This window comes from Lactuca virosa, chromosome 3, assembly GCF_052849685.1.
Source record: "Lactuca virosa cultivar CGN04683 chromosome 3, Lactuca_virosa_CGN04683_v6, whole genome shotgun sequence".
Taxonomy (NCBI): Eukaryota; Viridiplantae; Streptophyta; class Magnoliopsida; order Asterales; family Asteraceae; genus Lactuca; species Lactuca virosa.
The window spans coordinates 36,009,122-36,081,210 of NC_136428.1; the positions used below are offsets into that span (position 1 = coordinate 36,009,122).

The 72,089-nt window shown below is 35.1% G+C and overlaps 2 protein-coding genes across 3 annotated transcripts; both read right to left on the reverse strand.

Annotated features, from left to right (window-relative positions):
• Positions 1-6,582: 6,582 nt before the first annotated feature.
• On the reverse strand, positions 6,583-11,715 carry LOC145165486 (aluminum-activated malate transporter 14-like). Its single transcript, XM_079084227.1, has 6 exons — positions 11,321-11,715; positions 11,052-11,192; positions 10,676-10,951; positions 10,454-10,578; positions 10,200-10,343; positions 6,583-7,472 (listed from the first exon to the last, which is right to left on the reverse strand). Exons 1-6 carry the CDS (start codon positions 11,568-11,570, stop codon positions 6,876-6,878), a joined length of 1,533 nt encoding a protein of 510 aa, XP_078940353.1. The 5' UTR covers positions 11,571-11,715; the 3' UTR covers positions 6,583-6,875.
• Positions 11,716-32,252: 20,537 nt separating this feature from the next.
• LOC145165488 (RING/U-box superfamily protein) lies at positions 32,253-35,490 on the reverse strand. Of its 2 annotated transcripts, none has more exons than XM_079084229.1 (3): positions 35,354-35,490; positions 33,610-35,229; positions 32,253-32,970 (listed from the first exon to the last, which is right to left on the reverse strand). In XM_079084229.1, exons 2-3 carry the CDS (start codon positions 35,221-35,223, stop codon positions 32,446-32,448), a joined length of 2,139 nt encoding a protein of 712 aa, XP_078940355.1. In that variant the 5' UTR covers positions 35,224-35,229; positions 35,354-35,490; the 3' UTR covers positions 32,253-32,445. The 2 variants fall into 2 exon arrangements, with proteins under 2 accessions (XP_078940355.1, XP_078940354.1); XM_079084228.1 differs by having other exon boundaries at positions 33,610-35,233.
• Between the last annotated feature and the right edge of the window lie 36,599 nt (positions 35,491-72,089).

Genomic DNA, 72,089 nt, shown 5'->3' on the forward strand with positions numbered 1-72,089 from the left:
AAGATTGACTTTCCGACTAAGAGCATCCGCAACAACATTTGCTTTACCGGGGTGGTAAAGTATCTCACAGTCGTAGTCCTTGAGTAACTCTAGCCAGCGTCGTTGCCTCATATTTAATTCTTTCTGATTAAAAAGATATTTGAGACTCTTATGATCAGTGAAAAGTTTGCACTTCGTGCCATAGAGGTAATGCCTCCATATTTTTAGAGCGAAAACTACCGCTGCCAGCTCCAAATCGTGAGTGGGGTTGTTCTTCTCATGCTCTTTCAGCTGTCGAGACGCATATGCTATCACCCTTTCTCTTTGGGTCAAAACACAACCCAACCCAACACTAGACGCATCGCTATAGACAACGAAGTCTTCAACTCCATCGGGTAGAGAAAGAATCGGAGCTTCACATAGCTTCTTCTTTAACAACTCGAATGCTTCTTTGTGCTTATCACTCCAAGCATAAGTAGCTCCTTTGTGAGTCAAAGCTGTTAATGGAGTAGCGATCGAAGAAAAGCTTTGGATAAACCTTCGGTAATATCCGGCTAATCCTAAAAAGCTTCGGATCTCCGTGGGACTTTTCGGTTGTTCCCACTTCATCACAGCTTCAATCTTTGTTGGATCAACCATTATCCCTTCTTGGTTGACCACGTGACCCAAGAATTGGACTTCTCGAATCCAAAAATCACATTTGGAGAACTTAGCATACATCTTCTCCTTCTTCAAGACTTCTAACACTTCTCGCAAGTGTCTGACATGCTCCTCTTGGCTTTTTGAATAAATCAGAATGTCATCTATGAACACTATCACAGATTTATCAAGGAACGGATTACAAACCCTGTTCATTAAATCCATGAATGTTGCTGGAGCATTGGTTAGTCCAAACGACATAACCAAGAACTCGTAGTGTCCATATCGTGTTCTGAATGCAGTCTTCTCTATATCCTGTTCTCTTACTTTCAGCTGATGATATCCTGACCTCAGGTCGATCTTTAAAAAATAACTTGAACCTTGTAGTTGATCGAACAGGTCATCAATCCTCGGCAATGGATATCTATTCTTTATTGTTGCCTTGTTCAGCTCTCTGTAATCGATGCACATTCTCATACTCCCGTCTTTCTTTTTCACGAATAACACCGGAGCTCCCCAGGGTAATGAACTAGGTCTTATGAAACCTTTGTCCAATAACTCCTGAAGTTGCATCATTAGCTCCTTCATCTCCGTCGGTGCTAGTCGGTAAGGTGCTTTTGCTATTGGTGTCGTCCCTGGTAACAAGTCTATTCTGAACTCCACTTGTCTATCAGGCGGTAATCCGGGAAGATCTTCGGGAAATACTTCCGGATAATCACACACCACCGGAATGTTCTGCACCTCCTTTTTCTCCTTCTTTGCGTCAATCACGAATTCCAAATATGATGTACATCCTTTGGCCAAACACTTTCTGGCTTTCATTAGAGAAATGATTCCAGAATTTACCCTGCGTTTGTCCCCATACACCATAAATGACTCTTTCCCTGGCGGGTTTACTTTGACTATCTTCTTTCTGCACAATATCTCGGCGTCATTGGCGCTAAGCCAATCCATTCCCAACACGATGTCGAAACCGTTAAGTTCGATAGACAATAATTCATCGTGGAACTTATTCCCATTCAGGTCGATTAGAATGTTTTTCATACGATGGCTAACAGGTACAAACTTGCCACTAGCAACTTCGACTAATAAAGTATTATCTAGTCTATCAACAGGAAAAGCTAGTTTTCTACCAAATTCATGCGAAATAAACGAGTAGTTGGCTCCAGAATCAAATAAAATTTGGGCAGGCAAATTGTTTACAAGAAAGGTACCTGAAGCGACATCAGCTTCATCTTTCGCAGCTTCCAGTGTCGTCTGGAAAGCTCTTGCTTTAGGCTTTGGGGGAATATTGGGTTTTGCTGCCTCCTTCTTTCTCGGACAGTCTTTCAAAATGAGCCCCTCTTCATTACACCCAAAGCACACTCTTTTATTGGACGAACACTCATTGGCATAATGCCCCGTCTTTCCACACTTGTAGCAGGTCACATCCTCGCTACATTTCCTAGAGTGCTTTTTCTTGCACTTCTCACACCATTTCGATTCGCCTCCTTTTCCTCCTCCAAACTTTTTTGAATCAGACTTCGAAAATTTGCTTTTCTTGCTGGAACCTGAAGTTCCTTCAAACTTTCTCTTATCACCAACTTCAACTTTGCTGGCGGTTCTTCCCTTGATGATGTCCTCAACAGACTTGGCAGCCCAAATAGCTTCCTCTAGAGTAGGTGCCTGGCGTACTGGCACTGCGTACTCCCATGGAAGTCCCTTTGCGTATCGGTCTACCTTTGTCAGCTCATCTGGGACGATGTGCAAAGCAAACTCCATTTTGTCTGTGAAGGCGTTTGTGTAATCGCCAACTGACATGCTGCCTTTCGTCAATGTCAGGAACTTGTTCTCCAACTCCAACAGATTTTGGGCCGAGCAGAACTTGCGCTTGAACTGCACCAAGAATTCTGCCCATGTCAATTGCAGTGGTTCATTAGGGCTTAGGGTCTTCCCCAGAGTGTTCCACCAACGAACAGCCCCACCCCTAAACTGTCGTACTGCAAACGTGGTCTGCAGCTTGCCCTTGCAACCACACGTCATGAAGGCCAGCTCCATTTCAGAGATCCAATCCATGACTCCGATCGGATCCTCCTTTCCAGTGAAGGTCGATGGTTTGCAAGTCAAAAAGTCCTTGTACTTGCATCCCAGTCCATTATTCCCTCCATCTTGGTTGTTTTGTCGAACTATCGGTGGTTTGTCTTGACCAATAATCCCACTAAAGTTCTCTCCTTCAGACTGCCCTCCATTAACTTCGGGCTCTTCCATCTGAATTGACAGTTCTTCACGATTCTGTCGAAGCAGACGCCTCGTTTCTTCCATTTGACGATCCAACATAGTTTGAATCATCACTTGCACTCCAGCCATAGTCATTGGCTCAGGTGCTGCTGCTGCAACAACTACTTGTTCGATCACAGGTATTTGATTCCTGTTTTCGTCAGCATTCCCAACTCCACTTCTTGTCCTCACCATTGTTGCTCTATACACCGAATAAGGTGAAATTAGATCCTCATTCACGATAGATATTCAAATCATCCTTATTACTCCAAACGATTACATGCTAGTTCTAATACCGTCGTTATACGCTTAGAATCCTAAACACATAAGGTTTCCAGATCCGGTTGGCAACAAACCATATATCCGAACAAATAATATCATATATGGCAACATTTAACATTTAGCACATAAAATCATTTTACGCAACTTTCCTAAAATAAAAAAAAGTGCTCGTGTCTAAAATATGACAGTCACTCATCTCATAATCTTCACTTAGCATTCTAAGTTTAAGTCTAGAAATCCTACAAATTCCTAGTTCGCTTAAACTAATGCTCTGATACCAACTGTGACATCCCCAAAATCACGGCCAGAAAATACCGGTTTCATTTATGCTTTTAAAATAATTTCAGAGTAAATCCATTGACTTAAAAGAGTTGCAGAATTTGTCCCCAAAAACATTACATGATAAAATAAGGTTTATCAAAGCATTTCTTAAAGAAATGTATTTTCATTATATATCAAAACTCGGGATGTCATGTTCCGATACAGACACAAAAGCATAAACAATAAAACATAGACCTTACACAGTTTATAAAACTACTGGTCTATAAACAAAAACATCTTCACAAGTTCTCCAACTTATGCTCTCGCGCCACTACCTGTAATACAAAGAAACTGAGTGGGTCAGGCTTGGGAGTCTAGTGAGCATATACGGTTTTCAACCCACAATAAATAATTATATTTAATTCCACCAACCAACAATAACCTGATTACCCATTCCCGTTATCCTCACTTTACGTCCCTAAAACAACAACTATCACAAGGGACCAAATCTAGGATTTTCATCGGGACGGACAATACTGCAAAGGGGTTTCCTCAGCAATGAATGTCCTAAGGCAACCATGAGGGGGATAGAATACAGCAAATGAACACCCAAGTTCACCAACACCTACAGGTTATGAGCCTGCCAGCATTCCACAGGACAGTCTAGAAAGAGTCTATGGTCGTCATCCATATTCTGCTGAATGACTAGATCACAATCACATCGAGGCCTCTCATCAGTTTATCACACATCAACTATCTACGCAAGTTCTACCCAACATTTTTGTAGATAAAAACATACACATGCATTCAAATGCAACTTAAAAACTGATACGATACTCATTCAATACTCGTTCCAAGTAAACAGATAACATACATATACACGTATATTTATACACACATATCACGTATTCTATAGGAGATACTTCATATCTATGTGTTAGAAGAAAATGAATATACACTCACTTGATCAGAAGATGATCGGACAGCACCTCGTCTATTAAAATAATCTTTTCCGATAAAACCGGGATGCTTTCTTGAAAACCGGGCTTCTCACGGGCAGAGTTTCGGCTCGGAAACTTTACTTCTCGAGATCTTCGGGGCTTCGGGACTTGCTTCGGGTCTCGGGAATGATACCGGGGCTTCGGGATATTTCTTGCACGCAAAACAAGGTAAAAACGCGAGAGAAGGAAAGAAAATGAGCAAAGAAACTCGGCAGCCTCGACTTCCTTTTATAGGGGCTGGAACCTCCGATTACGTTGGGCGTAATCCTAGGTACGTTGGGCGTACGTGACGTCACTGCATGCGTATGGTACTCGAGTGAGGTCAGGTGACGTAGCTGAGGCGGTTCCAGGTACGCTGGGCGTACTCCATTACGCTCGGCGTAACTCGATTAAGCAAACTTCAAACTTGCGTAACTTTCGCATACGAGCTCCGTTTTCGACGTTCTTTATATCCACGCGTAGGTGAGACTATACTCTACAACTTACATTTAGGCTCAGTCGGCTAATTTTGAATTTATTTTTATTATTTATTTTTAGTAGGCCGGGACAGGAAAACTCTGTTAGAAAATCATAACTCCTTCGTCTGACGTCCGTTTTCGTCTGTCTTTCCGTCGTTGCACTACTATCGATGAGATCTTCGATTCTCATTTAGAAAGTTTGGCTAAATATCGCTCGATCCCATATTCGAACTTCGGGCTGTACACCGCTAAGTCGAAACTACGGAAAATCATAACTTCCTCATACGAAGTCAGATTTGGGCATTCTTTTCATGCACGCTCTCGGCTTAACGTAATCTACGACTTTCGTTTAGATCACTAAGGCTAAATATCGCTCTATCGATATTTCACTATTTACGTCACGTAGTGTCGTACCGGTTCTGTCGCGAAACTTCGACAAATCATAACTTCTTCGTTATAACTCGGATTTCAGCATTCTTTATATATTCAGAAACCTCGTCACGACCACTACGTCTTCATGCATCGATATTGGGTTTATCTAAAATTTCATTTTCACGCTTATTTTTATTCTTAATTCATTTAAGCCACACAATTAAACAATTAAGCATAAAACACATAATACTCAAATAATACATTTCTATTATTTCAAAATGGGTTACAAAGGTTAACCTAGACTATTACATTGCTATTAATGACAAGCCCAGAAACACGGGCGTTACAGTGGTTAATAGCGATAAAAGTGGTGTGGCTCGATGATTCTTCTGTTCTCAGCAGCAAACAGGTGGTAGAGATGACGGTGGTTTAATGGTGGTTTCCGGTAGGATGGTTTTTCTTTTTGTGTTGTTTGTATTTTTTGGGGCGGTTTTCATCATTTTATAGTGCGATTTGTATTTTTTATGTACTATTTTTTGGTGCGTTTTTGACTATTTTTTGATGCGGTTTTATAACCGCACCATTAAATGAGGGTATTTTTTGATGCGATATTTGTTAGTGCGGTTCAATAACCGCATCAAATAATTATTTTAATTGCATCAACAAATCGTTTCTGTACTAGTGAATGAAAGAAAGTGGGGTAGTGATGGAGTAAATAAACTTAATTGTAAGGCTTTCACCCTGTGAACGTTGAAAGGTAATGTGGCTTGCAACCCAAGTTCAATGTATATATTAAAGAGTAAATTATACGAATCCCCCTTATGGTTTAGGGAAATTTGCGTATTTGGTTCCTAACTTATTTTTTTAATTCGGAAGGTCCTTTGTGTTTGTTTTTGTTACGCGCTTGGTCCATGTCTTACCTAAAAAGACTATTTTTCCCTTGAGTTTTTAATTTATTTAAATAAACACACCCCCAACCCCACCCCTCACCTTACCTTACCTACCCTACTATTTTTCCCTATTTAAATAATAGTCTTTTTAGATAAGACAGAGACCAAAGGTCTAACAAAAACAAATAGGAGTGACCAAGCGCGTAACAAAAACAAACATTAGGGACCTTCCAAGTTAAAAAAATAAATTAGGAACCAAACGCGTAAATTACCCCAAACCATAGGGACCATTCGTGTAATTTACTCTATATTAAATTAATGTTAGGCAAAATTTACTTTTGTAGAATATTGACCGGGGATCATATAACATCTAGATGCAATAATATAAACTTTCTTACTTGATTAGATTGTATAATTTAATTAATTCATATTCGCACAACAATAAAAACATCGAAGCCACCCAATTTTATTAATTCAAATTCGTCTTTACAATGAAACCACCAAAAGCGATCAAAACTACATTTTCTTTACAGTTTTGGTGGCATCGAACAATCAAGATTATTATTTTAAGATATATGTGGAGTCTTTGATTTTTTTTTCTCTAAAAGAGTATTTATATAAGCCGAGTGAATCCAACATATATAGACATTTATTTATAGGATTGTGTCCTACCGATGTGAGATACACTAACACTCGTATTCATACCAACAATTCAAATGACCATTATGCCCTTCAACTCACTCCGTAGAGGCAAAATTAGGAAGATTAATCTCCCTTTTCGCTCTCGTGTCAATATCTAAAATCACATTGTCACCATGTTTAAACTCTTTAAAACAAGCCACCCTCCCCAATTCTTCAACTTCCTCAATCACAAGATCAAGTCTAGCGACTAACTCAACCAATAAGGCCACAAAAGCAGCAATTGGTAGCGCTTCAGAAAAGTCCAAGCTTGTGATCGCAAACTTACTTAATGTTGGCCTCAAAACCCTCCTCTCACCCTCAGAAACCCCCTTGGTTTTCCTATCTATAGAGGTAGGTGCGTCTGTGTTTATGCTTGATAAATGGTTTTCAAACTTATGTCTCTCTGTTGACGCAAGTGTGGATAGCATTTCGGACGTGTTGTAAGGGGTATTTGTACCGACAAAGAGTCTTGGTTGGGACTTTAAAGCTGTGTCGAGGTCTTGCAGTGCTTGGCGAAGCGACTCGGTAAGGAGTTCTGGCGAGCAGTGTTGCCGATTTCTTAAGCTACATGCAAGCTCCATTAGGGATTTTGTTACTTTTGATGCAAGGCAAATGCATGGATCCTTGAATAGGAGTCTAACTGATCTTGGAGTCTGAAAAATTAAACCAAAATACATTATCAAATTATCATCATCGTCAAAGCAACTGATGAATAAAATAATAACATTTAAATTTATGAAATTCTTGATTTTTTTCAAAAGAATCATAAAGACAAATGAGAGACCCCATTACCCCAACATATATACAAAAGTGAATGTGATTGTGTCTAAACTCCAACGATAACAATCATAGATGCCTTGATAAATATTGTTAGTTCTTTATAATAAAAGGTTAATCCATTTGTCGGCCGCCACAAATTGCACTATGAAGAAAAGTAATAGCAATTAGCAACTACAATAACATGATCCCTTTTGATACTGGTGTCGCAATATTTAAATAACAAAAATCACCCTTACCATTCATGGAGTGTTTTGGTAGACCTAGTAAACATGTTGTGTCGTATCGTGTCAAGGCTCAGACCAGGAAGGGGGCATGATGGATGCAGGGGCAGTTTTGTATAAGTGTCTGTAGTGGCACCGACAATGTCTGACTTGTTTGTACGCAATGCAAAACAAAATCGAATTTTTTATCTACTATCACACCATTACTTATATTTCTCGTGTCACCCCTACTATGAAATCATATGTCCACCCGTGGTTGGACGACCGTGCAGGGCTATAAGAACTTAGGCCCCAATTTAATATCAATCGGTATTTAATAATAACTAGGAAAATGTCAGTGCGTTACACGGGTCATTCTTTTTAGAAATAGTTAAAGGGCAGAAGAATAGTATAGACGAAAATGACAAAGAATAAAGAAAATGGGTTGGATTTAGCAACTTTTTAGAAAAATTGTGGCGAACGTCTGAATTTTAAAAGGTTCAGGTTGATAATAGAAGATCAAAAAAGTATTAAAATAGAAGAATGTTGGAAAATGGGAGACTAAACTGTAAATAGATTAAAGACGAATATAACAAAGAATAAAGAAAAGAGGTTGTAAAGAAGTAAAAGTAAAAGTTTAGTGGCAACAATGTAAAAAAATAAAAGTGAAGTGGCAAAATTATGAACATGTGAGAAAAGTCATAAATGAATCTTTTTAGAAAAAAAAATAAAGGAGACGAAAATGATAAAAAAAAAATAAAGAAAAAAAAGTTGTAAAAAACTAAAAGTGAAAGTTTAGTGGCAACAGTATAAAAAAGTAAAAAGTGAAGTGACAAAACTATGAAGGGGTGTTTCGTTTTCCTTTTAAAATGACTTTTGGGCGTTTAACTTTTCCAAAATGTCATAAAAGTCCAAAATATATTTGGCAATGGAAAAGTTCTTTTAAAACAATTTTTTGCCACGAACAAAAAGAAGCATTTTCAAAAGTTATAAAATCTCATTTTTTGTGACTTTTGTCTTTTAACTTTTAAAAGTTTTTAAAGACAAGTCAAACACATTTTATACACATCATTTTAGAAAAAATTGGTTTTACAAAAAGTCCTTTTATAAAAAAGAACTTTTAAGTTTAAAAAGGAATCCCAAACATATCGGAAGTGGGAATGGCTCCTGTTGAAACGTCCCATGACCTTTAATATATATATATATATATATATATATATATATATATATATATATATATATATATATATATATATATATATATATATATAGGTTTAGGTTCTATGGAAAACAAAAAACCCTAAAAATGCATAAAAAAAATACTTAGAGATCACATAACTTTTTTTTGAATTTTTTTTATAAAAAATTGCAGCTTTTTATTAAAATTCGCTGAAAAAAAAATCAATTTTTTTTATATAAAAAAAATTCAAATTTTTTTTTCAGCGAATTTCTTTAAAAACCTGCGATTTTTTCATAAAAAATGTCAAAAAAAAATTTGTGATCTCTAGGTATTTTTTATGCATTTTTATGATTTTTGGGGGTTTTTTTAGGGTTTTTTTGTTTTCCAAAGAACTCTTCCCTATATATATATATATATATATATATATATATATATATATATATATATATATATATATATATATATATATTGTTTAAGCTTTGACATAGAAAAATAATTATAAATTTACGTATTTTACTTTACCTTAATTCACTTGGTAAGAAGTCTTTTTATTTTTATTTTTATTTTTATTATTATTTTTTTTTTGTACAACCCGAGTTCAAGCCTTGCAATTGCTTTTTTTCCCTGTCTTTACTTTGCCTTTTATAATGTATATATTAAAGTTATGTTTTATAAAAAATCAAAGAAATAATAACACATGGTAGGTAGGGGAGATGGTTTAAATGTTTGATTTTATTAGAATGTCATTGATTTGGACATTCTTCTATTTTTATTTAAAATTCATTTGAAATCATTTATATATAAATCTAATTCTCATACAATAATAATAATTTGTAATAGAATACTTTAACTTTTGTTTAGGATTTCGAGTTCGTCTATTGCCAAGGGTCTTCGAAAAAATATTAACTTAGATTTAATTATTATATAAATTTTGGTAATTTAAAGGGGTTTTGTCCCGGGACCCAATTACGTAGGACCGGCCGTGATCGTGACTGGTTTAAAAGGCTTAATTCTAACCTTATGCGTTATCCAACCACATGGATATTAATTATACTGGTATATTTTAGCAGATTTAATTTGTTTAGCAAGGTGTAAATAAAAAGATTGATACATTATTGATAAATGAATAAATTATTCATTATTTAACGCTATACAAAATAAGAAATTATTCATTCGGCTTTTACACATAGCATTTTAATGGAAAGTAAAAACGTACTCACTCGTATTTCGGTTTGTAAACTTCCACGAAGAGCAACAACTCCGTACCCAAAATGACGAAGAACGCTTCCTATTTTCACGTATTGTTGCCCCGGAAATTTGTGGCACTGCCACGTGTATCTCGGTTCCCAACTTGCATGGAGCGCCTGCCCGTATATCAACATTAATAAGTTAATATCTTCACTTACCTCATTAAATAAAACTTTTGCATTAATTTAAAAATTATTTAAGAATTTTTTTTTTAAAAAAAACTTACCAGCGTGTCATCTGTCGATTTGGATTCCAAAACCGCCTTATAATTCTCATAAATCTGATCCTCCGATATCATCTCATCTCTTTCTACATTCCGTTCTTCTTCACTGAAGTACTTAGTGACGCAAGCTACATTTTGTTTACAGATAAAACATGTACAAATAAGTAATTTTTTAAACAAAGGATAGCAAATATTTTGAAATTTATTGCGTGTATATATATATACCTTCGATCGATTTTGCTAGTCCTTCAATTTTGGAAACTGTGTGATTATGGAGATCTTCTCCGGACCAATTTGGGAAGATGAAGAGACTCATCAGAATGCAAATCCCAGAACCGACCCCAATCATATACGTCCGCCCTTCGGCTAGTTTCAGAAGAGACTCATCCACACGATAACTCGATACAGTGATCAAGTTGAACGTCAACAGGAATACTATAACACCGTAATCATAATTCTGTTTTATTTTGGGGAAAAATCTCAAAAATGTAGTCAATGTGCCTGTGAAAAATGAAACGAAATAGTTTCACAACTCCATATTGTGGCATTAAATGAAACTACAAATACGAAGCGATTCTTTGTTTATTTGTATTTTTATTACCAATAAAGAAAATCGAAGCTCCAATGAAAACAGCACGAAAAACATTTCCATTTCCTCGTGCTATAAACTCGAATAAGAAAGCTAACGATGCTGCTAACATCGTCCCAAACCCTCGATTTAATCCTTTGCATAAAGTCGCTCCTATCAAATTAAATATAGTACAATTTAAGTAGATATTATATATATATATATATATATATATATATATATATATATATATATATATATATATATAAGTACGTGTTTGTGTACGTATATATATAACTTACCAGCAGTGAATTCGAGAACAACGATGACAGTTATGACTGCCCAAATCGCGTTTTGGTCGACCCCTTTGAACAATGGCTCCATTAGGTATAATAAGGACACTAAGGTTAAAGAAAACCCGACTTTGAGAGCGTGGATTGCCCTTCTCGGATCATCTCGACCCACTTTCCATATTTCGCCACATAAGGAAACCAGAAATCGTTTCATCTTCTGGATCAAAGTAGGTTTCTCGTTTAAAGTATCCATAGTCATGTCCTACTTCGCATTCAAGATTTCTCGCGATAAAAAACTTACGTCGACTTAGGAGATATATTTTAAGCAGTATATGATACCCTGAAACTGTTGTTGTATTTATAGGCGTTCTGTGTGGAAGACAGATGATTTGTGAACGTTTACATGTTCTTCCCTTGAAAGTGATATAGAATTTAGACAAATTGAAAGTGATATAGAATTTAGACAAAAACTGTAAAAATAGTCCATGTATTTAGTTAAAAAAAATTGTATTTTTTCCAAAAAGATTCCAAACTTTTTATTTTATCGTGGTTTTAGTCCGGTCTTTTTTAAAAGAATATTTAAAATAATGAAGTTATCCTTTACAATTTCATTTTTCATTTTCCTTTTATTATAATAATTAAAAAAAAAAGCGAAATATAAATATTAACACCTCCCATCCTCATTTTCTACCGGATTCTACTATTCATCATATCTTCCTACTTTCATCGTATGATTTGATTTTGAAGTACTTCATCTCTGATCATTTTCACTCATGGACTTATACAAATGGTTTATATCACAAGATCGATTCATTATCTCCTTGAAAATTTCTAAATTACAATCCTTTGTTGATTTCGATATTTAGGGTTTTTGTTCATCATTGTGTTCTTCAATTTATCTACTTTGATCCAAAAATATATGCTGATGATGATGATTTGTGTTTGGCGATTGTGTGGGATATATATGGTCGAATCGATGGTTAATTTCAATCGAATATGATTTCTCGTTAGGTGATGCAAATTTTTTTGATCAAAATGTGTATCAAAGGTTTTCGATGAATTGGGTTTTGATGATGCTTCGATTCAGGCTGATAAGATATCGATTGGAGTATCTTTCGATTCTTTATTGATTCGAAAAAATATGAAGTTGTTTTGAAACAGGTTGTATGGCCAAATTGAATGTATTCAAGTCTGAATGTTCAATCATTTACTGTGTTTTGATGATGAGCATGTTTTGAAGAAATTTCGATCGGGAATTGGTTCAGTTCCCTTGAAAGAGATATAAATGGATCAAATTTGGTTATACGATCAAAGATGTTAAGATTTATGGAGTCTTGAACAAATTGACAAGTTCCTAAGAGTTCAAGGGCCATAAATGTAACTTGACAAATTAAACAATTGAATTGTTTAATATTTGTTTATTGGACGGTGAGTGGACGGCAAAAGTATTAATTGTTTAATGGAATCCATGTGCAATTTTGTTTCGGCCGTAACATGTGAATGGAAGAAAATTCAAATGGTGACTGGTCAAACAAAACGACTCCTCTCTCAGTATATATATGTGCGATGTAACTCTTTGTATTTGTGCCGAGTGATATTACCATTTGTAATCTTATAATGAGTTAATATAAAATCTAGTTGCGCCCGTGGACGTAGGATTTACACCGAATCCGAACCACGTAAAATCCTTGTGTTCCTTCTTGCTTTATTTCCTTCGTGTGTTTGTGTGTGTGATAGTGTTTCCGCTGCGTGTACCCGGTCCGGTTCCTAACAACTGGTATCAGAGCTAGATTAGCGAGGTTTGGAGGGTACGATCGTTTTTTTATCACGCACGAGTGTACCTGATTTGTATCTTGTTTGTCATAATGGCTGAAGACAAGGTGGTAATCGAAAAGTTCAACGGTTCTGCTTTTAGCTGGTGGAAAATGCAATTAGAAGCATTACTATGTCAGAAAGACTTGGACGTGGTACTCGGAGACAAACCGGAGAAAATTGAAAAAGCTGCTGAAGATGCGTGGAACTCAAAGGACAAGAAAGCCAAGGCGGTTATTACATTGTCGTTAACGAAGAGCGTTGCTTTCAACATCATGAATGAAACCACGGCGCGTGGTATGATGGAGGCTCTGTCAAATATGTATGAGAAACCATCGGCGGCTAACAAGGTGTTCTTGATGAAGGAACTGTTCACTACAAGGATGAATGAGGAAGGCTCAGTTACGGTTCACATTAACAATCTAAATTCAATTCTGTCCAGATTATCATCTGTGGGAATTAAATTTGATAATGAGACTCAAGCTTCGCTGCTACTAGCTTCTCTACCTGATAGCTGGTCCGGAACAGTTACTGCTGTTACGAGTTCCGTGGGGACCAATGGTATGACTTTTGAAGGGGTTAGAGATTTGGTTCTTGGCGAAGATATCAGACGCAAGAATCAAGGTGGATCTTCTTCTTCTGAGTTATTAAATATCGGAAGAGGGAGAGGGAATAGCAGGACTAGTGGGAGCAGTGGGAGTCGGGGAAAAAGTTCTTCTAGAACTTTGAAGAATGTGAAATGTTGGAACTGTCAAGAAGTGGGACATGTTAAGAGTCAATGTCAAAAGAAAGAATTGAACATTGCTGGTGCTGAGAGTGTGTCTGAGGATGATGCATTGTTACTCAGTATGGAAAGTTCTGTGGACTCTTGGGTCATGGATTCAGGGGCTTCGTTTCACGCCATGGACAACGGGGAAACGATGGTGAATCTAAAAGAAGGAGATTTTGGAAAGGTACGTTTGGCAAATGACAAGATGCTTCAGGTAACGGGCATGGGAGATATTGATCTAGTTACTTCATTAGGAACTACATGGAGCCTGAAGAATGTCAGGGTTATTCCGGAGCTGAAGAAAAAATTGATTTCTGTTGGTCAGCTGGATAAACAAGGACTGGAAGTAAGGTTTGGTGGTGGTAAATGGATGGTGGTCAATGGTAATTCGGTGATTGCTCAAGGTTTGAAGCGTGGGTCATTATATATGGTTGAGGTACCTGCTGAGGGAAGTATGACCGTCCCTGTTAAGCAAGACAAAATCTGGTTCGCTAAATCTACGGCTAAGAGAGTTCATTTTGCAAACATGAATTCTGGAGCCAAAGAGATGTTAGCTGAACGAGTTCGAAAGTCTAAACCATTCAGGGGATTCTGTGACAGTGGGAGCACGTGACGTGTTTCGGGTACAGTTACAAAGAGCCGTTGGGTTTTGAAGACTAAGACTGAAAAATTCTCTCCTGTTGAATGTTTGCAAAGTTGGGAGAGTGTTAGTGGTCCTCGGTGTATCTCTGGATCCGGTGGAGTGTCCAAACCAGTTGAGACAGAGGATGAGTCGGTGGTGGGATTAGCCACGGCTGAGTTGGAGCTAGTGGGAGCTTCAACTGGCCCTTCTAGTAATTGATGATGAGGGGCGGCTGCAACTAGAGAAATCAGACTAAGTTTTAGCTTGTTCATTGGAACTGGAAGCCTAAAAGGACTTGGTTGTTTTTTAAGATTACTGGAATAATTGAGAGTTGAATGGCGGAGAAAAGCTAAAGTTGTTCAAGCCTCCAAGTGGGAGATTGTTAAGATTTATGGAGTCTTGAACAAATTGACAGGTTCCTAAGAGTTCAAGGGCCATAAATGTAACTTGACAAATTAAACAATTGAATTGTTTAATATTTGTTTATTGGACGGTGAGTGGACGGCAAAAGTATTAATTGTTTAATGGAATCCATGTGCAATTTTGTTTCGGCCGTAACATGTGAATGGAAGAAAATTCAAATGGTGGCTGGTCAAACAAAACGACTCCTCTCTCAGTATATATATGTGCGATGTAACTCTTTGTATTTGTGCCGAGTGATATTACCATTTGTAATCTTATAATGAGTTAATATAAAATCTAGTTGCGCCCGTGGACGTAGGATTTACACCGAATCCGAACCACGTAAAATCCTTGTGTTCCTTCTTGCTTTATTTCCTTCGTGTGTTTGTGTGTGTGATAGTGTTTCCGCTGCGTGTACCCGGTCCGGTTCCTAACAAAAGATTGTTTCAATTTCATTATGATAGAGCCTTGAATCATGCTGGAATGAAGATGGCACGAATCTGAATTAAGTTTTGATGTTTCATAAGATGTGCTAAAAAGATGAATCGAAATGATGTTTTCGTTCGTACTTGTTACTGAACGAAGATGATGGTTTCATTCGTATTTTGATGCGGCGGCGACGACGATTGCGTCTCTCCTTCTCCGACGACAGCGTCAAGCTACAAACGTCGGAGTTCAGTAACATTGTCGTCTTCGTTCATTAGTCTGATCTGAACTCTGATGGTGTTGGAAACTTGAGACCCAGACGGAGTTCAACAACATCGTCCAACCCATCTCGCCGATGAGGTAACATATTTAGGGTTTTGTATGTTAAAAAGTTGTTGTGGAACTTGTGGTGTTGATCGGTGATGAAGAGAGAATGGTGGCAAAAATGACATGGAGGTCGGCTGTCACACCCCCGAACCGGAACGACGGAAACGTCCGGGGTTCGGTGACTTAATCTTGTAATATCATAACAGTGTAAATAATTGAATCAAGACAACATCATCATCACACATACAATAATACAACCGTCATTGTTTACATCAGTGTGTTGGTTTACAAATTACATTCCAAAATATAAGTGTATGATGATAACAAAAATACAACAAAAATCCATGAGTTCTTGAAGACCAACCTGCTTAACGATTCCCTGAGAATACAAGTTATTTTGAAAACGGTCAACATATATAATGTTTGTGAGTTCATAAGCATATTTGTATGAAAAGTTTGTATCACTTTGTAAACACCAGAAAATCCGATATTTTTTGTAAAAATGGTTGAACATTTTGTATCAAATCTTGTATTAAAGCATGTGTGTTTTCTGTTTGAAAATGTGAAAGAAAGTATTATGTGAACATCCAATATTTTATGTTGTAAGTAGAAGGTAATGCGTAATGTAAGTTTCCCAGAAAATCCGATATTCTCTGCGTGTAAAAGTGTTGTAGTCTTAAAACCCTAAGACCGGAAAATAGTGTTTGTATAAGATTGTAACTGCAGATATATATATATATATATATATATATATATATATATATATATATATATATATATATATATATATATATATGTATTCCGTAAATTTTACAGCGGAGTTAATTTCTATGTGAGTCGTTATAACCATGTTTGATATGATTGAGCTGCTTGTCATGACATTTTTCAGGCGTCGCTTGTTTAAGGTAAGACATTTGTCACCCTAGACTGGCCTAGTCTAGCTGTAGCGAACAGCTCAGGTGCAGGGCTGTCAACCCCGTATAGATTTATACACAAACTCTCTCTCTCCCTCCAGGAGACTCTGGTTATAACTACATGACTGAAGGTTGTACACTAGGTAGGTACGAATGAAAGAACGTCTCACAAGAGCCTTAACTATGTTTACGCGAATATTGTAACACATTATTGAATGTTTTAAATAATGTTTCTGTGCATGTATTTAGGTTACAAGGCCCAATGTGTAGCTACATGAATGAATGAGGCCGAATAAGCATGAAATGAGTATACAAGGTCCGTCAAGCATGTAGATGGGTTAACAAGGCCCAATAAACATGTAAGGAGTATACAGGACCTATCAAACATGTAAATGGGTCACTAAGGCCCAATAACATGTAGTCAAAGTATCAGGCCCAATAAGCATGTAGATGGGTCACTAAGGCCCAATAAACATGTAATGAATATATAAGGCCTAATAAGCATGTAAATCGACCACAAAGGCCCAATAACATGAAAATGGGTAAACAAGGCCCAATATAAGTGAGAATGATGTAATTAGCTCGTTTGTTATTATATTGTTTGTTTTAGCCCAATTATTTACCAAAATGACATAAAAGGCCCACTTTTTGTAAAAATGACATTCTTGGCCCATTAAGCCGAAAATTTACCATTAAGGCACATTTTTGGTAAAAATGACACTTTAGGCCCATTTAAGATCGAAAGTTTACTTTTAAGGGCTTATTTGGTATAAAATGACATTTTTGACCCACTTTTTAATAGGAATGATGTTTTTGGCCCAAATTTCAAGGAAATGACATATTCAGCCCATTTAGCCGAAAATTTTCATTTTTTTGGCCCATGTTTGTTTAAAATCACAATTTAGTCCATAAAAAGTCAATGATTACCTTTTTAGGCCCATGAAACCATGAGTTACTAAATAAGACCCATTCTTGTGAAACTTGACATATTTAGCCCATTAAAACCGTGAAGGCCCAAATAGAAGCCCATTTGTGAAAATTTACACTTTTGGACCCTTTAAAACCATGATTATCATAAAGATCCACTTTTATTTAAAAATGACTCTTTTGGTCCTCTCAAAACCGTGAGTTAACATAAGAACCTCACTTTTTTTTGTTTATTTTGTCAAATATGGCCCTTTATACGATTTTATCTAGTTTTCAAACATTTTTAGCATGTTTAATCCTTTCCACTTCATAGTAAGTCGCATAAGATGATTTAGTTTGCAAACATCACCAAGTATGGTAGATTATTTCGAGTTTAGTAGAGATCTAGCATGTTTTCATAACATAATCACAACATATAACATGAAAACACACACATACATGCATAAATACATAGATCTAACACAAAGCAACTTGTATCCTCCCCCGAAACATAGTAAAAACCAAAAACAAGGGGGTATGAACTCACATTGGGAGATGGATTCGGTTTTTGAAGAAGTGAAGAAGATGTTTTCGGCCTACCTTGCTTCTTGGGGAGATTTTCGATTCCTTGAGAGTTCTAGGAGCATGGATCACGAATGGAGTGTTTATGAGTGAAGGATTTATCATAAAATGAAGTTAAACACCTTGATTAGAAAGTAGCTTACCAAGAATGATGATCTTTGATGAAGTGTTCTTGAACACACACACAAGCATACACGAATTTGGAGAGGGAAAAATGAGAATTTTTTGAGAGTTTAGAGAGAATTTTTGTGTGTTTGAAGTTTGAATGGAGAGTGGAGGGTGGAGAGTGGGCCGAGAATAAGGAGAGGGAAGAGAGAAGTGAGAAAATATGTTGTATGGAAGTATGAGATTGTCTAGATAAATGATGTGTATTATGCCTAGTTGTATGGGGGATATTAGTGAGGTGTCAAGCCTTAATCCTTTCATTTGTTTTTCTTTTTTTATAGATATATATAAACCGAGAATGAGAGGGAGAAAAAGATTGGGTATTGGGCTTGAATACAAACCGAGAATATAATAGCCCAAATGAGAATTTTCGGACCATTGGGCCCACATATGTATTTACGGCCCAAATGACAAAAGAAATGGGTTTTCGGCCCATTACAATTAATTATGTAGTTTTCGGCCCAATAAGGCCCATGAAAACAAAGTGAGACATTTTAGGCCCAAATAAGGCCCATGAAAAGTCTTATGGCCCAAATGTTATAGTTTAATGAATATGGGTCCAACTAGGGCCCAAACGAGGTTTCTCAAACCAAAATAATCAAGTTGAGGGTTTATTGGCCCATTAGGCCCAATAAATGATTCCTGGTCCAAAAAGAGTCTGAACCGGGAAAAATAAGGGTTACAACCCAAAGTTGAGTGTATGAAATGTATCGAATTAGGTTTTGGGCTTCACGAGTGAGTTTTGATTTGAATAGTTGTTTTTGAATTGAATAACATGTATAACATCAATCTTAGAGTTACAAGATACATCAAGAGTTGATCATACATAGATAGAATTTCCTAGCCAAAAATGCTAGTTGTGACATCGGCTAGTGGTGGTGGCGAGACGACATGGATGGTAGCCGAAGGTGTTTTTCGGTGAGAATGGCAGGTGGCCAGTGATGGTTTCCTGCAGACATCAAAAGGAGAGAGATGGAGAGTGGTGTGTTAAAGGAAGAGGAGCGTTTTATTTTGATTTTTGTTTAATTATTGCAAAAAAACTGGAAAAAAAAAAGAACAAAATCGTCATTATAAAAAACTTCAAAATAAGTTGGACCAAACTCGCAACAAAATGAATAGTTTGAACATCTAGTGCTAGTCCAAACCTTTTTCGATCAAAGTGACAATTTTCGACATACCACATGGACTATTTTTGTAACAATGTGCGAGCTTTTGATAAATTTCGGAGAATGTTAAATGTTTGGAGGGTTAAATATTAAAATAAAAAAAGACCAAAATCGCTACACCTCATTGGTTTGGGGGGGGGGGGGGGGGGGGGCATTCGTTTCGTTGTTTCAGCTATAACTTTTTTTTTCTTTGAAAAATTATCTAAAAAAAACTAAAATTCTTAAAATTTAATCTATACTAATAAATAAAGAACGATTTTACCACATGTCGTTTTCTTATTCAATTGGATAGTTTTTATTTTATGATTTTTTTTTTCAATTATTTAATATCCACTTGTCATTTTTTGTGTTTTTTTTATTCAAAATTTACCTGCTAAATGTCACCTCATGTTAATTAATTTTATTAATATATTAAGTAATGTATATGAATGTAGATAATAACCTTTCATTTGTAGATTCTTATCTAAATCATATTAAATATTTTTATTAATATATTAATTAATATATATTAATGTAGATATTAACCTTTCATTTTTGAATTTGTATGTTTTCATATATTTACCTATATATATTTTATAAAAAACGAATATTTTATATATTTATAACTGGAATATCTTTGATTTTATATATATATATATATATATATATATATATATATATAATACAATTTGTCACAACTAGCATTTTAGCTAAGAGATTCTATTTTCATGTAATAATCAACTATTGCAAGACTTGTACTCTAAGTGAATATCATGTTATATGCTAAAATGAAATCATCCATTTGAATCCAAACTCATGAGTGAAGTTCAAAACCTAATACAATACATTCCATATATTCAAATATGGGTTGAAAACCCTAAAAATCCCGGTTCAAGCTTATTATGGACTAGGATCCTCTTATTGGGCCTAATGGACCAGTAAACTTTCAATTTGGCTATTTTGGGCCAAGGAACCCTATTTGGGCTCTAATTGGACCCACATCCATGAAACTAAAGTATTTTGGGTCATGTGGGCCTAGAATAATTCATTTTATCCTTAATGGGCCATGATGGGCCGTGAATGGTTTCATAAGCCCTAATGGGTCGTAAACTATATTCATGGGCTTCATTGGGCCGTGAACCCTCATAGGGTCCCAATGGGCCGAAAATCTTCATCTTGGGCCTCATAAATTTGAACTAAATCAAGAAAGGGCCCAAACTCATTCATCCTCTCTCTTCTTTTCCCTTATACTCGGCCCAACAACAAAAAAAAAAACAAATGGGAGGGAAAAGGGGTGACACCTCATTAATACTTGGTGGTTATCCATGCAAGAGTGCATGTATCCATGCATCTCTCACATCATCCTCTTCAAAATTCAACCTTTCTCCTCTCTCTTATCTCTTCTCACTCTCGACCATAGAGCCTTCATCACCACCATCACTTTTCATCTTCAAACTCAAGAATTCTCTCTCTTTTTCCTCTGTAGAACAAAGAACTTTCCCCTTCCATCCTCCTAGTTTTCGAGAATTTCAAGGGCACACCAAGAACATTTCATCAAAGCTCATCATTTTTGGTAAGTTTTTGGTTAGACTCCATAGTTTTAACTTCAAGTTTACACCAAAAATCTCTTCTTAACCCACATCATTTTATGATCTATGCTCTTAGAACATCTTAGGGCTCGAAAATCTCCTCAAGAACACATCTAGGGCCGAGATCTCATCCATTCTTCATCAAAAACCGAAAACATCAAAGCAAAGTGAGTTCATACCCCTTATTTTCAATTTTTACTTTGTTTTAGAGGAGAATACAAGTTGTTTTATGTAGATCTATGTATGTATGCATGATTTGGTGTGTTTTTCTAGTTATATATGTGTTTATGTGTTAAAAACTTCTTGAACTTAAAGATATACTAAAAGATGATATTATTGGTATGACATAACACTTATTTCAACTCATCTTACAAGAAAAAGGTTTTAAATATATCTAGATTACTTGAAGCTAAGAAAAACCTTATCAAAGGGGCTAAAATCGACAAGATGACAAAAATATGAGTTATTTAGGTAACTCACGGCTAGTAAGGGGTTCAAAAGGAAACTTTTGCTAAACAAAGGCTTATCTCGACATTTGAGACTTTTCAAGGACTAAAAATGTAAACATTTTCATAAGTGGGCCTTATTTAGGCTTCTCACGGTTTTGGGCCCAAAAATAGTAATTTTTGATCTTTTGTGGGCTTAAATGTCATTTTCAAGAAAGTTGTGCCAAAAATGTAAATTTTTTATAATAAGGGTTAAAGTTGCGAAAATATAGTAATATGGGCCAAAAAGATAAAATTTTCTATAATTGGCCGAATATGTATATTTTTTTTTTATTTATAAAAATCAAGCCAAAAATGATATTTTTGACAAAAGTGAGTTAAAAATGTTATTTTTACAAAACTAGCCTTAAATACAAGTCTTGTCCAAAGGAGCCAAAAATGTAATTTTTACAAAAATTGGGCCTAAATTGTAAATTTTTGGCTTAATGGGCCAAGAATGTCATTTTTACAAAAAGTGGGCCTTTTATGCCTTTTTGGTGAATAATTAAACTAATACTAGCAATAAAATAACAAACGGACTAATTTTTGCCATTCTCGTATTATTGGGCCTTAGTGGCCCATTAATATGCTTGATAAGTCCTGGATACTATTTATATGTTTATTGGGCCTCATTGACCCATTAACATGCGCGACGGACCTTGGATACTATTGCGTGATATTTGGGCCTGTAAATACCTTACATGTGAAATGGGCCTTAGTTGTCATTTTACATATATTTTGGGCCCATGTTATATAAACTCATTTCTTTCGGGCCTAAAAATGACTTACATGGTTCATTGGGCCTGGAATGAGTTTTATATGTTTTTTTTCTTCGTGTAAATTCGATTAAGGATCTAGTGAGACGTGTCGATTGACACCTATTGAGTGTACGATCGTAGCCTTTAGTTATAACCAGAGTCTCTTGGAGGGAGAGCGGGGATTTGTGTATAGATCTATACGTGGATGACACCCCACACCTGAGCTGTTCGCTACAGTTAGACTACACCAGTCTAGTGTGACGAAAACCTTATTCTATTTTCCGTCGACGTTCACAAACGCCAAGACATGCGAAATTGTCATTATTTAGTATGATTATGACGGCTCACTTAGAGGAATTAACATTACGAAATTTACGGGAGACCATTCTTTTTCTTCTTTACAGGCAACATAGGGTTGTCTGGGGGCATTCTCTTTACATTCTCTTCATTCACTTTTGGCATTCTATTAAACAATAACACACATGCATTAATACTAGATCGGACACAAACACACTACACTATTTTAAGAAAATACAGGATTTTTCTTGTGATTACAAGGTTATACAAATTATTTTCTCAAACATGTTTATGAACTCACCAACATTTTTATGTTGACATTTTTAAATTAACTTGTATTCTCAGGAAACCGCTGAAGCAGGTTGGGATGAACAAACTAATGAATATTTTGTTATATTTCTATTTCATCAGACTTTAATTATTTTGGCATGTAATATTCAAACACAATACTCGATGTAACCAATGCACGTTATTATATTACATGTGTGGTGATGATGATGTTATGTTTCAATTATATACTTTGTGATGATACTCCAAGGATGAAGTCACGCGCAAGCCCCCGGACGTTTCCGTCGTCTGGTTCGGGGGTGTGACACAACTACATACAACCAAAAAAAATATGAAATTGCATTTTATCCTCATGTAAATTACACATTTTAGTTTTTAACATTATTTTTATATATCTACCTATATCGAATTGTTTAATATCTACATTTTACTACTTGACTTGCTAAACAAATTTAACACGTTGATCACTATAGTTTTGTTACATGAATTATGATTGTTTTAACGCTTAAACACAATGGATTCTACCAACCCTAAAGATAGACGAAAACATAAAAAATAAATTTTTGATAAAAAAAATACAATGTTATGTCTGCCATGTCAATTGGTAATTATTTATCTAGAATTCAATTTAATTTGATTGTCATTCATTTTTATTGAACGTATTTTATACAAATATTGTTTTATATCTTCTTAGTTTGTATGTCACATAACCAACACATTTTCTTATTAACCGTTGTTAATATTATATAGCAGATGTAGGTTGCAGTAGAAAATTTTAAAATATTCAAATAAATCTACATATATTGCCGATGACAACGAAAATATTAATCTAAATATATCATGTAGATATGAGCATACAAGTTTTCAATCTACTTCCAATTTTAATATCAGAAGTTCGTTATCTAATTACAAAAGAAAACTTAGAAAATTATATTTAGATAAAAGAAGATTTAATGATATGTCCACCACACCAAACAATATTTCTTTGTCTATCATGCAATTTATTTGACTTTTCATCCTTATTTTGATGTTACAAATTGTTGTTCAGTTTATTAATTAATGTATTATGTCTATTTTTTGTGGTATAACCAATGCATATCTATATTAACTGTCGTTATTATTTCATAGCTAATGTTCGTCATGATCAACATTACTTCTACTATATTTTCAATTTTAATTTAACAAATTCGTTGTATATCATTTCCAATGATATCACTATGTTTTTTTTCTTAATATATATGTTAACTTACAAAAAAAAATTATATATACTATAATTTACATCTAGTTTTTTTTTCCAGTGCTTTCTAATTGTAGTAACAAAATTCAAACACCGTCATCAAGCAAGTGTACATATCTTGTCGGTGGTAATTAAAATGTCAACCCAAATATATCAAGTGGATATCAACATATAAGTTTTCAATCTAATTCCGAATTTAATATCTAAAGTCCATTATCAACCAGCTTTAAATAGAGAAGAATACATAGAAAAATATATTTGTATAATAAAAGATCCAGTGATATGTCCATGATATTATGTTATTTATCATTTAATGGATTAACTTGTATCCATATAATACAATTTTAAATAATTTATAAATATATTGTATTTTGTCCTTTGTATGTTTCTTCTTACATAACTAATACATATATGTATTAAATAATGTTTTCATTTCGTAGGTAATATGGGTCATTTCGTATGTAATATGGGTCATGGTCAGCAATGTTTCGAATCTACTTCCAGTTTTAATATAGAACTTTGTTATCTAACATTTCCAATGGTATGCCTATATTTCGTATAACTTTCTATTATTATCGGTGTTGATTAAAATAATTTTTTGTTCTGAACAACGAGATGTTTTTGATGATATCATGATAATTGTTCAACTAGAAAAAAAAGAGGCATGCTTTTTTGTTTATAGCTTTGGAGGTACCGGAAAAACTTTTCATTGGAATGAATTTTCTGCAGACATAAGATCCGAAGGTGAAATCATTTTGAATGTTTCTTCAAGTGATATTGCTTCATTGTTACTGACAGGTGGTAGGACAACAAATTCTCGCTATATAACTTCTCCAAATCTTATCGAGGATTCTTTTTGTTCTAAAACGTTGAATATTGATGTTGTAGAACTTCTAAAAAAACATCACTAATTATATGAGATGGCATACCTATGATTCATAAGCACTCATTTGAAGCGTTAGATCGATCTTTAAAGGATATATGGAGTTGTGATCTTTGTAGCAACTCAAAATTTCCATTTAGAGGAAAAACAATTTGTTTTTTAGGCGATTTCAGACAGATTCTACATGTTGTTCCTAATGGAAGTAGACAAGACATTGTTAATGCTTAATTAAGTTCCACCTACATTTAGTCAAACTGCAAAGTCTTAAGATTAATGAAAAAACATGACGGTAAGTGTTCGAACATCTTATATTCAAGAAACAATGACATTTTCAAAATGGCTTTTTGTAACACTAGTGTTCTAGGTAATTTCCTTCTTTAGCTTCATGTTTTAAAAATTGGCAAGATTGGCCCTTACGGTGGGCGTAGGGCCTTGCATGTGATTTCAGACTCAACGACGTACGTTGGGTGTACGTGTATGTACGTTGGGCGTACGCAAGCTGGGAACCAACCCTAATATTTACGGTTTGGACCTTATTTAAAGATCATTATGACCTCAAACTTGTCCTTACCTCTAGCCTCCATTCCTCTACACCCTAAGATCGAAAAACCTAGGCTTGGGAGTGAGATTTGAAGCTTTTAAGTGAGTTTTGTGTATTCTTGTTTGTGAAGCAAGATCATAAAAGAAGTGGTTTTGCTCTCAAGTCCTTGGATCCAACATTTTCTCTTCATTGTGCACCTTTTGGAGGTATAAAACTCCAACCTTGATGCATGTATCTTTAGATCTTGGTTAAGCTTAGATTTTCACTCTTTTTGTCCCAAAACCTAGATCTTTGTGAGTATGTAATACTCCAAAGCCTTTACGCTGTCCTTTCAGACATTTTAGGGTATTCTGTGTCATAAAATTGCATGCTTGGATCTTGGTTTGTTTCCATGCAAGAGTTATGGAGTTGTAAATGGTTGAATGAGTTAGGTTTTTGATGTTGAGCACTTTGTAGCCATTCGAAGGCATAAAGGTTGAAACTGTACGGCCTTAGATGTTTTGTTGAGCTTAGATCTAAAGTTTTGACGTTAGGTCTTAAGGCACTAAGACCTTAATAGAAGGTTTTGAACCATGTTGAGTATATAGGGCGTAAATGGAAGAACGTTGCACATACTACACCTCAACCCCGTGTTTCCTTCTGCATCCGACTCTTGTATGCGGGGCGTATAAGGTTTTACGCGGGGCGTACTGCCTAGATTCAACTTTTTGGCCCGTTATGTTGGGCCTTGGACCATTAGGAGTTGGGATTCTTAAGTTGGGTTATGAACGGGAAGGGAAAAATAACCTTTTTACCCTTATTTAGGATATTGGAATATTTGGACTGTTTATTATAGGTTAGAACCTTGTTTATTAATTAGGGTTATTTTTGGAATATGATTAGTGTAAAGAGTCATGTAGTAGCAGCTCGAGTGTGCCGTTCAGTTATCTTCTTTTGGAGGTGAGTCTTCTTGCCACACTAGTGGGTCGAAGGCACCAATGTCGGCCCACCGATTTATATGTGTTATATGTATGTGATTATGTGACTATGTTTGATATGATTGAATGATATATATGGAGCCAATCTAGGCTCAGAGTCATTATGGACTTGGGGGTTGATACGGATCCGACACAGCTATATGTTGTCATATGGGTTGATACGGACCCAACACAACTACATGATGTCATATGGGGTTGATACGAACCTAACATAGCAACGTGTTATATGTATATGTTTATTGTATGTGGTATTTTGGAGAAGCTCACTAAGGTATGTACTTACAATTATGTTTATAGTTTTAGGTACTTCCGGTACAAAAGGGAAGGGTTCGGCATGATCACAACGCATCTACCCATGTTTTTCATATTCTTTATGATTTGGATTTGTACTTTGATGATTATTCTCATTTAACATACTTTGTTTGGGGTTGTTATGAATATTTGATGGTTTTTGGCTAAATTAAAAATGAAAATTTTATCCATGATTTTGAGGTGTTACACTTTTAGATATAGGAGAAGAAAAGGTTGGGGGTTTAAATGATGGTGAGGCAATTATTGATATCTCGGATGATCTTCTCATTATTGATTATTTAATCATATTGGTTCATTAATTGAATTTGCTTATCATTCTATTCTTCACAATGTCAAGAACCTGATGTTTTTCTTTTCAAGAAAGAGCAATCCTTGCACTGAAAAATGAAGTCGTTCAAGAAATAAACGATCGTTTGTTATCATTATTTCCAGGAGCTGAAAAAGATTACTTAACTGCAGATAGTCTTTTTCATTAAGATTTTGTTCATCATAACTTGTTGAAAGTATATACTCGTCTGATATTCTAAATAGTCTTAAACCGCCAGGTTTGCTGATTCATAAGGTGTATTAAAAGTCGGTGTTCCAGTTATGTTACTTAGGCATATTGATCAGAAATATGGTCACGGGTTATAACATTGGGTAAGCATGTCATAGAAGTAAAGATAATTTCCAGAAGTAATATAGGAAACCATACGTTTATTTCAAGAATGTCTTTGACACCTTTGGATAAAATGATTCCTTTCACATTTCAAAGAATACAATTTCCACTGGTTGTATGTTTTGTGATGACAATAAACAAAAGTGGAGGACATTCGTTATCGAAGGTAGGGCTGTTTTTTAGACAACTAGTGTTTACTCATGGGCAGTTGTATGTTATATTATCCAGAGTTAAAAACAAATATAGATTGAAAATATTAATTTTAGACAACGAGGAAAAACTTAGCAATAAGACACGTGTATCTTAAAAATTTTCAAAGAAGTCTTTGGAAAATTGTGATTCATAACACTTATTTAGAATATGTCAAGAGTTTTTTTATTGGTATAGATTCAATTACATACTTTTCATCATTTCATTTGTATTTATTTTGAAAGTTTACTTTAAAAGTGTTTAATGTTTACACCTTAATATTCAGCACACATATTTAAAATATGCTAATAGTTTTTTTTATTAGTATAGATTGAAATACTTACTTATTCATCATTCCATTTATATTTATTTTAAAATTTTACTTTAAAAAATGTTTAATGTTTACACCTTGGTATTTAACTTTTTTTTTAATCAATTTGGGTTTACGGGTCTCGCACCTAGTTCTCTAAAAAATGAGCATAACCATGAAAATTTTGAAAAAAATTATTTTTTTAATTTTTAATTTTTATAAAACAACCCGGAAAAAAATTTCTCCAAAAATCATGAAAATCTAAAAGATATTTTTACTCACTATACTAGTGACTTTGTAGAAAAAAAAATTAAAAAATAAGTTTTTGAAGTGATTAATTTTAAAAAACAGTTGTTTTTATAAAATATAACAGATTTTTTTATTCAAATTCAAAAAACAATAGATAGAGTTATTCGTAATACTATTTTAGTAAGTTTGTAATAGAAAATTTTCAAAAATATTATTGTTCAGTATACAAACGTTTCGTTTAAATGATTCTAACTTTTATAAAAAAAAAATAAGATGTAAAATTTTTCGTTCTCCAAATAAAAAATCCTTTTAAAGGTTTATTATATATTATATATTATGAAGATTTTAAAAAATTAAAAAAAAATAAGGTTGTTTAGATACCAAATTTTATTTTAAGAGATAACATTTTCAAAAAAAAAATAATGTTGAGCATAATATGATTTAAAATGAAATGATTCAAAATATTTATGATTCAAAAAAAAGTATGATTTAACATGTTTATGATTCTTAATTTGTTATGATCCAAAAATATTATGATTCAAATAATTTATCATCATTAATTATATATTTTATAATTCAAAATTAGTTGATTCAAAATATATAATGATTCAAAATTTATTATGGACAAAAGCTTTATTTAGTTGACGTTATTATTGTTACAAAATCGTGTGATTAAAAATGATATAATCTAAAATATTATGATTCAAAATAATTTGATCCGAGTTTTTATGATTAAAAAATAATATGATTCAAAAATAGTATGACCTGAAAATACTATGATGCTTAATATTTTTAGAGTAAATTACAGTTTTGCTCCTTATGGTTTGGTTAGCTTTGCACTTTCAGTCTAACATTTGAAAATTTGACAAGATGCATCATTGTGGTTTAAAGAAATTACACTGCACATCCTTAGTTTATTTAAAAAGACCATTTTACCCTTACTTTTTATATATTTGTTTTTGTTTATATATATATATATATATATATATATATATATATATATATAATTGTTTAATATTTTATATTTTGCAAATTACATTTTATTTTATTTATTTATATTTTTTATGATTTATATTTTTTTGAATTTTATTCGAATATATTTTCTATTTTTTTTATATTTTGTTACATTTTTTTGACGTTTTTTTTGAATAATTTTTCTAGTTTTTATTTTGATGTTTTGTTCGAATATATTTTTTTAATGTTTTTTTATCTTTTTTTTTATACTTTTGTAAAGCTTTTTATAAATATTTTTTGCATAAAAAATATAAAAAAGCGTGTTAAATGTGAATATGATTAACACAAATTAGGTATAAAATTATTTATTTTAATAAGGTTATTGTATAGGCTAACCGGAAGTAAGGGGTAAAATGGTCTTTTTATCTTATAAAAATCAAACACATGTACTTTAGAAATTAAATTTATTAGAAAGATAATAAATTTACATGGGAGGATGTTATGGTAATATAGATTTAAAGGTGATTTTAACAACCGTTTCTCTTTTTTTACGTCATTCACCACTTTTAAATTCAAGTTTCATATTAAAAAAGTAAAAAAAAAAACATGTTTTACTAATATGAAACAATTTCTCATGTATCATCGATTATCATCATGTAGTTCAAAATTTTGATGAATTATTGTCCAAAATATAAGGTTAAGGTGACGTAATCACATAGGTTTTCTTGTTTTCATGTTTACGCAAATTATTTGCATTTTCGCATAATCCTCACTATATATATATATATATATATATATATATATATATATATATATATATATATATATATATATATATATATATATATATATATATATATATATATATATATCTGTGTGTGTGTGTGTTAGTTACAACATACTGGTTTATTTAGTTTCTTGTACGTATTTAGTATTTATGACTGGTTTCTTTAAGTTTTTCTCACGACATCCTATGTGGAACGATCATTAATGAGGTGTTCGAATATGTTGATGTTTATGCAACCGCGACCTCTGTGTTCTGAACGTCGTAACTTCTCCATACGATCTCAAATTTTAACGTTGTTTATATCCATTTGTTCGTTTTTTAGCGTACTACAACTTTTGTTTAGATTACTCCCATTAAGAAGTAATATATTTTTACTTACGATGTTTATATACACGTTTTTATGAATGTATGTATGAACGTTTTTTTTTATAAAATCGTAAGTAAAAATATATTACTTTTTAATGCTAATAATTGGAGTAATCTAAAGTAATACTATTTTTACTTACGATCTTTAATCCACGTGTTATTCATGATTCGTTGGACTGCTAATAAAAAAACGTTCATACAAACATTCATAAAGAACACATGGATATAAAGATCGTAAGTAAAAATATATTATTGTTTAACGGGAGTAATCTAAACGAAAGTTGTAGTAGACTCAAGTACAAACGCATAGATATAAAGATCGTTAAAATTTGAGATTATATGAAGAAGTTACGACGTTCAAAACACAATACCTAAGTCAAACAACTAGACCTAAGCAACAAAGCTGATGAGGTTGCGGTGGTCATAAGCATCAACAACCTCGAACACCACATTAATAGTTGTCGCATGTAGGTTGCCGTGAGCAAAATCTAAAAAAATCAGTTATAAATATTGAATGTGTATAAAAACGAAGACTTATTTTGCAACAAAAAATATAAGGACTAAATGTGTATAAAGTGATAAATATGTTACCATATTAAGTCGTTTTTTTTTTGTTTATCTAAAGTAGCCGATCATAAGGACTAAATGTTTACAGTTTAAACAAGTTGAACGGGTAAAAAAAAATCATTGACCAAATATATATAAATCAAAAAATATATTACCTTAAATGTTTTTTTTTTGTTTTTACAAAGCTCTTAGTCATTAAATGTTTAAAGTACACATAAATGTCAAAACATGAACTCTTTGGTCCTTCCTTGTTGATATCTGATTGGGTAGTCGGCATTTTGTCGTCGGGTTTAGTGTTGTGGAATTTCGAATGCGACAAAACTAAACATTTAGCGAGTTAGAAGGTAAGGAGAGCAAAAATATGTTTGTCATTTTTGGGTTGGGTGTTTATTTTAATGGTTAACCTAAAATTTAAGTTAAAGTTTGTGGTTAATTGTTATAATAACAGCTGTCCCTTTCAGTTTCTTTCTCATTTGGTAACTCCCTATTATAATACTTTTTGCACTATGAAAGGTATTGATTGAATTGAAGCATAACAGTTATCAAAAAAATCGAGCCAAATCAGTTTTATCTTAGTATGATTTGGTTTAACAAAGTTTGTCTAGTTAATAGTGTTATGCAACAATTCAACCTACATCATTTAAGAACATGGAATGTGATTTTAAGTTTTTTAATACGAGTTTTAGAAAACCACAGTTTCAGTTAATCAGCTAAAGAAAAAAGGTGATTGAGCTAGGATATCACTTCAAATTGGAATGTTACAAATTACAGTAGTAGAATACAATCTTATGAATGTGACTTATCTATAGAAAAAAAAAAAATTCTCCTATAACAATATCTTGAGACCCGATAAAGAGTTTATGTCAATCCATGTTCGATATAGAAATTAAAAAGATATTTAATAATGAAAAGGAACAAATTAAAAAGATATTTAATAATGAAAAGGAAGAAATTAAAAAGATATTCAATAATCGAAAGTAACGTATCAAGTTTTCTCACTTGTGACCCATCTAAATTATTTGGTACAGCAAACACCAAATGGCAAAGGCCCTTTGATCATGACACGCTGCATCTCAAGTGGAAACTGTTGTGTGAGTGCGTGTGTTAGGTTGAAATTTATATTCAAGATTTACAGATTATTGTTACATGTTTTAGTATGTCTTTGACATTATTAAAATTTATTTTATTTATTAATGATAGGATTGAAGAAAGTTTGTATGACTATTTTGGATGATGATAAGATGATGAGAAGGGCACACACATATACTATAAGAGATGGAGAGTGGATATTTTTTCCATCTTTTTTGGTGCAACAAAGTAGTACATTACAGCTGGCTTCTACTGAAAAGGGAAAAATCGCTTAAAACATACATTCCATGACATGACAATTGACATGTATTATTTTTATCATGTGAAATGTGAAATGCACTGAAAACAGGCTTATTTATAAACAATGTAACGTTGCTGTTTTAACCACAACAGCTTGAAGCAACCAACACCACATGAACAAAAAACCACCAATCATTCATTCTGTTTTGTATAATAATATCATCACAGCCTTAACAATTTACTCTTGACATTATAAATTTATAACCAACCGGCTTAAGAGTTAAAGAGTTAAGAGGTGGCCCCAAAAACACGAATCCTCTGTTCAATAGGAACCCTGCAGATTGGACACGTGGCCTTGGCCTTCCCTTTTGTCCCATATTCATCATTGCAACTTGCACAAAGAACCTGATGAGCACAAGGCAAAAACACCACAGAAACCTCATCTTTCAAACAGATTATGCAATCGCGATCGATCCCGGTTTCTTTTTCATCAGAATCATCAAGATTATCGAGTTCATGGAGCATTCTGGCAATGGTTGGGTGGGACCCGTTTGGGGTGTGTGGGGTGGATAGATTAGTGGTTGAGTGTTGTTTGTTGTCTGAGTTGGTTGAAGACATGGTTTTGAGACGTGAGAGTTCCTGTTCAAGTCTTTGGAGGTCATCTTTGTGGCGTTGAAAGTCAAGCTCTATCTTTGACCGAAGAGATTCGTGTTTCCTTTTGTTGTTGGCTTCTGTTGCTTCTTTCAGTCGCCTTTCTTCCTCCACCTGTGTTAGGGCATGTTCTTTTGCTTTTTGCTCCTGCTTCCACTTTTCCTGTTATTTATTAACATGTTCAATTTATTTTCCAAAGGTTTCAAAAACTAGCAATAAATAAAAGAGGAGAGTTGTTAGAAAACATGTATGGGTGAAAACTACTAGCTAAATACTGCTCACGTAACAAAAACAAACAACCAAGAGACAAAAACTACTAGCTTACCATTGTAACAGAAATAAAACCTAAATTGCCTAAATTACCCTTCCACTACCAAACATAACTCATATTGTCTTCATCATAACTGAATAATATTTATTTAGTCCATGTTGGATCAATACAAAAGATTTCCTTCTAACTCCCTAAGTAATATTATCAAGCATCCCTTTTCAAGCTTCTTTACCTCAATCAACATAACTTGTTGGACCTAAGAAAATCCAAAGCTTGCATAAAACAAATGTCACACAAAAGAAAATAGAAATTTGCTTTTTACTGAAGTTTGAACTCATTAAAACCAATTAATAACCATGTATTCTTTTTTATAAACTGTAAAAACATATTAGAATCAGGTCTCCACAGCTTATCACTGACATTTACAAAATTTTAGAAACTGCAGTAAGGATGATGAAATTCAAAAATGTATATGAAAAAATCAATATGCATGAGTAATAAAAAATAATATGCAAATAGGAAAAGCATACCTCAGCTGCCTTTTTTGCTACTTCAACTTGGATCATCTCTTCTTGCAACTCACCAATCTTCCTCTTCTCCACTGCAATATCATCCTGCAACTTGGCTCTCTGTTTTTCCCAAGCCAATAACCTTTTAAGATACTTCTTCTCCCTCCTTGCAACTTCCAAACATGTGTTAACAGATTCAGAAGCACTCAACTTTGAAGCCTCCATCTCTGCTCTAATTTCAGCATTCTCAGTTTCAAGGCGTCTAACAGCTGCATTTGCTCTGTCCACTTGTCCACTTGCTTTCCTCAAAGCAGTCTCCATTTCTGAAAGCCTCTTCATGGTTGGATCTTCAGTACCTGGTTTCCCCTGTTTCATACGTTGTGTTTCCTCCCTTTCCATTCTCAACATCTTTAATTCAGTAAGATCATGACTCAGCTTTCTTGCTGCTTGCATTGCTTTCTGATGTGCCCATTCCTTCCTTTCCTTCACTTGTCTCTCAAGATCTTTAATCTGATGCATTAAACTCAAGATCATCTCATCCTTTTGATCCTCGGGAACATATTCCATGTCTCCTTCAAGATTCAGATCACGAAACTTACTCAACATCATGTTAACCACTTCTTGATTCTTCGTGCTCTGTGTCTCCTCGGTTTTTTCAACTTCACCACTTGTGGTTTCAACTACAGCTGATGAATGCCCATTGGATAAAGAACTTGAACCAACCTGTGTGTCTTTAGCAGTTGCTCTGTATCCTGCAGCAAACATTGCTACATTTCTTTTCAAAAGCATCTTCATAGAAGGTGTAAGATTGAACCTCTTTGGACACTCGATCTCCCTCTGCAAACTCATTTCTGAAGCAGCATATGATAGAAACCGGTTTACAGGGAAATCAGATGTTCCCCCATTTCCAAAACCCCACCCACCATGAAACCTGCATAAAGCAGGAGTCACACCAACTGAATCATCATTCACCTTCTCCACATTGTTCACAACAGGACTGCTGGACTCAGTATTGCCATAACCATCCCCATTAGCATTTGAAGCAATAGGGATTTCCATCACACTTGCACGACCTACGTGAAGATCACTCATGAGTAAACACCACATTGCATCTCCTTTACTCAAGTGTGGTTTAATTTGCTGCAACAAACACACCATGCCAGCTAGCGAATATTCTTCCAACTGTCTCAAATCAGCAAAAACCTGTTCGCTTTCATCTGGATCTCCATCATTCACAGTCGTTCCACTGTTTAAAAAAGCCAAGGAATTATGCAAAATGTTAGTCAACACATCCATTCCACCATAGCAATGGCCATTCCTCAGTATAGCCTTTAAAGCAACTTCCTCTTCATACCCTAATGCAACTAGCTTAACGATCGCCTCATTATACAAAAACTCCAAATTCTTCAACAAAATCTCTTCCAACTGTTCCTCCGTACAGTAACCCCAACCACTATCGTCAAAATTAGGGTTTGAATTGGGATTTTGAGCTGATTCATTAAAACCCAATTGGAAATTCATTGGGTTTAAACTAGATTTGTTAGCCACAGCTTTATCCATTGCATCAGAATCCGGTTTCAGAGGTCGAGGCCTTCGATTTGTACGGATGTGCTTTTCTCTAACAGTGCAACCCATTAAATCCTACCTAAAGAAAAAAAAAAGACATCAGCGTCGATTTGACGATTTTATTTTCTATCAACAAGAAGATACAATCAATATGCAGTGATGCATGTAGATATAGAGATTACAGCTTCTGATAACTTACAGATCAAAATTTGGCCTTCTGAATTTCTGATTGTTTGCGATTTTGAGAGAAAGAGAGGTATTCAATTGCTGATCGACCACAGACGAGTACGAAATAGGAAGTTGTATCCGGAATCCGACGCATATGCACTCATAATCTGTGGGTGACCGAGTGAGAAAATCTGAAAATGAAGAGATCATGGGCCGGGTCGTATATGGACTTGCAAGATCCATGGATCAAATTATCAAAATCTATATATGCAGTCTTTGTTTGGTAAACACTTCTAATTTTGTGATCAGCTTATTGGACCGAGTTTCGGCTTTTGAATTCCAGACAATTCTTTTTACATCAAAATCATTATGGACAATTGATCTCAAATACTTACTCTTAAGCAATAATGGCAATGCAATATCATTCTAATTGGGCCTATCTCTTAAACTTATGCAAGAAAAAAAAAAATTGCGTTTAGTTACGGAAAAATAATTTTCATTTTCTGTTTTTCGTTTTCCATTTTCAGTTTTCAGTTTTCATTGGAAAATTTAGAAAACGCGTTTAGATAAAACTTATTCATTTTTCATTTTCAGTTTTAGAAAATTAGAAAACGTGTTTAGATGTATATTTTTCTATCAGTTTTCATTTTCAGAAAACGGTAGTGGTGGTAGGGTGGGCGTGGGAACGGTGGCGGTGGTGGGGGCAGTGGTGATGTCGATGATGGCGACGGTGGTGGTGGTGGCGACGGTGGCAGCGGGGTGGCGACGAAGGTGCTGGTAATGGGTAATTGTGGTGATGATGGTCGGTCGGTGATTGTGGTAGTGGTGTTGGATGGGTGGGTGTGTGTGTTTGTAGGGGTGGGGTTGGGGTGGGTGTGGGTGTGAATTTGACGGTGTGGGTGTGTGTGTGTGTGTGTGTTTGTGGGGGTTGGTGTGTGTGTGTGTGTGTGTGTGTTTGTGGGGGTGTGGTTGGGTGTGTGTGATGGGTTATGAGCACTACAACATTGATATGGTGTACATGCAAACCCTAAAGCTTTGGATCTAGTTTGTCTAATGAACATGCAATAATTATCCAAAGCCATAAACCCTAGATCTAGCATGTGATAATCAAATAACATATGAATTATGGATTAGATATTACCTTGATTGTTATGTAGCAATAACAATCTCAATTCCTTCTTGTAATTTGATTCTGAAAGCTTAGTGTCAGAAGTGTCACACCTCTAATGAAGTCACAAACACCATAAGCAATAAGGATGAAGAAGGAGGAGAGAGAGAACACCAAAAACGTCTAGAAACCCTAAGGAATCAGTTAGCCACGTTTTTGGTGCCCTAGGGGTTCTTAAATAGTGAGGCTATTAGGGTTATGTAACAAGGAAACCTTAATTTGACTGCTTAGGCCCTAAGCAGCCCATGGACTCCTCCTTTAGAGGCCTTGGACCAATTCTAATGGGTTTCCCCATAGATTTCGTCCACTCCATCCTCTATGGAGTCCATTAGCCCAATATCCAACTATCACACAATTGACAGTTCTAGTCCCCTTTATTTAATTAATGTCTTTTAGCCACAAAATTAATTCTGATTAATTCTTGACTAATATTAATTAAACAATATGATTTCTCTTTTAATATATTATTCATATAATATATTAATAAATCATAATTAATCTCTTTCTCTACAAATCATCCTATCAAGTTGCTTTGGTGAAGGCAACCCAAAAGGATCATGCTCGCAATCGGGTCAAGTACATACCAAAATAGTTATGGGCTTAGACACTAATCCAACAGTCTCCCACTTGGATAAGTCTAATAACTATTCTACGTATGACTTCAGATCCTGATCAGCAATCGTAGCTTTCAAAAGCCGCTGTCAACTCTGATCTTATCAGATACGCGTCCTTTAGATAAGGGATCATATATTCCTCCATTTTAGATATCGTGTAGACGTGAGACATGGATTGAAATCATTCTCTCAGTCTATGCGTTGTTTCCCGATTTCTGATTTATGACGACTGACTAATTGAACAAATCAAATCAGTCCTGGCTCGGCCGAGCACTTTATGTTTGCCATCACTAAATCATCGAGGGGCCCACAGATATCGCTTTTATCCTACATTGGGTAAAAGGAATGGATAAACTTTGACTCAATGCTCGCTTGTACTCACTCACCGAATTGCACACAACAATATGTTTTATAACACCAAGTTACTGGTGCGTTTACATATTATCAATGTGTAACCGACTCGCAAGATACAACTCACACATCTCAGTTTCAAGAATATAAGATATTATCGTCTCACCAATCACTCGTGATAAAATCCATGAAGCGATCCAAGTGAGTGTGGGTTTAATCCAATGCTCAAATCATATTCATAAGCACTCATGAACGTTGCAGCAAACCTTTTCTATGTCTAATACACTTTAGACAATCTACAACCAATTCATGACAATCTTCTTTCATACCTACTCCCAAAGTATGAGCGACTGTGGAACGTTCGAATAATCTTATTATTCAGGAAGTCAAAACATGCAAAGTGAAACACAATAATAATCGAATCCAATATGGTCCCAACCTTTAGAGTATAAATAAAACTCCTTTTATTCAATCACCATATTGATTACACATTATTCATTGTATAATGTTTCGGGAAATCAACTTTTACTTGAATTATAACAACAATTGTCTCATGCTCTTAGCATGCACACTTTGTTTCTTATGGTCCTTACTCTGTGAAATAGTATAATTGAATAACATTTTCAATCACACTCATTTCACAATTCCCAATCCTTATCATAAGTGTAAGAATACCAAATTCTTGCCACTTATAGAATATGTTAGATTCTAACACTTTATGCAACGGTCCTTTCGTAATGTCACTGCACAAAAGTCACCAAGACTCAATGAAATTACAAAATGCTCTATTGGAGATTGTTACAAGACAATTCCATAGACACGAAGTCTCACATTCAAAGTACATTCCTTTGAATATCCTTCTTGCATAAAAGTTTCTAATCTAGACATAAATTCTTGACGTCCAACTCCCAATATGGAAACACTTCCATATTATCCATATGACAAATCATTATTAATAGAATCATATGTAATAATAATAATGTCAGTATGGTCCTTCCATTACTATACTTCCAACTGTTCACAAGCGACCAGTCCTTGGCGAACCTTAGATTGTCCTCTTGACAGTTGATTAACCACTTTTAGTCATATATGGTTCCAATCCTTTTTCCCTCTTAATGCCCTAGGCATTTGGAAAATTTTACAACACGCAAATATTATAGCATATGCAATTGATTCTATACTCGAAGCGTACGGAACACGATGCATAATGTCTTACATAAAGATGTGCTACTTTACCAGTCTCTTGCCATAATATTTCTATTTGTCATGTTCTCACGATTCGAACTATGAAGAGGGATGTCGTAATCATAATCGAGTGTGAGAACGCAACAATTATTTTCATATATAGAATTCTCTTACGTTGAATCCTTTCAACATAACATTCATATATCTTTTTGACTAAATTTGATCAAAATTTATCGATCTAAACCTTTAGATTTGAAACGAAGTATAATATTCTCTCCCTTAATTATAGCAAAACAACTTTGCAAAGTGAAACTTTTGTTTTCTATAATTAATATTGCTAACTTGCAATAATAATCATACTCCCACTAACATGATGATTATATCCATACCATCATAACATTTATGCTCCCACTAGCTTTGACACGTATTCAGAAAACAGTTGGGCTTCTACAAGACAATATTTATTGACTTTCCAAAGTTCATATTTCCAATTCGATGTGCTTCGATAAGCCTTTATCTAAGCTTCTCAAATTCACACACCTTTCCTTAAATAGTTCACATGTGTGTCTAAACTAATTCAGAACTTATATTACTAAGTCCTAAATGTTCAGACCAACTGCCAAATCTCACAATTCGAACTATGAAGAGGGATGCCGTAATCATAATCGAATTTGAGAATGTAATCTACATAATCTCTATCTCCTTAAAATCTCTCTTAGTGAAAGCGTTTCCTCACAATCATTTTCATGAAGGAGAGAAACTTTATGACACTTAGATTTTATGGTGCATGTGTTCCTATCCATGCAAATTTGTCATAAGCATAATCGTAAGATAATGTTTGTGACAAATTCAAACTCTTATGGACAAAACTTGTTCATTCTTAATTTCTTGCCATCAAGGGTCCCACCATTACTTCCAAGTTATTGATCATCTCACCCCTATCTTTCAATGTACTTTCCATTGATCAAGGTGCCTTGCCCCTATGCAATCCATTGAGAACTCATAGAACTCACATGCATAGTTGACCAAACTGGAATGGCACAGAAACAAGAATCTGTCAACATGATTGATTACAATCCTCAAGTCGTGTGCTAGTGTTTAATAGGTTTACTTCTTGATTTGTTCTTGAAAATTTTCAAGATCTTTAGACTCCCACTGACCTCTTGACATATAAGATTCTCTTATCAAGAAACATTTCTTGACAAAACAGATATTCAAGAGTCAGTGTGTGTCTTTATCAAGACAAACCTACACACAATTTGGTACTAGCTGGTCTTTGTCTTATTCAAGACATCACAACTTACCAAAATGTGCAAATGTAAGGACATTCCTACTTAAGATTATGTCACTCGAGTCACAATCTTGGAGTTTGACTCTAAGACTTGATTTTGGTACGAAGTACGATTCATCTTATTGACTTAACCATTTCAACAATTCCCATTCCCCTTCCTAGACATACTAATACACCAAGATGTCCTTAGAGGATGAATTGTAATATGGTTCTTATAATCTTTAAGACGATCATAAAACACGATACAAAAGTACTCTCCCTTCTTCTTAGATTGGAGAACCTTTTATCTTTCTGCCTAATTGATTCTTCTTATTCGTACCGCTATTTATTGAAACATTTCCAATGATTCAGAATCATACTTAATCTTTTAAGTATAATTATATTTACTTTTAGTAAATCATGACGAACATTTTATCGTTCTTTGTGGTGGACTTGACTAGTGCACAACATTGTGTACTAGATCTCATAGTCATTCACTTGACTCACATACTTATGTGAACAAGGAGTTAGTCTCAATTTTCCAAATACGAAGGTTCTCATTCATCACACAATACCAGTTGCATGATTCCAAGTTTCTGTCCAATTGAAACTTGGGCGATGAGAATCTTTCCTCATTTGGTAAATTTCTGACATTACCACAAATAACATAACTAAGAATCAAATCCATTCACAATATTGCTAACAATAGAACCATTCAAACACCAATTTTCATAAAATCCATCGCAAGGAAACATAAATAAGATAAATCAAAATTTATTTTATTGCAGAAAAATATTGTCCTTACAATGCGATTACAAATGAAAACTACGTAAATATTACTTAGCAATTTATCCTAACTCTAAAGTAGTAGCTTAAATATCTGATCCTTGAATCATGCGATCAAAATCCATTTCTTCGTGATCAGACTCAGCTTGCTCCTTCCTTAAGCTTCCTTTCCTTTCTTTGATCCTTCAAAACATCGATATGTAATCTTATCACATCATGTATTAAGAATCTCCAAATAGGAACTTAATAGAGTTAGATAGTGGATATTTCCTAAAGTAGAGTCATACATCTTGACTCTCCCATCTCTTAGATCTCTCAGGTAGTCAGGGCAACTTCGTAACTAATGCCCCTTCTTTTGGCAGTAGAAACACATGGATTCTTATGGAATGGTACACAGGACTATCTCAGACTCAGCCTTTCTCTTGCGTAGAGAAAACTTTTCTGGACTTCCAATGTTACCATTGCCCATAGAGGGTTGGGATATTGATTTACCAGACAAATTTGCTGACCAGTGCGCCAAATCTTCTGATTCAGCAGTGATAAGCAAATAAGTCAAATCAATAAGGGTCATGTCGTGGTCCATCATATAGTTGATTGAGTCCTTAATAAAACACCCAAATGAGATATTAAGTCTAGGACCCAACACAATATCCTATAAATTGGAAGAGGGATGCCGTAATCCAACTCGCAGAACATTTGAAGGTAGGTAAATGACGATTTACCAATTTCCACCATGAAAAACGAAAAGAAGGTTAAGTTTTAAATGAATTGAAACTCCTAGATCTTTTGAGATTCATTGAACTTTTCAATGTCATGTTTAATCTCGATTATGCCCTTCATTTGTGACTGGGATGCCGAGGATCACAAATAAGGTGTGCATAACCATGCGAATGTACGTGGTGCCCTCAATGTTACAGTCACCTAATCGACGTGTCGGTTAACCACACACACTCCATCGATCTATGACAAACATCGAGTCACCCTTCGCTACCAATGCCAAACCCAACTTAGTGTGCCGGTTAACCACACACGCTCCACTAATTGTCTTGACAAGGATACAAAGTGTGATTCCATGGAATTGCATCGATTTCACTTTTTCCTAAAGTAACTAATATTTGGGAATTTAGTAAAACATTTAGTTACTTTAACATTCATTATACTTTTAATGAGGAGAGGGTTTGCCATATCCTACTCGTTCGACTAACGACCCTCCACCAATCAAGGAAGCGGTGGGTGAGAGTGGACACCCATTAAACGACCATTTTATAGGCCATAACCTTATACCCCCCCTTATAGATCGGCTTCGTGAATGAGGCCTACTAACGGTAAGACTAGCAGTTTAAGTTATACATATATATAATATTAGACCTTTAATGTTATATATAGCATAAGGGTGTATTTTACACTTTTACAATACTAGGTGGTTTAATTTTATAAATTACACTTTTAATTTAATTAAATATAAACCATATCATTATGGATTTATTAACTCTCTTTTAATTATACTTTTAATTAACTTAATAGAAACATAAGGGTGTAATTTGGACTTTTCAAAACTAGGGTTTCAGAATTTAAAATTTCAAAAAATAAAACTTTTAATCAAAAATTTAAATTCCAAAACTAGAGGGCAATTTTTGAAACATTTCAAAAACATTAGGGTTTGGAATTTAAATATTTCCAAATTAACCTTTTAATCAAAAAATTTTAATTCCAAAACTTGAGGACAAATTTTGAAACTTTTCAAAATATTAGGGTTTAACTATTTAAATTTCAAAACTAAAACTTTTAAGGTTCAAATTTAAACTATAAAACCTAAGGGGTGTAAATTGAAACTTTTCAAACTTACTAGGTCAAATATTTGACTAATAATAATACTATATTATCCATATTTAACCAAATCCATCAATTTTGATGAGGATAACTATTCCAAACTTAAAAATTCGGATTTTGGCAAGAAAAACGAGTTTCGGCAATTATCCTCAACAAAATCTGGCAGAAAATTCAAAAATCCCGGCACCAGAGCCCTGGACTCGTCGAGTCCACAATGGAACTCGTCGAGTAGGACCTACTCGTCGAGTCCATTCATGGACTCGGCGAGTCTGCCAGTCATAACCCAAAAAATTCGATTTTCAAGCAATAAACGATCAAATATGCATCAATTCATCAACAAACAAACCTGGCTCTGATATCACTGATGGGTTATGAGCACTACAACAATCCTATGGTGTACATGTAAACCCTAAAGCTTTGGATCTAGTTTGTCTAATGAACATGTAATAGTTATCCAAAGCCATAAACCCTAGATCTAGCATGTGATAATCAAATAACATATGAATTAGGGATTAGATATTACCTTGATTGTTATGTAGCAATAACAATCTCAATTCCTTCTTGTAATTTGATTATGAAAGCTTAGTGTCACAAGTGTCACACCTCTAATGAAGTCACAAACACCATAAGCAATAAGGATGAAGAAGGAGGAGAGAGAGAACACCAAAAACGTCTAGAAACCCTAAGGAATCAGTTAGCCACGTTTTTGGTGCCCTAGGGGTTCTTAAATAGTGAGGCTATTAGGGTTATCTAACAAGGAAACCTTAATTTGACTGCTTAGGCCCTAAGCAGCCCATGGACTCCTCCTTTAGAGGCATTGGACGAATTCTAATGGGTTTCCCCATAGATTTCGTCCACTCCATCCTCTATGGAGTCCACTAGCCCAATATCCAACTATCACACAATTGACAGTTCTAGTCCCCTTTATTTAATTAATGTCTTTTAGCCACAAAATTAATTCTGATTAATTCTTGACTAATATTAATTAAACAATATGATTTCTCTTTTAATATATTATTCATATAATATATTAATAAATCATAATTAATCTCTTTCTCCACAAATCATCCTATCAAGTTGCTTTGGTGAAGGCAACCCAAAAGGATCATGCTCGCAATCGGGTCAAGTACATACCAAAATAGTTATGGGCTTAGACACTAATCCAACAGTATGTGTGTGTGTGGGGGGGGGGGGGTTGGTATGTGTGTATGTGTTTGTTTGTGGGGGTGGGGGTAGGCTTGGGAGTGAGTGTTGGTAGGTAGGGGTGTGGTGGGTTTGTGTTAAGGCGAGGGTAGGTAGAGGTGGATGAGGTGAAAGTGGGTGTGTATTTATATTTTAGAAAAATTTTGGAATTAGTTTAAATTTAAAGATGATTTAGTTTAAATTTACTTCTCTGTTTTCTAAACTCCAGATTTCTCATTTTTGTTTTGGGCTTACAACATATAGACGACAAGAGACGACAAGAGAATAGCTAACTGCTGGGCAAAGAGTCTCTTTTCACTTTTTTTTTTGTTAATCTGTTTTTTTTTTTTGTTGATTTGTGAGTATATGTGATTGTTGATTTGTTATATGTTAAAAATGCACCCTAAAAATATGTTGGAAGTGAAAAACGAAGAAAAAAAAACAAAAAACTAAACAATCTAATGAATCTCAAAAAGGATCTGAATAAAGATTATAAAAAAATAAATTCTTATAATGTCACATGTGAAATGTAGTAAATGAGAAAATTATATATTTTTTCATTATATATTTTTTTTATTCGTCTCATAATCGATTTATTCATTATATATATTTTTTTATTCAATTAAGTCTCAAATACCGGTAATCGTATTCAATTTAACCCGGTCAACAGGTCATCCAACTTTCGAAAATTACATTTTTGGCCCAGATTTCAAATTTTATTACAAATTTGGTCAAAAATTTACACTTTTGGTCCAGATTTTAAATTTTGTTATAAATTTGGTCCAAACTTTACTCTTTTTGCCCAAATTTTAAAATTTTATTATGAATTCATCCTAACTTTAGTTTTTTATAACTTTTTTTCTCAAAAATTTGTTTCTAATATGTTTTTTCTTTATAAAATCATATTTATACAAAAAAAAAAAATATTTTCACACAAAAATCTTATATTTTCTATATAAAAAAAATTAATTTTTTTTTGTATATGAAATATCTACTTATAAAAATAGGCATTTATTAAGTATATAAATATATACAAATCCGTTTTTATAAAAAAAAATGTATACAAACACGTATTATATAAAAATATATTCAAACACGTTTTTATAAAATGTATACAAACACGATTTCATAAAATGTATATAAACGCGTATTATATAAATAAATTATTCAAACGCGGTTTTATAAAATGTATACAAACACAATTTTATAAAATGTATACAAACACGTATTATATAAAAAAAATATTCAAACACGTTTTTATAAAATGTATACAAACACGATTTTATAAAATGTATACAAACATGTATTATATAAAAACTATTCAAACACGTTTTTATAAAATGTATACAAACACGATTTTATAAAATATATACAAACACGTATTATATAAAAAATTATTCAAACACGTTTTTATAAAAGAAATGTAAACAAACACAATTTTATAAGAAAAATATACATTTTTTTTATAAAAACGGATTTGTATATATTTATATACTTAATAAATACCTATTTTTATAAGTAGATATTTCATATACAAAAAACTTTTTAAAATTTTTTTTATATAGAAAATATAATATTTTTATATGAAAATATGTTTTTTTTGTATAAATATGATTTTATAAAGAAAAAACACATTAGAATCAAAATTTTGAGAAAAAAATTGTAAAAAAAAAAACTAAAGTTAGGATGAATTCATAATAAAATTCTAAAATTTGGGCAAAAAGGGTAATGTTTGGATCAAATTTGTAACAAAATTTAAAATTTGGGCCAAAAGTGTAAAATTTGGACCAAATTTGTAATAAAATTTGAAATCTGGGCCAAAAATGTAATTTTAGAAAGTTGGATGACCTGTTGACCGGGTCAAGGGATTAAACTGAATACGATTACCGGTATTTGGGGCTTAATTGAATGAAAAAAATATATAATGACTAAATCGATTATGAGGTTAATATGTAAAGACTTTATTGCAGTTTTCCCTTTTTTTAATGTTTATGTATTAGGGTTTAGAGCATGTTCTCTATCCTTTTTTTATATTATATTGTTGTTTTTTTTGTTATATATTTAGTTTTTTTTTGTAATGTTTATGCATTCGTGGTTTGTCTCGAAGCCTTTTTTCCATAGGTGGGGAGTCCTTACCCTTCAATTATATATATTTTTTTAATTAATAAAATTTTATGGAGGTGTTGTCCTCCTTTACAAAAGAAAATTTAAAAGGGCCCTAATTTTTTATTTTGCCCCGGGCCTCATATTGTTTAGGACCGGCACTAGGCGTTACTTTAGTTATCCATATTAGCAATAAAAAGAACATGATTGCGGGTATTTGAAGTAGTATGACAAACAACTACATAAAGACAATTTTTTTGAGATGTAGAAGCAATTGACTAAGTTGATATAGTAGGATACTAGTGATTCAAGGATGCAAAAACCAAATGAAGCAAACAATCAGTATTATGGTGATTTTTTTTATTTTGGGTGGTTTTCATGGGTTTTAGTGTTTTGGTCTTTGATCTTATTTAAGACTATGTAAGAGTATTGGGAATGGATCCAATATTATAACATCCAAATTTATCACATCACATGTCAGCATAACAATAACTAGAAATAGGGGTGGTGCAATGGCGTAGTCAAGATTTTATTTTAAGGTGGACTAAATAATTTACAAAATATAAAAGCGTGACAAAATTCTTCAAACGATAACAAAATATAACTATATATAAATTATAAACTAAATTGTTTATTTAAGTTGCACACGATGTTGTTTTATATCATTAAAATAATCTAAAATGAAGTCTAATTGACATAGACAACAATGTTTTGCCTCCTACTAAATTCCAAATTTTGAATGGGATATACAATATCACAACTCTAATTCCTTTTATTTAAGATATATATATATATATATATATATATATATATATATATATATATATATATATCCCTTAATCTAATAAATAAGTACATTTTTGCCACGTGGCATTCTCTTAGCCCTCCCCCCTCGATTTTTCCCGCTCCTATCATCTAAGTGATTTTCCCAAATTGCCCATGCTTCCTTTTTTACCCTTCCTTCTTGAACTCCTCTGATTCCGCATCCATTTGAAACCAAATCAATGAAATTAAAAGATGAATATCTCCGCTTATCGCCATCGCTGCTCCTACTCCACTACAACTCATCTTCTCTCCACGAATACCGGTGTCATCATCGTTCCTTAAATCTCGATCCTTTATCTTTCTTTGTTATTTCCTCTTTTAAACCCTAATCCTCTTTTTTCCAGTCTACCAATAGCTGTGTTGCGAGGAACCTGTGACGTCTCTCCAAATAAATGTCACCCAACTGGGATCGAAAAAGAGGAAGAATACGATTTGCAAATCTCCTTTATTCTGATTTGAAATCACACATAGTTGTATCCGCACTGAGTATTGGTCGTTCACAAAAATAATTTGTATGTACAATTGAAGGGTGCTTTTGGAAAGGTATTTTATTGGTATATTTATTCTACAAAGAGGAACCGATGGTAAGAAGTCTTTTCTTATGGAACTATTATTGAAGGAGAAACACCCCAACGAATGGTGGATTTTTAAACTTCAGTTCTTTTAAGGAAAACTATCAACATCTAAAATTTCCCCTGGTTCATGTTATATATGAAGTTTTTTCAGAAATTTCTTAAATTCAGTCTTTATCGTTTATTTTGTATGGTTATATGGTTTTATCTACGTCCATCGAATATATTTGTTATTTTTTTTGTTTCATCTTATTTACTGTAGGTCTGTAGCTATGGAGTTCTATCCATGTGCCTATAAGGTGTTTGTAAAACTTCCTCAACGAAGTCAACAATATACTACTTGATACATTCCACATTAATACAGGTAACTCCTATAAATTTTTCTATAATCTGAATTTCATACACAAGGTCTGCTGCTAGAAAGATGAATAGATGGATGGTCAGAGTGAGAAAGTGTATAAGAGCAATTGAATTTTCACAGAAGTCTTTCCTTAACAGATCATGCCATAATGCCTGAAAATGAGTTGGAAGTTATAAAAATGTATTTGATTTCTAATATGAGAATCTCATGAGCTCTTTTTGTTTCCTAGGATAAAGTATATGAGGGGTTTTTTATATTTATCTATTAAAAAACTTACTCATGGATGGGCTCTTACTTTGACTTCTATAAGTTTACATTTTACTCTTTGCACTTGAGACTGCTTTGAAAAAGAGAAGATGAAAGAGATGTTTGTTAAATTGTTGTTTGGTGAATTCATCTCATAGAATGACAAAGGGGTTGAATATGAAACCATGTCTAGGTCTTCCCACAAATTTGACTTATAATCGGGTTATATTCTCTTTTAAAATATCTTATTCCATCTATAATTAGTGACCAAAACTTTTATTTTCCTCACTTTTTGTCATAACCAGACAATTTTAATTTTCCTATCTAGACTATAAACAATTTAAGATGAACATTGACTTCTTGTGCACTTCGATCATCTAAGAATGTCATATGTTTATGACAGAAAACATATAGCAGCCAAACGTGGATATGAGGTAACTATTGTTTTACTATACAATATGTGTCGACCTAAGCCATATTTTTATACGTTTATGACCAAGGTTTTTATTATGATTTTTGGACTAAAAATAACATTTTATAGCATCTTACTTTACAGAAAAATAGCTTTTTTGTTGCAGCCTACTAGAAAAGCATTATACTTCATTTTTTACTATTCTTGGACTGTAAAACACAATTCTTTTTTCATCTTCAAACATCATGAACACTTGCTTTTGAGATATTGGAAGACCTTGAATCATCGAGATTTCTATCAGGTAGATACTTTTTTATTACTACTTTAAATTACTGGTTTTACTTTTTTTTTTTATTACTCCTTTAAAATCATGGTTTTAGTATTCCTTTTAAATGATATTTTTAAGGGAGACCGATAAGCAGCCAACACTCATTAAGGGAACCAAGGGCAAAAATGTCAAGAGCCCAAATTCAAGATACCCCCAATTGAAGATTTATTAACATTTTTAATATGTTTATTATTTGACGATGTGTTTTTTTGAATATCTTAGTGGAAAAAACTTGGCAGGTCTTAATCTGTTTAAAATTTATAATTTAAACAGCTTTAAGGTAATTATATTTGGATCTTATTTGTGTTTGTTAGTTTTTTCATTTGAAATGGTCAGCTCTGACCTAAAAACACTTTTAAAAAAGAAGAGATTTTGACTTTGACTTTTGAGGTCAAAGAAGAACCCTTAATTTTTATTTGATATATTATCCAACACATCCATTTTGGTTGCTATATTTTAAAATATTTCTTTTATATATTGGTTTATTATTGCATTATATCTTCAATCTTCTTACTGCTACAACATGTACATTCGTTATTATGTGTATTATCATTACAAAATTACCAAGCACTAAAAGAGGCTTCTTTTTCAAATGCATCATTTTTTTACATCTTAATATTTTTTAAAAGAATCATTTACCCTTAGATCAACTATGAAAATTCTAATGTACAACAAATATTGTTTATGTAATTTGATTAAGATGAACAAAATCTATTTTTTTCTGAACGGTTTGTTAAAATTTAATTTTGTTGCTTTAATGTTTTAAATAATATTTTAAACAAAACATATATCTTATTAATTTAATGAAAAATTATAAATCTTTGATTTTTTATTGTCATTTTTAATTATCAATATTATTTTCTTTCTAGAATCCTACAATAAATGACCTCCTTATTGATATCTAATATGTTGCATTGTGCAATAAGAAAAATGACAAATTTTAGAGATCATAAGCACATTCGAAATTGAAGAACATCGTTGAAGAAGTATTTGAAGATAAAAGTGTGGAATCAACATTTAATCATTCAATTTCTTTGTGTAATATGTAAAATGTTGAAATTTTATTTGATTGTTGCCACATGAAGGCCTGTTGGTGTTAGAAAGATTACTAGAAGTACATTGCTATATTGGAATGGTCAACTGATGTTTGTTACCATTTTTCTAATTTCAAGTACAAATTAGAATCGCTTGCTGAAAGACAGGAGAAGCAAAGTTTTAATCTCATCATAACGGTTGTGTTTTATTTTGCTGCTACTGTTCACACTGCTGTTGACAAATGTATTATTACTTTTAAGATTTATTAATTTTCAAAGTTATTTTATGTTGTCCCGTGTAGTACACGGGTTATAACCTAGTATATATATATATATATATATATATATATATATATATATATATAACTTAAAATTTGTGTGGGTGGGGCAAGGCCTACTCTTGCACCTATACAGCTACACCTTTGGGGTGGTGTGCATATGTTATAACATGTTGAGAGAGAGAGAGAGAAAAGAATAAGAAGAAGAATAAAGAAAAAAGATTTGATTGGTTGAATTCTCCGTTGTAGCTCGTTGTCATTACCACGATATTTGCCTTAACAAGATTTGGGGATGGTGTTTTTGATGTTATCACACGGTTATAGGCATGTCACATCAGCTTTAACGACGTTGTGGTGACCCATACCACATGGTCTAAGGCATTATCCTAGTTAGTTGGATGATGTAGTAAATTTATAAGGTCTTTATATTGTTTTAGCGAACTAATAACAAAAGAAAATTATATGTTATTGTTCAAAATACATTAGCTAATGTCTTATCTATCATAAAGTAAAATCTACAAAAAAAAAAAAAGTTTTTCTATTTTGACTCTATTGATTTTGTAATATTTTTATTTTTTTGCAATTTAACCACTGAAACCAGTAAAAAATTGCAAAATAATATTTGTAACCGGTTAGTATTGGATTTAAGGGTTCGAATGCAGAAAAAAAATGGATAACCTTTTTGTTAATAAAATTAAAGTTTAAGAACTTTTTGGAAGATTTTTTTTTATATATACCAAATTTATTTGAAAAAAACCTATATTTATTTATTAAAAACTCAAAATAAAGATAATTTTTTTAATTAAAAAACACAATAATGATAATTTATATATCATTTTTGGAGTTCTTTTTTTTATATTCTCTTTAATAAATATCATTACTACAATCCTAAAGATATCATCTATATTTTATATAACTTAAAAAGACTTTGTTGATTTGTCGCAAGAAATACATTTCTAGGCCAAATGACACTTCATTGTTGAATTTTTAGGTCTTTGGCGTAAAACGTTTACTATAAAACAAAAATTTACCGAAGTTCCTTTCACAATCGAACGACATATCAGAAAATAAAAGTTTATTAGAGGTTGTTATTCCTAAATAGAGTTCTATTATACACACTATATACCCTAGAAACGCATTTCCTACGACAACTCAACAAAAGTCCGTTTTGGTGTTCATTAGTGCCTTATATTTGTCAAAAAAAATCATTTTAACCTTTTATCAGGTTTTTCACCCTCTTAGCCGGTCACCATTGTTATAAAAATCCTCGTATTTACACCTCACCACCACTACACTCTATCACCACCACCACCCCTTGCCACCAAAACGCCATCTTCACCAAAAAAATATTGGTAGCCCCCATCAGCACCATCTTCGACCCTTTTCTGCATTCTTTACCTCCGACCCACCATCATCCACCTACTATTCTTTTTCTTCGCAACCTGATAAAAATCCCAAAATGACAAAACTTACCTAAATATGAGACATTAATGAACACGGTTTTGGACGTAGGATATAACCACACATTTCATGTAAGTAAGTATGAGGGCTTTTATAGAAATAATCCTAATATAAATGCTACAATAATTATAAAAACACATGCTAAATATAATTAATAAGACCTTTGTTGATTTGTCGTAAAAAATGTATTTCTAGGCAACATATATATCATATAGCTCTATTTAGGAATTGTATTTAGATGGTATCTTTATGATTGTAGTACACGATATTACTAAAGAGAATAACAAAAAAATCCCAAAAATGATATATATATATATATTATCATTATTGTGTTTTTAATAAAAAATATGAGTTTTTTTTAGTGAAAGGGATGCAATTCATATCTTTATTTTATGTTTTTTAATAAATAAATAAAAATTTTCTTCAAATAAATTTAGTATATAAAAAAAAATCTTTAGAAAATTTTTTATACTTTAACCTTATTAACGAAAAAGTCATCTATTATTTTTTTATTCATTATATATATATATATATATATATATATATATATATATATATATATATATATATATATATATACTAGTCGTCACCCGCGCAAAGCGGCGGCAGACAAATAATTTTTTTCGGGTTTTGACCATATATTTAATGAAAAGATTAGTTATGAAAAGCAAGAATCTAAGAAACGACATGGACCATTATATAATTTGCCTAAAACTTATTAAGATTTTCGATAACAAATTTATTAACTTTTAATCATCATATATTATAATAACTACAAAACGACAAACACAAAACAACATACATGTAATTACTAATGGTTGAGTTTATAGTATTAACCATGCACCACTTTTTTATACACCACGATTGAGGTATAAACTTCGTCGTCTTTGAACTTGTTTTTAGGATTCAATAATACATTTGTGTTGCCAAGTGATGTCCCTCAGGACAATGCAATATAAAGTTGCCCATGCGATAATACTGATTCAGGTAGATATACACTTACATTCATAATTTATTTAACAACTATTATAGCATTATGTTGTTTTTAACAATGTTGAGGCCGGTTCTCGGTCTTGTCCAGATGTCTAAATGCTCACCCATAATTATACCATGATCCAATTTTAAGGTTTAACTGCCTTTTAATTTTCTCGCGCAAAGCGGAGGCGACAAATAATTCTTTCACCAATTATTTTCATGCGGAAACATGTTATATTTCAAGAAATACAAGACATACACATATTGTTATCGATCAGATTTTGCGGCAACGAATAGTTATAATTTCGTAATGCATAAGAAAAATAAAATTTTACTATGCACAAGTTACACTTATTTATGTAGTTATTTATTTCAAATAAATCTTATTTAATTAAATCAAAAAAATTACAACAAGCCATGGTAACAAATACAAAAACCATAAAAATACAACATGAAAACTTAGGTTTGAAAATAAAATGTATATTAATACATGGTTGATCATAAAAACTTATATTTTATTAGTGTTCTTTTACTTATTTTTTTTAAGTTTGTAGCTTTTTGTTTAATTTAAATGTTGATTAGTGGTGATATATTCAAATTGTAACACCCCAAAAATTCAAGCCAATTTAAAACTTTTTAAAACGTTTAAAACCATTAAGTCATTACAGTTTACTTTCAAAATAAATTAAACATCAGAGTATCCCCAGAATCAATCATGAAAATGTAAGGAGGTGCACGATCACGTCTTTGCCTTCCCGCGATCATCCAAATACCTGAAACAATAATTGATAAATGTAAGCTCGAAGGCTTAGTGAGTTACCCCCAAAATACCAACCCATACTAACAAGAACAAATATCATATCAATACAATTACAAAACAACATGCACAATGAGCCTTCAGCCTGACCGGACCGCCTCGCAGGCCTTCAGTCTATCTGGACCGCTCTCCGAGCCTTCGGCACATCTGGACCGCCTCGTAGGGCCTTCAGCCTATCCGGACCGCTCGCCGGGCCTTCGGTCTGACTATCATACCCTCCTGGGTCTGTAGTCTATCCGGACCGCCCTGGGTATATTGGCCTTTAGCACAAAGCAGGACCGCCTCAACCCAAACCCCCAATCAAACAAGCATGTGTATATACGTATCATACGCTAGCATATATAACAGTCAACCGATCTAACATATCAAATAGCATAACATCATCCTATGTCCAGGATACTGACCTAACCAGGTCACTAACATATGTACAGATAATCATACGGATCCAACAGATCACATAGCATAGCAACATCCTATAACCAGGATACCGACCTAACCAGGTCACTAACATATATACAGATAATCATACGAATCTAACAGATCACATAGCATAACAACATCCTATAACCAGGATACCGACCTAACCATGTCACTAACATATATACAGATAATCATACGGATCCAACAGATCACATAGCATAGCAACATCCTAAACCAGGATGCAATCATAAAGGGCCGACCTTGGTGCCGTAGACCCTGTTGATATAGTGAGGAGAACTCACCTGGCACTGCTGAAGTCCCGCAGGTACACTCCAGCTGCTGATTGACAAATTCCTGAACTGTCAACATCAAACAATACCCAATTAATAATTGGGTTCCAAGCTCAAAGTCCAACTCACACTCCAAAAGCCCAAAAGTCAAGTAATGGGCCAAGGCCCAACATATGGCCCAATTTTACAAATTGGGCCCAGACCTCTACATGGTCTTTCCTTAAGGCCCATCCAATTATTCCAGTCCAATTCCCATGGCCGAATATCACATAATCATAAAGGTCCAATTATGGCCCATCAATGGTCCAATTTTCCAAATTGGGCCCAGACCTTCACATGGGCCTTACCCTAAAGCCCAACAACACAGTCTAGTCCATCTGATCATTCTTGGATGGCCCATTAATGACCCAATTACCAAAGCCCAATGGAAGGCCCAACCCAAAGCCCAATTGAAATTAGGGTTTTCACATGAAATAACGGCTAGGGTTAAGTGTTCCTACTTAACCCATTAAGGACTTAATCCCCTAAGGACTTAATTCATTAAGTCCAATATTGCCTTAGGTTAATTTGCCAATAATTATTATTTAATATTTCAAGTTATTAAATAATCTCGTGTGTGCCGATTAATTCTCAAGAATTAGGGTTTTATGCAATTAGGGTTTTCCAAACCCTAATTAGGGTTTCCTACCCAATACTAGCCCATTAGTCAATTGGTTGGGTTTTTAGGTCAATTAGCGCTTTATTGGACCTATTAGGCCCACTAGAATATCATTAAGCCCATTAGGGTTTTATTTGGGTCGATTAGGGTCCATTAGAGCTTACAAGGCCCATTAGGGTTTCAAGCACCCTAAATGAATCGAACTCAACGAGGCAAGCACACCGCCACCCGACACGGCGGCCGGTGGCAGCAGGAGGCGGCAGCCACCACCATACGGTAGTGGTTAGGATTTCTTTTCATTACTCCTCTTTTAGATACATTTTACAATGCTTCAACCCTAAATAATCACACACACACACACACACACTAATACAAACACACATTCATAGCAACCTAGTGGCGGCCGGTGGTGGTGCATGGCAGCAGCCCCAGCTCGGAAAATGAACCCAAAACCCACCTGAGGTGGGCAGCAGCGGCAACAGCATAATCAGCGGCAACAGCAGCAACTTTGACATCGATGGCGGCATAAAACCATCCCTGATTCTCGACTGATGGAACCCACAACGTCACAAGCAGCGGCTGTGGCGTTTGGGGTAGCAAAATAACAGCGACAATGTGAACGTGAGACGGTGGCGCCGATCTTCGGTGGTCATACGGCTTCCAACAGCGGCGGCGAGGGTGGGCAACCCCCACCGGTTACGAAGCAAATGTCCACGAACAAAAGAAGGGTGAAGAAGACGTGGATACGACGAGGAAGGAGGCAGCGACCTTGTCGTCGTCGGCGAAGGGTGATACGGCAGCAACGTCCTTACCGACATCACGGTTGCGGCGGTGGCTTCGGTGGTCGCTGTGGCGTTTGGATGGCGAGGCAGCGGCGGTAGTCGGCTAGACTCGCCGGATCGAAACACGAATGAAGGGCGTTGGCTGGAGGTTGATGAACGGCGGTAGGAAAGTCCGGAGATGGCGGCGCCGGTGAGGGAGGTATAAGGGTGGGGGAGGTGGCGGCTGTAGATGGCTTCCTTAGGGTTAGGGTATGGACGGTAGTGTTAGGGTTATATACCCCGATCCTTGAAACTTATGGCCATAATAACAAGAATGGTCCATGCCTTCCCATTTTCCTTCAAAGCAAGGCCAAAATTTACACTCCAGCCCCCTGACTCTAATATTCCTTTCAACACAAGTCCAAAGAAGTTGCCAAACATCCCCTAGCATCAGATTTCTATTCATAATTGGTCCGGAAATTACATTTTAACCCCCATTTCCAGATTTTAATACATTTGAGTCCCGATAACAACCACTCATATCAACTTAATATCACTTAAAAGCTAAATTAAAATAATATAAAATACATCTCGGGGTTTTACGGCCATTATTATTTAATTTTGGACAATAATAACATAATATCAAATAGTAATATAATTACTTCTTGGCGTTCCGGATTTATCATTAATTATTCTATTTTAAACGGGATGTTACAACTCTCCCCCACTTAAATTTGATTTCGTCCTCGAAATCGCTTCGTATCATTCCTTACACACCCAACCACTCTAGTAACATGGTCACCATCCTGGGCACACCCTAGCCTTCCCAGGGTAGTCACGACCAGTCTTCGCAAAAGCCCTAAAAACCGCAGGTGAGCGAACTCCTTGCAACAAGATAACATCTACTCGGTCTACAATCTGTTGTCTCGAGATGGTCTGAACCCGTGACAGATCATTCATACTGAATCGTTATCATTGAATCCAGTCCGTTTATCCCTCAACAGGCTACTCAACTTCTGATAGCTCGAGGTTCCCACTATAAAACAGGTTCACATACCTAATTCTCCCTGCAAATCACTTACAATTGGCCAAGGCTCGGCTAATCCTGCCGTAAGTGACTTGTCACTCCCCAATCAACCAGTTATTCCGCCCGTACTAGCAACCTAAAACACAAATACCAATACTGCCCAAAAGCGAAAACCGCCTGCACACTGATCTGCCTGAAGCATTATGTTGCCACATGACTGCTTTCTAAAATCCACCGAGGCTTGCCTGGCCTCATCTCGTTCACCAATCATCTGAAATACCGAATCCCGACCCGGTCACTGAGCTAAAAGGGCTCCCACATAGTTGCCTCACACGACTTCCGAATGAAATCCTTCCCTGGAACTAGTTTCCACTAGTTAACATGCCTCTGCGACTCTAACAACCTCCTGATCCAACCTTTCAGATCTAAGCGTCACATCCTGACGTCACCAAATCCAAGGCTAAAAGTGATTGCTACCTGACCAACGGTAGACTTATATCACAAACGACCTTAAGCAATTCCTCGCTTCCTTGATCTCTAAACTGTAGTGGCGTTCCTACAGTCTTATCGCTGGCGTAACCCTGTCTAATCCCTCTAGGGAAACCCCTAAACCCATCCGTGGATTTCCATATCCTCACTGCTACACCCGAACTGGTGGGTACTACTGTTCCTTCTTCGTCCTAGAAACACGCTCATACTATTTACCGACCTAGCGAATGCTACGGCTACACCCACCGACTTACATCACTTTCCATACGACCCGATCGCTAGTGAATGTTACGGCTACCCCCGCAGTCTTACAAAACTTTCCATACTAACTGATCGTTAGTGAATGCTACGGCTACCCCCGCAGCCTTACAACACTTTCCACACTAACTGATCGTTAGTGAATGTTACGGCTACCCCCGCAGTCTTACAACACTTTCCATACCGGTCGAACACGCACTCGACCTAACACACAACTGAACTTAATTCATGGCTAGAATCCCAACCTGATTTCCCAAATTCTGCTATCAAGCACCGAGAAGACGTAATTCACATGCTGGGGAGTTTTACCGAACTCCCAACTCACACAACTCTCAAACCAAGCAGCCATTAGGGTTGTCTTCCTTCCCGAAAATGATGTGTAACTTATCCCAGTTTCAAAACCGACCCTGCTTCCGCATTCCGGGACGATTCTCCCCCACTTAGATTCAACTAAGTCTTCACAATACATGAAAATTTGAAATTCTCAATCCTTCTCACTTTCCAATGATCGATCTGATGACAACCAGACCTTTCCAACTAGTACTACTTTACTAGCCAACCACAAGTGATCACACACTTCTAAGAACTAGCTGAACACTTCCGGAATCCCAGTGAAACTGACAGTCCCTAATTCTTGAATGATCCCACACTCAAATCTTGAAGTCCAAAATATAGATGCTCCAACTAACATCTCAACAATGAGCTACTTCCCTTGGCGTTTTCCTCCGCTAACCAATAATGGTTACTGAACTACTGAATCCTGACAATTGTGAATAACCATCCTGTGGGATCCTGTCCGCAGACCTCCCACATAATACCCTTCTTCCGAAAGTGTTCCAACAATCCTCCCGCTCTCGACTCTAGAACTCATATCATTCAGGGCCTCGCACCCTGACTCACTCACCAGCTCAATCATCCACAACTGAACTGCAGTAGCTGAAACAACCTTTTCCCTAAACCAGGCTACAACCACTCCCAAGACATAGTCTACAATCCCGAAAGTGCAATAGGTCGCACAATCAATCTTTACCGTCCGATACAAGAGATCAAAAGCGAAATGGACCTCCAAAATACTTATGCCACATCGACCCACCCACGCTTACCAGCGCTAAACTACTGTCGCCAATCCCGACGACCAACTAAACCAGAGCTAGAATACAACCTGATCCTAGGGTCACAAGCCTGCTCAATCCTTCGTGCTCGAAAACTGAAAGGGCACATTCCTTGCCCTAGAAAACAACATTTCAATCCTATCAATTAACCATTCTAATTCCAGCCGCATAACTCCAGTTGAACATAATCATTACTCCTTTTCGGAGTCCCTGCGACTCACACTCCGGCCTCGAACAAAACCCCCGAAGCCTCAAGTCCAGAAACTAATGTACTAGCCTCTCCCGCTCAACCGCATAATGTAACGAGTACAGAACATTCCCTGATCCCAAGTGACTGCAACCCTCTGCTCATCAGAATATGTCCCAGTAACAAGTCCCGGTACTGGAAAGCTCGACCAGCTCCTCCCCTTGTCGTCGTTACAGCTGATATAGCTTCCGCGACAACCGTCTCGACAATGGTTGCATAGCGCTCGCCAAAATACCCAACCATAGCGGTCTTAATAGACCCAAACATCTCCGAAATCTAACCCCGGACAATCTCCCTGATACGATCCTCTTACAATACTGGCCTATCCTGGCTGCCAGCTCCCGATCCTGATCAGGATCCGGTCGCGAAACATCTCGTAATCATCATTCTGATAATACATAAGAAAGATCTCTGGTAAACCTATATGATGACAGGAAACCAACTCCCAACTAAACCCCAGGGGTTGTGACTTCCTTGCTACGCGTATGGGTCTTGTGCTTTCAGTAGTATGGGCCCCTACTACCTTCCACACCTACCCATATTTGTCTCAAGTATCACCACAACACCTTGACAATATACATAAACATAGCGAGCACTCAATCCTCACTCCTAGAGGAATGCTGAATATATCAAAACTGGCCTCCCGACCTCTCACTACTCACCCATCAATGAAACTTCCACCAACCCTGCAGCACTAGTGTATGCTAGCCATACATAACGCTGGACCCTATAGACTTTCAAATATCTAATCCTACCCTAAGCTCCCAATCAAACAAGAACAGAACATAAGGCCAAATCAAACATTCTCCGGCTATAAGATCTTAATTATGTACAACCGTGATACACACACTAAGCAACTACAGTAATGATGTCAATCTCATATAAAGGAAACCCTAGGCTAACATGCATCATGTAATCAGTCAATTCTATCATGCAATTCCTGAAGATCCCTAGCCTAGTACTAGCATGCTGTTCTAACATATCACATAATCAGATAACTGTATGGTATTTTGCGATCTACTTACTGGCTCCGGCTAATCGTACACCCTGCATCCTCCTTTACTTATTTTGAAAACCATTTTAAAATTATTTTGAAATCCTTCCTTGATTTGATATTGGATTCACACGAATGTTCATCCAATTCACTCAAACCAAGGCTCTGATACCAACTTGTAACACCCCAAAAATTCAAGCCAATTTAAAACTTTTTAAAACGTTTAAAACCATTAAGTCATTACGGTTTACTTTCAAAATAATTTAAATATCAGAGTATCCCCAGAATCAATCATGAAAATGTAAGGAGGTGCACGATCACGCCTTTGCCTTCCCGCGATCATCCGAGTAACTGAAACAATAATTGATAAATGTAAGCTCGAAGACTTAGTGAGTTACCCCCAAAATACCAACCCATACTAACCAGAACAAATATCATATCAATACAATTACAGAACAACATGCATAATGAGCCTTCAGCCTGACCGGACCGCCTCGCAGGCCTTCAGTCTATCTGGACCGCTCTTCGAGCCTTCGGCACATCTAGACCGCCTCGTAGGGCCTTCAGCCTATCCGGACCGCTCGCCGGGCCTTCGGTCTGACTATCATACCCTCCTGGGTCTGTAGTCTATCCGGACCGCCCTGGGTATATTGGCCTTTGGCACAAAGCAGGACCGCCTCAACCCAAACCCCCAATCAAACAAGCATGTGTATATACGTATCATACGCTAGCATATATAACAGTCAACCGATCTAACATATCAAATAACATAACATCATCCTATGTCCAGGATACTGACCTAACCAGGTCACTAACATATGTACAGATAATCATACGGATCCAACAGATCACATAGCATAGCAACATCCTATAACCAGGATACCGACCTAACCATGTCACTAACATATATACAGATAATCATACGAATCTAACAGATCACATAGCATAACAACATCCTATAACCAGGATACCGACCTAACCATGTCACTAACATATATACAGATAATCATACGGATCCAACAGATCACATAGCATAGCAACATCCTAAACTAGGATGCAATCATAAAGGGCCGACCTTGATGCCGTAGACCCTGTTGATATAGTGAGGAGAACTCACCTGGCACTGCTAAAGTCCCGCAGGTACACTCCAGCTGCTGATTGACAGATTCCCGAACTGTCAACATCAAACAATACCCAATTAATAATTGGGTTCCAAGCTCAAAGTCTAACTCACACTCCAAAAGCCCAAAAGTCAAGTAATGGGCCAAGGCCCAACATATGGCCCAATTTTCCAAATTGGGCCCAGACCTCTACATGGTCTTTCCTTAAGGCCCATCCAATTATTCCAGTCCAATTCCCATGGCCGAATATCACATAATCATAAAGGTCCAATTATGGCCCATCAATGGTCCAATTTTCCAAATTGGGCCCAGACCTTCACATGGGCCTTACCCTAAAGCCCAACAACACAGTCTAGTCCATATGACCATTCTTGGATGGCCCATTAATGACCCAATTACCAAAGCCCAATGGAAGGCCCAACCCAAAGCCCAAGTGAAATTAGGGTTTTCACATGAAATAACGGCTAGGGTTAAGTGTTCCTACTTAACCCATTAAGGACTTAATCCCCTAAGGACTTAATTCATTAAGTCCAATATTGCCTTAGGTTAATTTGCCAATAATTATTATTTAATATTTCAAGTTATTAAATAATCTCGTGTGTGCCGATTAATTCTCAAGAATTAGGGTTTTATGCAATTAGGGTTTTCCAAACCCTAATTAGGGTTTCCTACCCAATACTAGCCCATTAGTCAATTGGTTGGGTTTTTAGGTCAATTAGCGCTTTATTGGACCTATTAGGCCCACTAGAATATCATTAAGCCCATTAGGGTTTTATTTGGGTCGATTAGGGTTCATTAGAGCTTACAAGGCCCATTAGGGTTTCAAGCACCCTAAACGAATCGAACTCAACGAGGCAAACACACCGTCACCCGACACGGCGGCCGATGGCGGCAGCCACCACCATACGGTGGTGGTTAGGATTTCTTTTCATTACTCCTCTTTTAGATACATTTTACAATGCTTAAACCCTAAATAATCACACACACACACACACACTAATACAAACACACATTCATAGCAACCTAGTGGCGGCCGGTGGTCGTGCTTGGCAGCAGCCCCAACTCGGAAAATGAACCCAAAACCCACCTGAGGTGGGCAGCGGCGGCAGCAGCATAATCGGCGGCAACAACAACAGCTTTGACATCGATGACGGCATAAAACCATCCCCGATTCTCGACTGATGGAACCCACAACGTCACAAGCAGCGACTGTGGCATTTGGGGTAGTAAAATAACAGCGACAATGTGAACGTGAGACGGTGGCGCCGATCTTCGGTGGTCATACGGCTTCCAACAGCGGCGGCGAGGGTGGGCAACCCCCACCGGTTACGAAGCAAATGTCCACGAACAAAAGAAGGGTGAGGAAGACGTGGATACGATGAGGAAGGAGGCAGCGGCCTTGTCGTCGTCGGCGAAGGGTGATACGGCAGCAACGTCCTTACCGACATCACGGTTGCGGCGGTGGCTTCGGTGGTCGCTGTGGCGTTTGGATGGCGAGGCAGCGGCGGCAGTCGGCTGGACTCGCCGGATCGAAACACGAATGAAGGGCGTTGGCTGGAGGTTGATGAAAGGCGGTAGGAAAGTCCGGAGATGGCGGTGCCGGTGAGGGAGGTATAAGGGTGGGGGAGGTGGCGGCTGTAGATGGCTTCCTTAGGGTTAGGGTATGGACGGTAGTGTTAGGGTTATATACCCCGATCCTTGAAACTTATGGCCATAATAACAAGAATGGTCCTTGCCTTCCCATTTTCCTTCAAAGCAAGGACAAAATTTACACTCCAGCCCCCTGACTCTAATATTCCATTCAACACAAGTCCAAAGAAATTGCCAAACATCCCCTAGCATCAGATTTCTATTCATAATTGGTCCGGAAATTACATTTTAACCCCCATTTCCAAATTTTAATACATTCGAGTTCCGATAACAACCACTCATATCAACTTAATATCACTTAAAAGCTAAATTAAAATAATATAAAATACATCTCGGGGTTTTACGGCCATTATTATTTAATTTTGGACAATAATAACATAATATCAAATAGTAATAAAATTACTTCTTGGCGTTCCGGATTTATCATTAATTATTCTATTTTAAACGGGATGTTACACAAATGTTGATTAACGACCAAAGGAACACATTAGAGATGTGGTGTGATGGTTACAATTAAAAATGTTGATTATTGGCTAAAGAATCATAATCATATCATAATCATATCAACGATGTGGGATATGGAGAGTTTATGAAATAAAACCTATATATGGCTTTTTTGTGGATGAAATTTCCAAAAACAAAATGTTTTCATTTTGTCTTATACCCATATAATCTTCAACAATGCATGGTAAATTTTCATTTGACAAGTACCCGACTACAAAAATATAGATCGTTTTTAAAAAACTCTTACCGCTTTGAGATGCCCTAAGCACATGATATCTTCTTGTACCCTTGGGATGACAACGAATCATGCCAAAAAAAAGGTAAGAACGGAGTATGTAGTTTTCTAGAAGTAAATTAAACATTTCTATATTTTTTTTCTAGCACCAGATATTGTATTTATATCATATCGATTACAAACTTATTAGATATGAAAGTGAGATTATTATGTATGGAAAGTATTTTTAAAATAATTTAATCAATAGTACTTACTCAAATCCAAGGAATTATAACCTTAAGGGATTAGAGATTATTTCCATTCCAATTTTCACAATATAAACACACCATTAACATCGTAACTCTACAAAATCGCGTTCTTTCAAGAATGATCGATCTTATTCAATCCAACAAAAAAATATTTTCTTTTTAATTACAATGAAGTGAAAAATTCATCACTTTCCTTATTATGATCCAACATAATTTCTTGGAATTCTCAAATCCAAAGGCTCCATGATTGTTTTTAACTATCAACACAGATGATGACTTCAAACAACCATCCAAGTTCCACTGTTCAGACACGTCAGCATCCTAGACCAACACCAACAAAGCATCAAAAAATTAACAATAATGACTACAAATGGGTAAAGATAAAGAGTAAAGGAAACACATAAATATTGATTTGGAAGGTTATCCTGTTATCATAATCTTTTCTAGTTAGTACTTCAAGTTTAATTGACGTAGGCCAAAACCACTCAACCGTATCTATGCAGCTTTGTGTGTGTATGAGTGAATCCGTTCGTCTGTGTATGGCAAGTAATTTAAATAAATTTGACAAAAAATGAAAGAACATTGTTATCTTTTTTCATTTATTACAGCATTGTACTTTCTTACTTACTTGCACAATGTACTAATAAGAAAATCTATAAAAGTACAATGCTATAGTTGGGTGAAATTACAACAAATTACCAAGAAAGGAAAGCGTTCTGAAACATCCCAAAAATACAGTCTGAAAATTTCGTTTTAAATTAGTAATAAAACCATATTCATCAAACGTCATATAAGAATCATAAACAATGTATCTCAAAATATCATAAGAACTGTCAAATATATCAGAGTATAAACATCCCAGGCTGAACAAATGGTGTGTGCGCTGCAATCTTCCCGAGCTCCTCTTTTGAAAACTGAGTACCTGAAACCAAAACTGAAAACCGTAAGCACGAAGCTTAGTGAGCTCCCCCAAACTACCACATACCATACAAAAACATATAAAGCACATACTGGGCCTTGCCCACTGCATCGGACCAAAGTCCGAACTAACTGGGGCCTTGCCCCCTGCATCGGACCGAAGTCCGGACTAACTGAACATAGCATAGCATAATCATAACTACTAGCATAAACACATATTCTGCATACTACATCAGACCGAAGTCCAGAACACATAACACAAGAACATGCTTGAATCACAAAGACATCAAGCACACTGAACTACTGCATCGGACCGAAGTCCGGAACTACTGCTAACTAAACGGGCCGGTATTGTGGCCGTAGACCCGTTCCTACTGGAAGGAAACTCACCTCACACTGCTGAAGTCCCGTAGACACAATCCCACACTGCTGAAGTCCCGCAGACTCAACCCCAGCTGCTGGATGACAGATTCCCGAACTTTCAACACCAGAATAACACCCAATTACTAATTGGGTTCTAACACATAACTATAAATGCATACTTTGGATAATTACTACATTACCCCTAGCTTGGCTTACCCAAGCCCAAGGCCCAATCCATAAGCCCAAAGTCAACTAGGGTTAAAAGCCCAACATATGGCCCAGTTTTCCAAATTGGGCCCAAGCCTCTACATGGACTTCCCTTAAGGCCCAAATGATCAGTCCAGTCCAACATGTCTCATTCTAGGGGTCCAATATCATACAACCATCTAGGCCCCAACTATGGCCCATCTATGGCCCAATTTTCCGAATTGGGCCCACACCCTCCTATGGGCCTTACCCTAAAGCCCATTAAATTATTCTACTCCATTTGCTTGTTCTTGGATGGCCCAACACAAAGCCCAAGTGAAATTAGGGTTTCACATAAAATGATAACTAGGGTTAAGTGTTTCTTACTTAACCTATTAAGGACTTAATTCATTAAGTCCTTTACTCTACTAGGTAAGTGATATGGAGTGATTTGGGCTTAATACACAATCCAATCCCAATGGCCCAAAGATGGGTCCAATAAGTCTAAGGCCCAATTACTCACAATTAGGGTTTTCTAAACCCTAATTAGGGTTTCCTCTCAAACATGGCCCAATAGGCCCAAAATTAATCTTTAAGCCCATTAGGGTTTTGCTAGGTCAATTAGGGTTTGCTTGAGGGGCACCACCCACTACCACCTCGGGTAGTGGTGGTCAATGGCGGCTCACGGCGGCGGCCACCACCTTACGGTGGTGGTGACTATTATTATTTCCATTATTCCATGCAATTACAATTACAAGGCTTTTATCCAAAATACACACACTAACTAATACATACACACTAACTAACACACACACAGCCACACCATGGTGGCCGGCGGTGGCGCTTGGCGGCAGCCACCATGGCAGCCATGGCGGTTTCTCCTTGAGTTTCTCTGTTCAGCAATAACACACGTTCACGCTCCTGGAACACCACATCACCAGGCTGTGCACTCAATCAGCAAACTTGTAGCGGCACATGGTGGTTGGAGATGACACCCACCACCTTACGGTGGTGGTGGTGGCGGGTTTTCTTCCTTCCCTGCCCAAAATAACGCACATACTACTTCACATATTAATAAACACACACACACACAGCCACCTCTTACGGTGGCTGGTGGTGGCAAAGGTGGCAAAAACGATGGCAGCCACCACCATAAGGTGGTGGCGGTGGGTTTCTAGTCAAATAACTTCCATAGCTACACATTCGACCCGTGGTAGCAGCCTTATGCACAAAAACGACACGAAACCAAGCTCCTAACCACCGACTAGGAGGTTGTGGTCGTCAGAATGAGCAGAAACGGCGATTCAAGGGCTGCCGATACCCACAGCCGGCAAGCACGACGTCAAAACACAAAAAGGACGAAGGGGAAGGGAAGAAGAAGCGATAGATGGCCTTACCGGGAGCTCCCCTTTCGCTCATGATCTTCACATCGACGTATCCCGCTCCCGTAATTGTTCTCGGTGGTTCATCCGGCTGTCCTGACGTCTCCGACAGCAAGGTAGTAGCGGTGGCACTTCAATGGCGGGGGTGGCTGCTTGGCGGCTTATTTGATCGGGAAATCAAATGAAGGAGAAGATATTTGGCGGCTGGGGAGTCACAAGGTGGTGGCGGCTGCTAAGGATTAGGTTTAGGGTTTCGCTTGGGTGATGTTCTCATACAAGGGAGGAATGACGGGTCTTCACCCGTGTTCTTCCTTTAAACTTTTAATTGTTTTAACAAGTTTAGTCCTCCTCACCAGATTCTTTTTCAAACATAGCCCTTAATTTACCATTTCAACCCTGCCCCCTGAAATTCCTTTCAAATCAAGCCCAAGACTTACACTTTAAACCCTGAATATTAGAACCAATTACAACTTAGGTATGAAATTTACCAAACAACCCCTAGGCCTCTAAAATCTCTTCAATGAAGTCCCAATAATTTCCATTTAGTCCCTGCCTTCATAAATACTTACAAAACTAACCTGGAACTCACACTTTTATCCCCCAACTTCTAATATTGTAACAATTAACTCCTCGAGACCAACTCTTATTATTAAGTTATTGATTTTAGGGCTACTATCCGTTCATCAACTTTATCTATTTATTCATTTAATAAACGGGGTGTTACACGTTCGTTGGCAAGCTTCCGAACCACCAAAAACCCACCATTAGTACTTGAAAAATAAATAACAAATAAACAACTAACACTTACCAAAATCGATTATCTAATAGTGGACTCGGTTAAAATAGTATATGAATATGTCGCACACACACCTTGTAAATATATAAAAAAAATTAACCACAAGAAACAATATCATATTTTCATACATTTAAATATGGTTAAATGTATGAAATATCATTTTTCTTTCATTCATTTTAAAGTGCAATGTCACACACATCAATGAACCATTATTATAACAATTTAGTGCCTAAATCTATCATTATTTAGTGAAAATTACATAAAAATAAAAGTTAAGTTACTAAATAACAACTTACGTTAGTCATTCACCCATAATTGTAACAATTATAAAACAATAATGGTTTAGTGAGATCACACTTACCTAGCAGTGAAAATGGAACAAGAGCATTCCCATCAAACTCATCATCTGTAACTCCATTTCCGACAAGGCACCCCTGTATTTTAAAGAACACATAAGGCATAAATTCATACACCAAAAATAACAACAAATCAAGACATAGAATCTATATACCAAACCCCAGCTTCCATACTTGCTTCTTCCTGGTTCGTCCATAAGCATGTTACGTTCTGTTTCACTTTAACTCAAATTGAGGGAAGACATGCAAAGACTAAACCAGAATTCTCATTTTTGGTAGCTATTTTTCAACATTTGAAATGAAAATCATCACCACACATGCACAACAAAATAAAAATTAATGGAGAGATGCTTACCAGTTCATCAAATCACTATCGCCTCCTCATCTTTAATACCATCTTCGATTCAAAACCGGAGGGGAAGAACTTATTGACAAATGATTCAGCCATTTTATGGGCAACTGCTGCCATTAGACTTGGTTGTCTGATTTTAGTTACCCCATTTCAGATAGTCGATTCCACTGGACTTTGTTCAATCATGTTAGCATATTTGGCCATTACGACCTACACCAAAACACGTGTTCACCACCATATATCATGAATGTTAATAAGAATTACATGGTTTAGGTAGTTCCTGCTTAGTTATTTCAAATGACAATTCAATGTAAGCTACACCTTATTAAAGAATCATTAAAAAAATGGAAAAAAAGCACAAAGTTATGTATTAAGCACTGGGAAAAAATCGATCTATACCCTTTGTCTTTATCTTCCATCTTCGGCAAACAGGGTAATCCAAGCTTTATAAAAAGCCTAGATCTTCTTCTTCGTCAGAGTTAATCATTGGGAAAAAGGTTAATTGAACCATTAATAAATGAAACCTAGAAATCAAAAACATTAACTGATTAGATAAAAGAATGTGATGTACTTACTTTCAGATATATATATAAACCAGATGAATCACACAGGAAGAGAGCACATACAGAAATGAAATCCTGAAACCGAAAAAATAAAGCATCAATTACCTTCATTTTTACATTACCTATTGAGATATTGGTGTTTTGTAGAAGAAATCAGTTTGAATTTATCAAATACCGCCTCATTTTCCATAAATCTCAAGTAGAAAACCAAAATCCCTAATTTATGCTCAATAAAAAGAGCCTTTATATTGAAATCAGATGTGAGAGAGAGAGAGAATTTTAGATTTACCTTTTTGCATTCACGATGAAATCAAAAGACCACACATCAGTTGTCTTCCATAGTATCGATTGGTGATAAAGGGCAGGGTTGGCGGAGGACGAAGTTGGAGCGGGGTTCACTGGGCGGAGTGGCAGGGGCGGGGCTAGAGTGGGTGTTGCTGATTTGGTGCCGGCACGCTTAGTGGTCATGGTAACGGCGATTGGGGTGCTCTATATGTGGTGTGGAGATGCACGCCTTGATCACCGCCAACCACCATCATCCACCACTGAAAATTGCAACCCATTACAACCTCTTTAAACCACCGAGACCACCTCCACAAGCCTCCCTATTCCAGCCGACGAACACCTCATCACCATCGAGAAACAAAACCACAACCTTCATCAGACCAAGAAGGAAGAAAAGAAGAGGAAGTGATGGTGCTCTTAGTGTATCGTGGTTGTGAGGGGGTATAGGAACAATGGCAGATTAGTGAATTGTGAATCGAATGTGAATGCTTGAATTGATCGGAGACTGAAATCAATCACAAAGATGAAGTCTTTAATGAGTCGGAATGATTCGACGACAAATAATATATGTTTGCACGGTGGTTTTTTTTTTAGAGATGATTGCATCGGTGGTTCATGGGTTTTCCCATCAGCTGCAACGGTGGTGAAGTGAGCAGATATGGTGATGGTGGTGTGGGTGTGGCGTTAGGCATTTGGGGTGATAAAGTTGGATGAAAGCAGTGATGGTAATAGACGGAAGAGATGGTGAGGATTATGATATGTAAGGGCGATGGACGATGATACATAGTGAGCTGGTGGAGACGATGGCTGCAACATATATATTCTGGGCTAGTGTTTCATTAGGGTTTTAGATAGAGAAAGGGGAACTGTGAAATGATCTGATATGGGAGAGCATGTTTAAAGGAAGAGGGAGAGTCTTCAAATGAGATTCGAATTCAGAGGATTTTGAAATTTGAATTGCCTCCTTATTTGGAGTGCATGTTGACCCGGGAAGATAGGCCAGAATCGAGTTTACATCTTATCTTTCCTAAAGATAGAGATGTGGATAGAAATGAAAATAAAATCCCTTATATATTGCATTGGGTACTTGTATATATTGCATTATTATTTGAACATTAAAATTAAAATATTATTATATTGAGTCTTTTTTGTACTTTAAGCTTAAACATTTGGACGTCTTAAATCTATTTTTAGAAATAGTAAGGTTTGTATAATAATATAGTAATATATATATATATATATATATATATATATATATATATATTAAAACCGGCACTAACCGGATACAATGGTTGTTTTGCAAGTGTTCAATGGATTCAATGATTAAATTACAAAAGAAATAATAAATAAATAAATAAATGGATGATATTTTGTCCATAAAACCAAAATATAAGTATTTTTTTTTGTTTCAGATTTCTCTATCATAAAATACATCAAATATCTTAATACATCAAACATATTACATAATTCAACGATGAACTTTTGGAACTTCTAGCACATTAGCCTCATAGTGAACATCAATAAAAGACGATTAATAAAAGACGTAACTTTTTTCTTTATCTAGGATTCATAAGACTAGAAATTTTGCGATGTATATTAAGCATTCATGATGTCTCCTTTCTAAAATCATAACCATTTAATAGTGTCCCTTTCTTATATCCGTAATTGCATATTAACTTGTATTAATAGTCATAGATTATACGCAAATTCGTAGTACATTACAAGGATTTATGCCCAACGATTTTTTGTAGGTTTCGTGGTCCAAAAATGATCGCTCAATGTCAGCATGAGAATGGGATTTGGAATTTACTTGTTGTGCTTAGATAAGGAGATTAGATTGTGTTAAGGATGAGGTTGAAATTTTGCTTTTAATTATTGGCCAATCAGGCGATAGTAAATACAATATTGCGGTGGAAACGGTAGTGTTGATTATATGTTGGGTGATTTGGAGATTTAGAAATAAGATGTGTTTTAAATCTAATCGGAAAGCACTATGATTTTATTTATGATTTGGTTTCCGAGTTCTTATTTTTATAGTAAAAGAATAGGAATAGAAAAGCTAGTATTTTGTGAGTTAGTTGTCTTAATAACATTTTGAACTTTTTATAATTTCTAGCTTTTTACTAACTTCTTTTTAATTTAATCATTCAATTGTTTAAAAAAAAAATAATAAATTATATTTTATTTCGTATTAACTAAATATCATATTTCATATAAAATTTATTGTTAGTAATTTGAAAATTAAAAACCATATAAATTTTAGTTTTAGAATGATTTGTTATTTTAAAAATATGGATAATATTTTTTTTAAATGAGTTATATATGTATCCACTACGAGTGGCGGAGGCAGTATATAACAAGTGGGGTGCATGGCCCCACTTGATGGTGGGACCATCCTAATTTTTAATAGAAAAGTATATTTTTTTTATGGAATTACATAGTGACACTCCACTTAAAAAACCGAGACACCATTGTTTTTGCTTAAAAAACCTTAACAAGACTTTAAATTTCAGATTTTTTTTCTTATCTTTCTTATTTTCAATATTTTTATCATTATGGACCCCGGTTAATGTTTGCTCTGGATCCGCCACTGTCCACTACTCTACAATCTCTACGTTTAAATCTACTTATTCCGTCAACACTTATATTCTCAATTCTAAATTAAAAAATATTCAGCAACTTTTGATACCACTAAATCAAATGTCAAGTTATAGTAAGTTACAATGATCCTTCGTATGATTATTGTTGGACTTTGTGGATACATATTCAAATCACAAAAATAATGAATTGATTATTACGTGATTTTTTAAGAATATACTTCAACGGTAGTCCAATAATAAATATTTAAAATTAAATAAAATAACCGAGAGAAAAGCCAAAATACAACAAAAGGCATGAAATATCTCATATACACAATCTTTATTTTACGTCTTATTTTTTAAGATATCAATAATAGATTATATTATGGAGTTTAATGATTTTTTACATTATTATTTTATATTGAAAAACTGCAATAAAGTCCTTACATATTTGTCTCATAATCGATTTAGTCTATATATATATTTTTTTATTCATTTAAGTTTCAAATACCGGTAATCTTATTCAATTTTAACCCTTTGACCCAGTCAACAGGTCATCCAACTTTCAAAAATTACATTTTTGGCCCAGATTTCAAAATTTATTACAAATTTGGTCCAAAATTTACACTTTTGGCCTAGATTTTAAATTTTGTTACAAATTTGATCCAAATTTTACCCTTTTTACCCAAATTTTAGAATTTTATTATGAATTCATCCTAACTTTAGTATTTTTTACAACTTTTTTTTCTCAAAAATTTGTTTCTAATATGTTTTTTCTTTATAAAATCATATTTATACAAAAAAAACGTATTTTCACATAAAAATCTTATATTTTCTATATAAAAAGTTTTTTGTATATGAAATATCTAGTTATAAAATAGGTATTTATTAAATATATAAACATGTACAAATCCGTTTTTATAAAAAAATGTATACAAAAGCGTATTTTACAAAAAAAAATGTATACAAACACCTTTCACCTTTATACTTTGAAATTTTATTTATGTTTGGACCGATTTATATAGTATAATCTTTAGTTAATGTATTTAATTTTTTTGATTTAAATAAGTAACCCAAGTTTAACTTATTTATTTAATAGGTTGAATTGAGAACTACATAAATGGGTCAATCTAGCGGCAACCCATTTATCTATAAGGTTGGGTTGGGTCGGAAAT

Bases quoted from the DNA above. Each gene is read 5' to 3' on its own strand.
- LOC145165486 (XM_079084227.1), bottom strand. From the start codon at position 11,570: ATGACTATGGATACTTTAAACGAGAAACCTACTTTGATCCAGAAGATG. The intron at 10,344-10,453 runs GTAAGTTTTTTT...ATATACGGGCAG, and splicing joins AATCGACAGATGACACGCTG to GCGCTCCATGCAAGTTGGGA. The intron at 7,473-10,199 runs GTGAGTACGTTT...TTAATTTTTCAG, and splicing joins GTTTACAAACCGAAATACGA to ACTCCAAGATCAGTTAGACT.
- LOC145165488 (XM_079084229.1), bottom strand. From the start codon at position 35,223: ATGGGTTGCACTGTTAGAGAAAAGCACATCCGTACAAATCGAAGGCCT. The intron at 32,971-33,609 runs GTATGCTTTTCC...AATAAATAACAG, and splicing joins TAGCAAAAAAGGCAGCTGAG to GAAAAGTGGAAGCAGGAGCA.